Source organism: Prosopis cineraria, unplaced genomic scaffold, assembly GCF_029017545.1.
Source record: "Prosopis cineraria cultivar Desert tree isolate PC_DT_omini unplaced genomic scaffold, ASM2901754v1 PC4, whole genome shotgun sequence".
In the NCBI taxonomy this organism is placed as follows: Eukaryota; Viridiplantae; Streptophyta; class Magnoliopsida; order Fabales; family Fabaceae; genus Prosopis; species Prosopis cineraria.
Genome location: NW_026555335.1, coordinates 12,424,228 through 12,496,316, shown reverse-complemented (window position 1 = coordinate 12,496,316; position 72,089 = coordinate 12,424,228). Strand labels below are relative to the sequence as shown.

General features: G+C 30.9%; 4 protein-coding genes across 18 annotated transcripts; 1 reads left to right on the top strand and 3 right to left on the bottom strand.

Moving 5' to 3' along the window:
• Positions 1-2,250: 2,250 nt before the first annotated feature.
• On the bottom strand, positions 2,251-5,255 carry LOC129310145 (probable 1-deoxy-D-xylulose-5-phosphate synthase 2, chloroplastic). The gene is made up of 8 exons (XM_054952011.1): positions 5,140-5,255; positions 4,741-5,056; positions 4,328-4,599; positions 3,881-4,154; positions 3,480-3,787; positions 3,102-3,383; positions 2,733-3,017; positions 2,251-2,490 (listed from the first exon to the last, which is right to left on the bottom strand). The coding sequence occupies exons 1-8, from the start codon at positions 5,188-5,190 to the stop codon at positions 2,332-2,334; spliced, it is 1,947 nt and encodes a 648-aa protein (XP_054807986.1). The 5' UTR covers positions 5,191-5,255; the 3' UTR covers positions 2,251-2,331.
• Positions 5,256-27,993: 22,738 nt separating this feature from the next.
• Positions 27,994-35,516, bottom strand: LOC129309063 (ADP-ribosylation factor 1). Its single transcript, XM_054950408.1, has 9 exons — positions 35,245-35,516; positions 35,026-35,167; positions 34,889-34,927; positions 34,461-34,523; positions 33,712-33,730; positions 32,021-32,132; positions 29,822-29,869; positions 29,521-29,651; positions 27,994-28,218 (listed from the first exon to the last, which is right to left on the bottom strand). The coding sequence occupies exons 2-9, from the start codon at positions 35,126-35,128 to the stop codon at positions 28,185-28,187; spliced, it is 549 nt and encodes a 182-aa protein (XP_054806383.1). The 5' UTR covers positions 35,129-35,167; positions 35,245-35,516; the 3' UTR covers positions 27,994-28,184.
• A 3,837-nt stretch (positions 35,517-39,353) lies between these two features.
• LOC129309849 (uncharacterized protein At4g14100-like) lies at positions 39,354-41,309 on the bottom strand. Its single transcript, XM_054951596.1, has 2 exons — positions 40,738-41,309; positions 39,354-39,776 (listed from the first exon to the last, which is right to left on the bottom strand). Exons 1-2 carry the CDS (start codon positions 41,204-41,206, stop codon positions 39,628-39,630), a joined length of 618 nt encoding a protein of 205 aa, XP_054807571.1. The 5' UTR covers positions 41,207-41,309; the 3' UTR covers positions 39,354-39,627.
• A 5,913-nt stretch (positions 41,310-47,222) lies between these two features.
• Positions 47,223-54,229, top strand: LOC129308583 (pentatricopeptide repeat-containing protein At1g62260, mitochondrial). 15 transcript variants are annotated; one of them, XR_008592641.1, is made up of 5 exons: positions 47,223-47,448; positions 49,129-49,239; positions 50,338-52,396; positions 52,518-52,955; positions 53,927-54,229. XR_008592641.1 is itself a non-coding variant. In XM_054949789.1 (4 exons), exons 1-4 carry the CDS (start codon positions 47,346-47,348, stop codon positions 52,428-52,430), a joined length of 2,166 nt encoding a protein of 721 aa, XP_054805764.1. In that variant the 5' UTR covers positions 47,223-47,345; the 3' UTR covers positions 52,431-52,544. The 15 variants fall into 15 exon arrangements, 14 of the variants coding, with proteins under 14 accessions (XP_054805764.1, XP_054805763.1, XP_054805762.1 ...); XM_054949789.1 differs by lacking the exon at positions 53,927-54,229 and having other exon boundaries at positions 50,338-51,459; positions 51,601-52,544; XM_054949788.1 differs by lacking the exon at positions 53,927-54,229 and having other exon boundaries at positions 50,338-51,459; positions 51,598-52,544.
• Positions 54,230-72,089: the final 17,860 nt, after the last annotated feature.

Here is a 72,089-nt window from a genome sequence, read left to right as displayed (position 1 = left end):
ATATATAATTAGTTTTTATAATTTGAAGGAAATGAATGATAAATTACAACAAGTAGTGGAATAAATTATGCTTGTGAGCAAAGGTGAATGATTCTTCAATATTTTTGTTGAAGATATGTAATCCTAGACACGTGGTGTGATTGTGTACAATTATACAAATTTAGAGAAAATTACTCTAAGGTATCACTGAAAACAATTAATTACTCCTAAATTCATTAATTGTATTATCATTCCCTTAAATTCAGTTATTAATAGACCCGAGAGTAATTAATTGTATAGAGTGGGATTTGTATGTAATTCACTCTAAAATTTAAGGCACTTAATTCATAAACATTGAACTTCAAAAATGAAATTAATATTTGAGCTAAATTTAAGGGATTAACAATTTCAATAACAAACATGAAAACACTGAATATATATATCCAGCACTGCAGTCATCTTCATATTTTTAGTTAAAAGTTATTTTCATGCCTTTATGGTGAACACGTAATGAAATTAGTTAGGGTATTTCAAATATAAAATTACACGTGAATTATAAAAATTCCCCATATGTTTGTTTCTAGACCATCAGTCCCAGGATTTAATCCATAATAATAATAATAATAATAATAATAATAATAATAATAATAATAATAATAAAACGCGCAAACATAATTTAGTTAGTGGCTTCCAATAAGAAGAAATCACGTCATGAGCATTCAAATTTTGACTCAACCATTTTGGTCGAATCCTACCAAATAATTCACGTTCCAGATATGATGAATTAAAACGATGACGTCGGACCACATTTCTTAATGTTACCGGAAAAATAGCTGGCAAAGAAATCTATTTAACCAAACTAAAATTGACCAAGAGATGCACTTGTCGTTTAAACCGTATTTTGGAGGTTTGAATTTTATGGAGAACTTTCTAGGTAAATTATTTGGTCCTTACTATAAGGATCATGGAAGGTTATACTTTACCCTCCATTCAATATAATTTTAAATTTACAACCCTTTCAATTTTCTCTTCATTCAAAAAATAATATTAAAAAAATATCATTAATAAAATTTTATTTTTATTAAATTATTTTATATTTAAAACAATAAAATGTCATTAATGTTGTCTTATAATTTGAAATAAATGGAGTAATTTAGTCGGGAGAGATTTGTTTATTGCTCTTAGTATCTCCCGGATGATATTCTCTGTTATTAACAAAGTTTACTCCTTAATCTTTATACTTGCCAAAAGATTAATTTGTTTACGCACATTTTAATTTTCTCAATTTCATAGCAGCGCGTGTGCGTGTGCGTGCGTGTGTGTGAGTAAATTATCAGTGGCAAAGGATGTAAATTAAAGTGAAGTGAAGACGGCCCCACCAGATGGTTCGCTGCCAATGAGACCTTCGACAGGATTTCTCCGCGCCGCGTCAAGGGTTGTGATCTGTGACTGTGATCCCAATCCTCGTCCATGTAATAAATATGCGATTCATGCACAAGGTCAAGCCAGAAATGCTTATCAAATGTTGTATTTATTATGCAATCATTACCTTGGGTTTCTGTAATCTTGACATTGGATGGGCTCTCTCCCTCATTCTTTACTTATTTTGTTTTTAAAAATAATAAAATTTATAGTCCTTTAACCATGCACAATCCATCTTTATGGTGTTAATTCTCCTTCAAACCACAAAAATTAATTATGTATGATTATGAAATTTTAGGAACTTGTAATAAAGATTAAACTTCAATGATCAAATCAATAATTAAAATAAATTAGGAAGACCAAAGGTTTTATTATTTCCTTTTATCTTATTTTAAACATGAATTTTTTTTAAGTTAAAAAATCCTACCTGCAGCTGACAAATAATAATAATAATAATAATAATAATAATAATAATACAAGAGATTGGTCAGAATGTTACAATATGGGATTTAGAAACAAAGATAAATTCTGGATATTGGATAAATTAGGTAAATTGTTCAATTATGTCTAAAAAAATGTATTACTTTCTTTCTAATTTCTTCTTGTCCAAACCTTCAGTTATAATAATGAAAGTTGATAGAGATGAGAAATTAAAATGCAAAATATTTGACAAACTTGGTTTAAAGTCTTTATGGAGTGCTATAAATAATAGAATGGTTCAACAAAAAAAAAAATTATTTCATTCCATTAATTTCGCACAATACATTCTAGACCCACTATATAAGCGTTGCTTTTTGATCACACAATGTATAGAATACAATCTCTAATGCTCACTGTGAGCGAGCTGCATCATTACGTTGGCTATTTACATGTTTAAATTAAAGGGGACGTTTCAAAATAAATAATATATCTCATCTTATGCCCAAACATTCACATATGAAGACTGAATAGATAACGATTATCCGATTGAGTATTTGTTAAAGACAAAGCAGTAGCTGCAATATGTTTTGAACTCAATCCTGCTATTTGAATCTGATCTGTATGAGATCCATGGTCGATGTATCTGTCTGGTAGTGTCATGGCTCGCCACTACACCAATTCAACAAATTTCTCAATTATTGTCCAGGCTAGCACACCATTAAATGATAATGTGAAAACAGATAAGAAAATATAACTTTTTAGTCCCTAGACATTGAAACTAAACAACTCAATCCACATAAGTAATTAATTCAAAAACTACAATGTCTGAGTTGTACTAAGTTGAAATTCAAGAAGTAAAAGTTATATTATCTTAATACAGAAAGAAGAAAATATTTGATTTATGGGGTTACCTTGAGATTTCCATCAAGCAGTCCATTCAAGCCTAGGAACTGACAAGCATGAGAGCCAAACCCTCCAATGGATCCTTCTTCAACAGTGATGAGAACCTCATGCTCTCTAGCTAGCTGCTTCATCAATTCTCCATCCACAGGCTTACAAAACCTGGCATCAACCACGGTGGTTGAGATGCCTTGATCTTCAAGAAGCTTTGCTGCTTCCACACAGCTCTGAACAATTGTTCCATATCCCACAAGTGCCACTCTACTTCCCTCCTTCAATACCCTTCCCTTTCCAACCTGCATTCATTTGAAGTGACAATCATTTCAAGTACTGACAATCATTTAAAGTCTCTCCGTAACTAGTTTAGATGAATTAGGTACCTCTAGTGGGTTGCCCTTGTTGTTTGATGGAAGAAGGGTCCCTCTGCCATTTCCTCTTGGATACCTGAAACAGCTAGGGCGGTCATCTATGGCAGCAGCAGTGGCCACCATGTGCATGAGCTCGGTTTCATCGGAAGGCGCCATAACCACCATGTTTGGCAGACAAGCCATGAATGTTGTGTCAAAGGCTCCACAATGAGTTGGACCATCAGCACCGACCAGCCCAGCTCTGTCCACTGCAAATCTCACTGGAAGCCTTTGAAGGTCCACATCATGTGCTACCTGCAAAAGTCAGCATCACAAAGCCTAAGTTAACATAGAGATGAATAAGAATTTGCAGGAGTTAATAATTCCAAGAGTTTCACAAAATTGTATTACCTGATCGAAACCTCTTTGCAGAAAAGTAGAGTAAATTGCACAAAAAGGCTTGAGGCCTTCAGCTGCAAGTCCGGCAGCAAAGGTAACTGCATGTTGCTCGGCTATCCCAACATCAAAACATCTTTCAGGGAATCTCTGTTGGAATAAGTTAAGTCCCGTGCCTCCTCCCATTGCAGCATGGATAGCAACAATTTTATCATCAGCCTCAGCTTCTGCTATTAGAGACTCTGCAAAGTATTGAGTGTAAGAGCGAGTGCTTGTTTTGGACTTCGTTTGCTTCCCTGACTTGGGATCAAACTTCACAACACCTGCATGAACAGAACAGTACCATTAATTAAGCTTATTGTTTGAATTATGATCATAATATGCAGAACTCTTAGAGGATAGGAAGAGCGCAATACCGTGCATCTTGTCTGCTGCTGCTTCAGCAGGTGCATACCCTTTGCCTTTCTCAGTGATGACATGAATCAGAACTGGTCCCATGTTTGGCATGTCCTTGACTTTCTTCAGAACATGGACAAGGTCTTCCACATTATGGCCATCCACAGGACCAATATAATAAAGCCCAAGCTCTTCAAACAAACAAGCACCTGAACCACCCACTATTCCTCTCATATAGGTATCCAATTTTGCAGCAATATCATGTGCTTGGCCGCCAATTTGCTTGGTGATGCCCTGTTGTTTTTGCCGCCAAATATTAGCCTCAGAACTTATAGAAAGACACGTGAGATAAAGATAAAAGGCCAGTCACATGGGTGGAGCCATCATGTTTCACATACTATGATACTACTGTTGACTAGCGTAAATTAAATTTCTCTCAATCATATAATGATTGTGGGGATATATACCTTTGCAGCCTCACGTAGTTGATGGAACTTTCTGCTGGTTTGTAGTCTTGTGAGGGCTTTGCTTAGTGCGCCGACCGGAGGAGCAGGACCGTCGACGGTGGCGGTAGGAAGGGAAACTTGTTCGTTGTCGTTTAAGATTATGATAAGATTGGTGTCGAGGAAACCAGCGTTGTTCATCGCCTCATATGCTTGTCCCGCCGTCATGGCTCCATCACCTATCACTGCAACCACTTGGTTCTCCTTGCTCATCAAGTCCCTTGCAACCGCCATCCCTGAATTACCCACAGAATATAAATTTTAACATAGAACATCAATCAACATATGCGCGCGCGCGCACAAAATGTGCCGGAATGAGGAGCTATGTTCTGGAAACGGCGGAGAGTACAAATGGGCGAAGAGCTGTGGATATGTACCTAAGGCGGCTGAAATGCTAGTGGAACTGTGACCAACTCCGAAGGCATCGTGAACACTCTCGTCTCTCTTGGGGAATCCTGCGAGTCCACTGGTTTGCCGAATGGTATGCATTCTGGATCTTCTTCCTGTCAAAATCTTATGAGCGTACGCCTGATGACCGACGTCCCAGATGATCTTGTCTTGAGGAGAGTTGAAAACATGGTGGAGTGCAACGGTCAGCTCCGCCACGCCGAGGCTGGAGCTCAGATGGCCTCCTGTCTTTGAGACACTGTGAACAATCTCTTCTCTCAGTTCATCGGCAAGCGACCCAAGCTCCTGATTTCCCAGATCATGATCATGTTCAATTTACAGTTCACGTTGCAGAGAAATAAGAGAGGACGATTAGTTAATTTCTTTACCTGAAGGGATAGATTCTTCATGTGAATGGGGTAATTGACAGTGTCCAACATCGGAGTAGAAGGCTTCTCTCCTGAGAAATTCAGAGTCTTATTCGTCAACTTTCTTGTTTCCAAGGGTTTCTTCCCCACTGGGCTCTCTTGATCCTCACCGACGACACTGCCTCCTCCTGCTGCAGCCACGGTCACTGATCTGTTCATCTGAAAATCAACCAGAGAACAAAAATGTCATCATCTCAGACTCCATTAATAACAACGACGAAAAATTTGCTTGGGATGATTGATCTGGTCTTAATCATACCCTTTGAGGGTTAGTTGCGGAAATTCTGGTGGTTCGGCGTGAAAGAGTAGTGGAGGAGCTGGAGGAGTTATCCTGAGAATGTAGCAAGGGAAGGAAACTAGTGCCAAGAACGGAGGAAGCCATTGTTGAGAGGTTGAGAGGAAGAGATTAAGAGGACAGCTTGTGCTATATTATGTGTTGAGGAAGAAGAAGAGTAAGTCAGTGCTTGAGAATATGAATGAAGGTGATGGGCAGAAGGCAGGTTTCTGGGGAATTTATAGAACTGAATTTTTGCATTGTTTACAACCGTTTGACGTCACTTGTATTATATGTACGACTAAATTTTCAATGATAATTGAATGGAATGGAAGAATGATAGTTGGGTAACCTTAAATTAATAGCATTTTGGTCTTTAATGGTTTTTAAAACAAAATAAATTGAAAATATATATCAATTTAAATTACAAATTCAAAAGTTTTAATTGTAAATAAATATTTAAGTATTAAATTTAAATGAAAATCTTAGATTATAATAAGAATTTTTATTTATGACTATTTAAATTAATATTTATAATTTATTTTTTTAAAATTTTGTCAGGATTTAACTATTAATAATTCATCTTTTCGGAACTTAATTGCAATTTTTCTTAATTGAAAGCTAAATATTTACTTCCTCCAAACCATAATATATCAGAAGCCATGCTAATATATCAAACATAGATCATTGGATAAGTTTTATATACATTTATTAAATTTTCAATTAAATCTTAAATTTTTTATTGCAAAATATATTTACTTTATTATTTCACTCAAGTAATTAATTGAACAGATCATAAATGACGTAGTGCACTCGATCTTTTTAAGTATTTCTCATCAATGATAATGTTCTAAATAAATCAAGTGTTATACTTATTCAATTCAAGAGTATGATAAAAAAAATGTGAAATATTTTATAAGATGAAGGTTTTAACCCATTTTTTAGGAACATAAATTAATTAATAATGACTAACATCATAATCTAGAAAGATAAACAATTAATGTTAAATCTCACATTTTTGTTCATTCTTTAATTGATTTTTCATTAGTTGCCGAGAAATCGATCAAATCGTTATCAACTCAGACAATAATACTAATATTGTAATTTGTTATAGCTCCAGGCGTCCACCCCTTTTCTCATTTACTTGAACATGATTAAAACATGTTAGGTAAGGATTATTACTAACAATCTACAATTATACAACACTACTAATAGTCTAATACTAATGTTGTAGGCCATACGCTAAAGTGACAGCTTTTTTTTTTTTTTTAAACACCAGCATAAAGTGAAAGCTTGTTCAATTCATTCATTTTTATTACAAACAATCATGTTTGAGACATGATTTTTCTTTTTCAGTTTATGTATTTATAGTATATAGGACATATATAGGTGGAGGATAAAAATCAACTCTCAAGCAGGGATCTCATTTGGTAGAGATTGTGGTAAGTTAATTAATAGCCTAGAGTTAAGATTTTAGATATACAATTATGTTAAATATTTACTCAAAAATTCTATTGCTCCAAAACTGATTGACCAACTTATACAAGAAGTTGAGATCAAATTGAACTGAAATACTTGATCAAATCAAATTATAATAGTTGGATTTGGTCATTCTATTTGATTAATGGACGCTAATTTTATGAAAACTGAAAATAGAAAAGAAAACATGAAGAAAATGGAAAGATTGTTCTTACTCACCCAAACAAAAGCTCATTCACTTTCTCAAAAATATAAAAAAATTATAATATATACTTCCTCTGTCCCTATATATAAGATATTTTTAACCGAATTATATAAACCAATAAAAATTTGCTATCTAATTAAAAGCACAACAATATTTTAATTTTGCCTTCAATTATTGAAAATAAAAAATAAATCTCTTTTTTTAAAGTAAATTAATGAAAGTACTTATCTTTTTTTATTTTTAATTTAATAAAGGTATAACGGTTCATTCATTAAAAAATATGTTAACAATCTCTTATATTAAGGGACAAAAAAGGTTCTAGAAGACTTTTTATATATAGATACAGAGGGAGTATATATAAGTTATTTATAATTTAGTTAATTCAGTCTATTTGATTCAATAATTTCCATATCAAACCTGACCATTAATCAAAATTTTTATTTAAAAAAAACTGTACTGAATCTATAATTAAAGAACCAAACCAAATAGACTGAATTTAAGTTGATTTTATTCTATCTTTAGTTTTGGTTTGGTTTCGCTCATCCTTAGCTGAACGGCAATTAGTTGGATTAACCATCTCAAAGACACCAAAACAATAAGCCTTGTTAGGAGTTTTCCTTTTCATCATCTACCTCTGTTTTGTCTGTAGTGGAGGCATATTTGTTGGTAATTAATAATAGTGAAAGTTGTGCTTGTAAAACATTGAACCTACGATACCTACGATCCTTTTCACTAGTTTCCAAATTTCCTCCAAAGCGAAATTAATGATTGAGAGCAGTGATTAAAAAAATCAGGTCGAATCGTATTCAACTCCAGATTTCAGCTTGATCAGCATATTTAAGGGTGGAGCTGAGTTGGACTGCTTTAGATAGGTGATCGGATTGTAACTGAAATTAAGTTAAAAATTGAATCCAATTCTTAAAAATTAGAGTGTTTAAATTTTTTTTATTTTTTATCAAATTGTTTTAGAAAATGATTAATTTTTTTTAATCATTTAATGTTATGTTATATCATGTGGCTTTTTAAGTTATAGTAAATTTAAAATATTTGGTTTTATTTTTAAATTAAGTGACAATTTCATATTTATTTCTTATATTTAGATTATTATATACATATATAATTTTTTTAATTTAATTATTACATTACCGATTTCATCATTAGTCCAACTCGATTAAACTATACGATCACTAATCTTCCCAATTCAACATCCGATCCAATTTTAAAAACATTACTTGAGAGTGACAAATGCAAAGGCACATCACTATCAACTTTCAAAATATTATAAATACAAATTTGATATGATAATATAAAGGGAGAACTTAAGCTAAAGACTATTGTGTAGAATTAATTTTAGATGGATTTAAAAAAATTAAAATTTTACTTCAAACTAAAAAAAAAAAGTCAAAAGAATTTCAACGGTGAAAAAATTAAAATACCCTTCACTTGTTATACAAAATTAATAATTATTAATTTTCTTACTCTACTTGTTAATTTATGAATATGAGCTATAAATTACATAAGTTAATATATCAATAATTATATAAGACTTAATATTAGTTTTTCAATAATAAGCAGTAGCATCAATTGTTAAATTACTAATTTTACTTGTTAATTTACAAACATTAGTTATAAATTACTAATAGGTCTTATAATTTATTAACATTAATTATAAATTATTGATAGATCTTGTAATTTGTAACTAATGTTAGCAAATTAACATGTAAAGTTAACAAATTTACGATTAATGTTATTAATTGTTTGACAAATAGATATAATTTACAAGTGATATCAGTAAATTAACAAGTGCATTAAGAAAATTAACAATTTGTGATTCCTCATAACATATAAAAGGTATTTTGTCTTTTTAATGTTAAAATTTCTTTAACTTTTTCCTCTTGACTGAACTAAAATTTTATAATTTTTTTGAATCCACTTAAAATTAATTCTCTACAGTGATCCTTAACTAAAATTTTTCCTAATATAAAAATATGTGAGACAAAGGAGAGACAAGGTAAGAGAAGTAATGTGAAGAGAATAGGATTGATTATTGAATCAATCAATAATTTAATTTCCAATTCAATGATCAGACTATCCAAATAGTGATCCAACCCATCATCAATAAATTAATATATTTCAAATAATAGATTATTAAAATAAAATTAAATAATTATGTACAATCATAAAAATGAATTTTTAAATTTCAATAAAAGTAATATACAGTAAAAAAAGATAATAGTTATCAATATTCTATTTTTTCATGTAAAATGTATATAAAAAGATAATATTCATAAATATTCATCATTTTCATCTAAAATATATATACTTTTATAATTTATAACTTATAATTTTAAAATTGATACTCCCTATATTTCAAATTATAAAACAATTTGGACAAAATTAAAGTACTAATAAACTTTATTAAATACACTTAACAAATTTTTTTAATACAAAAATATAAATTTTTAAAAATACTCTTCATGTAATATATTAAAAAGAGGGGAATGAAAATTAAATAAAGATAGAAAAAGTAATATTGGAATGAGCTTATTTAATGAAATCTTAATTTTTACAAAATGTTTTTAAATCTTTCTTAAAAGTATTTTATAATTTAAAATGGAGGGAGTAATTCTAAAATATAAGCATTTTCTTCTCATGTCTATAAATTAATAATTTTTTTACTCATCATAAATTAAAATTAAGGGTAAAAGAAAAAAATAATATATATTTTCTTTGTAATAAGAATTTTATTAGCAAGTGTGATGGTTATGTACGTGGAAGTTGGGAACTAAAAGCAATGGTGGACGCAGGACCCCATGCCAACGGGGGCATATTTTTTGTATAAAAATAATAAATATTTTTATTTAATTTATCTAAATTTATTATTTTTAAAAATTTTATTTGTCAAGTAAAGATTTGTTACTTCCCTTATTGATAAATTTCCCTAAAAATAATTTCATTATCCTATTTGAAATTCATAAAAATTTCAATATACTAATTCAAAATCATGTTTTAACTTGGAAAAAATAATTTGAATGAATAAAAATGATTTAGAGGATCATAAATTTAAAAATATATTTTAGACAAAGGTACATAAAAATAAATGATTTTATGGAATAAAAGTATATAAAGTAAATGAAAAATTTTTGTCTAAAAATAATATAAAAATATTTTTTATAATATATTTTTGTATTACTTTTAAATTTGTTGAAGAGAAGGATAAAAGAAATGGTTTTTAAGGATTTTAAAATAATGTAATATTTCATTTGACGGTTTCCTTTTCCAATTCCCACCACTTTGACCACCATCATTGCCTTCCACAAATTGCAACTCTAGTTCTCTCTACAGCATAGAAAACGCAGCTTCTTCAGCCATGAGATTTCTCATTTGTTTTTGTGGCTGTGTAAGGTAATTTTTTTTCAAACTTGCACGTCTGTTTTTTGTCTTTGAAACAGAGCTAAACAGGGAACAATAGTGACTATTAATCTACTACACAATGATGGTTTTAAACGTCTAAAATCTCACTCCTCTTAACAACCACACTCGTTGGATTGGTTTCAGAATCTTTCACTCTGGCATTAAAGGTAAGAGCCACCTTTTTTTTTTTTTTTTATTCATCATTGTTATTGAACCTTCATTGTTTCTTCAACTTTCTCATTTGCGTGCTTGATCTTGATAAGAGTCATGTTACTCTATTAGTATGATGACTATAAAAGAATTAATTTTGACATGTGCTCTTCATTATCATCTTGTATTTAACTCTCTCTCAAGTCTCAACTGTACCTATTCAATAGGTGCAAAATTAAGGGATGAGGAGGGGCAATGATACATATATTAATATTTAAAGCTATCACTTAGGGCCGACTCTTGAAAGGTTAGGGTCTAAATGGGCTGGCTCTAATAAGCCCAATCATGCTTCAAAGTTTTCTTTTATAAGGCTCGACTAGAGTTGAAGGGCCAACCCTCGGGGTCTTGGCTCTTTTTTTTATTACTTTTTTTTAATTTAAAATTATAAAAAATATGTTTATAATCCTAAAAAAGTTATTATATATAAAATTAAGTTTAAGAAAATAAATTTAAATTAATTTACACCATAATAAATAAAAAACTTAAACATTCAGGTCTAATATCAAATAGCAACATTAAAATTAATACCAATAAAAATTAAACTTGACTAACATTATTAATTAAATCTTAATGAATGAATGAAAAAGGGACGAATGAGTCTAATATATTCATTTCTTTTGATTATATATTTAATCTTCTTTTTTTATATTATAATTTTTTTAGAAAAATAAAAAGATTTAAATAGGGTCAGCCTTTTTATTTTTGAGTTTAAAAAAGATGATTCTTTTAAGCTTAAATTATCAATTTTTTTAAAGTAGAGATTCAGTCCTAATTATTTTTAGATTTAAAAAAAATTGACCCCACAAATTCGATCCTAACTAATAGTTCTATCAATACAAAATACAAGGCTTCTGGAAAATTTGAGGGGGGCATCTCACATCTGCCCACCCCAAAAGCAACGTAGGTCCGTCACTGTCTAAAAGTCAGCTGGAATTGAGGAACGTGTAACACAGCAAGAATGTGTGCTTGGCATTCGTCGTTTGTGTGGTTTCTTTCTATTGGTCTTTTGTGTTGGTGAGAATTGAAGGATCCGATCCAATCTAGCATGCATGACTAATGACTTTTCATCTCCTCGCAATTGTCGTTTCTTCACGTGTTGAACGAGAAATCATCGTACCACGACCCATAATGGGACCCACTCATCCCTATTTCTTTTTTCCTAAATTTCATCCTTAATTAATCTGTTCCGTCTTACTTGAGAAGATGACACGAATTTAAATTTAATGATAGTATTTAATATAGATATTAAATATTTATATTATTTAAATTATTAAAATTCAGATTAATAATTATAATATTATTTAAATTATTAAAATTCAGATTAATAATTATAAATTCACATTCAATTTAAAATTAATGAATAAATTATTTTATTTAAATTATTAATCTAAATTTTAATAATTCACGTGATATATGTATTTAATATTTATAATAAGTATAATCATTAAATTCAAATTCATATTTTCTTATTTAAAAATAAGACACATACCATGCAAATATGTCAATATTATTTAGGATTTTTTTTTCAAGTAAAAGAGGTGGTGCACTAGTGCTATTAGCCTACCATTAAGATAACTAGCCATTAATTCCAATCATCCTTGTTTAAATAGTTATTAGGCTTTCAATAAAAAAATTTTAACGAATAAGATATGAATTAAATATTAATTTAGACAATTATATATAGAAATCTCAATTATAATTTGAGAGTTATATTTAAAACTTAGTAAATGTTTTATTTACAATTGAAATTTCAAAATTTTTATTTGTCTAAATCAATATTTTTACCTGATTTTTTGAAAAAAAAAATCAAAAACCTAATCATCACTAATTTAATCTTTTGATATTTAACTGTTATTCTTCCTAACTAATTTTCATCATTGTAAGCTTTACTTGGAGAATAAATAATTTCAAACAAACTTTTAAATAGTATTTGGATTGATGGATTTAGTATCTCATATTCAAAATTTATGTATTTAAAATTATTTATTTGAATGGTTTCAACAAATTTTAAAAAAAAAGAGAAATAAGTTGATATTCGAAGCATAAATGAGAAAATTAGGAATGACAATTTTACATATATTCTTTAATCGATGAGGGATGAATACAAAAGATAATTAATGAAGAGATAAGAGTAATAGAGTACCAACAGTAAAAACGCAAAGAGAATGAGAAGATTGATGTGACTATAATTAAATGAGATATAAAAATAATTTGAAATTATAAAAAATAATGAGAAATGGAAATTCATAGTGAAAAATTTGACATAAATCTTAACTCAAATCCATAATCCCATTATTATAAAGGTAAATTTGAGAGTATATGATAGAAGAGAAAGGGATAGTCATTAATGAAATGAAATGGGACAGAGAGGGACAGGATTGAACAAAATGAAGTATTTCATTATTTGAAAGTTTAATTCTATTTAACTTAATATTAAATAGGAGATAAAATTGATAGAAGTTAAATATTAAGAACTTCTATTAATTTTATCTCCTATTTGATTGGAAAATAGAAGGGATGAGGGATCGATTTTAATAAGTTCAATTTAAAAAAAAATGAGAAAGTAGCTTATGAAATTTTTAATTGATTTTACTTACAACATCTTCTTAATCTTATTTATATTAAAAATTTCAACTCCACTTATTATTTTTTATAAATTAAATCCATTAAAATCTTCAGTCCTCTTTATTTCCCTATAATCAAATTGAAAATTTATGTTCTAGGCATCATGAGTATAAAATCCAGTTAAAAGTATTTATAATATTGAGCCTGCTCATCACATCAATCCAAGAACTATACCCTGGTAGGTTGCATGAGAACATTAACCATTTAACCCTTTGTTTGATTCAAGGGAAAAGATTGGGAGGAAAAGGTGAGAAAGATTTCAATGAATTCAATTGAGAAGATTAGGGAAAATCAAATGAAAACTTTAACCTCATTTTTCAATTTTTAAAATTAAACTCATTAAAATTCACCCTCTTCTCCCTTCATACTCAATGAGCCAAGTACACCATAACAATTAATAAAAATTAAATATTAAGTAAACATTATTGTTAATTTTACAAAAATAATAGTATTTAAAACAAAACTTTTATAGTGATCATTTTTTTAAAAAAATATGATAGTGTCTAGAATGTTGGAATATTATTTATGAATTAGCATTAATTAATAAGTCCAATAAATTGGTCCTTATGATCTTGTGTGGACCGTGATAGGTGGACCACACAAGTGAGCCCAATAGGCAGAGGCCCAACTCACAACCCAGTAACTGTCAGTTATTTCCTATCTCTTAACTGACTGAGTCAGAGATAATAGATAATATAATTATTTAATTATATTAATAAGGCGGTTACCGATCTGATCTATATAAGACGATTAGTCGGTAACCACAAACACACGACTCATTTTCTTCTACTTTCATTATCTCTGAACTCTCTGAAGGCTCTGGGGACTTGAAGGTTGTGTACCTACCTGCACTCGAGGTAATCAAGATTTTCTAGCACTCATGGATTCTTCAGGTACGCATGAATTATTTTATTCTATCATTATTATTATATATATGTGAATTGAGATATACAGATCTACACGTGGCATTAGAGCCTTGGTAATGACTTTTAAATTTATATATCTCAATTCCCTTCACGTATATTTTTTTTTGATATATTGAAAAGATTCATGCTCATGTTGATAAATTTCTTATAATCCATATTCTTCAGATTTGAATATGAGAACTTTGTTTTCAATCTTATTATATTTATTATAAAAAAAATTCTGGTAGGCTGGACCAGTCATTGGGCCCAAATCGCATGGGCCCAGTATAATTAAAAAAAATTCTGGTAGACTGGACCAAGTCCATTGGGCCCAAATCGCATGGGCCCAGTATAATTAAAAAAAATATATATATATATATATATTTTGATAATTGCGTTTCAGCCTCAGTTTAAATTACCTCCTTTGGCCCATAATTTATTAAATTTTACGAATTAACCCCATGCTATTTCTGGAAATTTTCAGTTTAGTCCCTTAACTTCCAGAATTGCAATTTTGACCCAAATCTCTTCCAGAATTACCTATTTGCCCCTGATTAATTTTAAAATTTCACTTAAGTCCTAAATTTGTTCCCTAATTCCCAAAAGACCTTAAGGACTTTTAAAATTATTTTGTTTTGTCCTAAAGTCATAGAGTTTGTGACTTTGTAAATTATTGATGATGTTTAGGATCTTGTAGCATTAATAATGGACATACCCCATAGGTATGACATTATTAATGTGATTTTGATGGTTGGTTTTGAGAATAGGCTAATAACACTCCTTTAATATATTAGATATTTATTGTACCCTATAGGTATGGAAATGTTTAATGCATTATTTTGTATGGACTTTTGTGTGAGCTAAATCTTTATGGTATATGAGCCTTCTTGGTGCATGGTTATCGTTGCATAATTGATAATCGCTTGTTGGGAATTCTGTTTTATAATTATGTTGTGCACGCATAATTAATATTTCCCATTTTCTGTTTTGCGATTTCAGTTTCTGCTTTTACGCAACTATCTTTGTGAAGGCTCTTAATGGGACTAACTATGATGACTGAAAAGAGTCTCTCAATATGTATCTGACCATTTCTGAGAAAGATTTAGCTCTGAGAGAGCCCAAGCCTGCGGATCTCTCTTTCGAGTCCAGTGCTTCTGAAATAGCCTTCCATAAACAATGGAGTGAGTCCAACTGGATCTGTCTAGCGATCATCAAGTACACAATTGAAAAGGAAATTAGGGACAGCATTCCTGAAAATGATACTGCAGTGGAGTATTTGAAAGCTATTGGTAACAAATACAAGAAGCTTGACAAGACTCAAAAGAACTACTATCTGTCACTTCTTGACAATACTCGATACGACGGAGTTTCTGGTGTCAGGGAGCACATTCTGAAGCTTGTTCATTACTATAACAAGCTTAAGTCATATGGGATTGATTTGGGTGAAAGCACCTTAGTTTACCGTGTTCTTCAATCACTGCCATCAGAGTACGCATTCTTGAGGACTTCATACAACTCACAAGAAGCTGAATGGTCTGTTGACCAGATGATATCGATAGTCACTCAAGAAGAGGAAGCTATAAAGAAGAATTCCTCTCACTCAATAAACTATGTCTCCCATGGCTCTAGCAGCAAATCTAGAGGGTCACATAAGAAAAAGGGGAAGAAGCATGATGCCCCAAAGCCTAATAATCCAACCTTTAAGAAGGATGGTGATAAGAGTGAGAAGTCAAGGAAGAAACCCTTTAAAGGGTTATGCAATTATTGCAAGAAATCGGGACACATTAAAGCTAATTGCTTCAAATTGAAGAACAAACAAGAAAGTGAAGGTACAACTTTTCAAACTGCCCCTCTAGCTCTAGTTTGTTTTGAATCTAACACATTGAAACTTCCTTTGACTCATGGTGGCTGGATTCTGGTGCCACTGTACATGTTGTGAATTCTCCACAGGGGCTAAGAAACCAGAAGGTTCCAAGTGAGGCACAGAGGTAGTCTTTGGCATAGCAAGGAGCAAGGCATCGGTTGAATGCATTGGAACTATTTCTTTGTATTTAAATTCTGGTCATGTTTTACATTTGAACAATGTTGTTTATGTACCTTCTGCGAAGAGGAATTTAATTTCAACTTCTGCATTGAATATTTGTGGCTATTCATTCTTCCAAGGAAATGGAAAAATTGACATTTGTTTTGATTCCATTAATGTTGGTGTCGCTTCCTTGATATATGGTTTATATCGATTGAATGATTGGTCACTTGTACTTCCTAATCTTCATGTCAATGCTGCTATTGGGCATAAATGTCAAAGGCCCAATGATAATTCCTCTATGTTATGGCATCGTCGTTTGGGTCATATCTCTAGAGAGAGATTGGAAGCATGATCAAGCAAGGCGTCTTACGAGACCTTGATTTCTCAGATTTTGAGACTTGTGTTGACTGTATAAAGGGAAAATTCCCTGCTAGAGCTAGAACCAAAGGGGCAAAGAGGTCTGAAAATACTTTAGACCTAATCCATACTGATATCTGTGGACCTATCACGCCTCCGACTATGGGTGGTTTCAGATATTTCATCACCTTCACGGATGATTACTCTCGTCATGGATGGATTGAACTCTTGCGTGAAAAGGGCGAGTCCCTTAATGCATTCAAGACCTTTAAAGCAGCAGTCGAATTGAAATCTGGCAAGTTGATCAAGTGTGTGAGATCTGATAGAGGAGGAGAATTTTATGGGAGATATACTGAGACTGGTAGGAACCCTGGGCCATTTGCTTTGTACCTTCAAGAGCATGGCATTGAAGCTCAGTATACTATACCTGGCATCCCGCAGCAAAATGGGGTTGCAGAAAGGCGAAATCGTACTCTCATGGATATGGTTAGGAGCATGATCAGTCACTCCTCACTGCCGAAATTCTTGTGGGGTGATGCACTCAAAACTGCTGTTTATATTTTGAATCAAGTTCCTAGCAAGTCAGTTCCAAAGACTCCATATGAGTTGTATTTTGGAAGAACTCCTGCGCTGAAACATATGCGAGTTTGGGGTTGTAAAACACAGGTAAAACCTTACAATCCACAACAGATGAAGCTTGATGCTAAAACTGTTGATGGTTTCTTTATTGGCTATTGCATCGGATCTCGTGGGTACAGATTCTATTGTCCAAATCACACTACTAGGGTAATTGAATCTGACCGAGCTTACTTCTTTGAAGATGCCTTAGACAGTGGGAGCTCTGTGCCTAGGCATATTACCTTGCATGACGAAAGTAGCATTTTGCCTATGCCTATCTTGACAACTCCTCATGTTGACAGAAATAATGACGTGGATCAGAATGAAGCTCAAGATGAACCACCTTTAGAGGGTGATAGGGACATGGTTGTTGAACCGAGACGGTCCCAAAGGGTTCACAGGTCTGCTATTCCAGATGATTACATGGTATATTTGCAGGAATTTGATTCAGATGCTATTGATAACTTAGACCCAATGTGTTACCAAGAGGCCATTTCTAGCTCGCATTCTTCTGAATGGTTGGAGGCTATGAGTGAAGAAATTGCCTCTATATATCGCAATCACGTATGGGAGCTTGTAGAGCTACCAAAGGGGTTTAAACCAGTGGGTTGCAAGTGGGTCTTTAAAACAAAACAAGGAGCTAGGGGTGAAATTGATAGATATAAAGCCAGACTTGTAGCTAAAGGCTACAACCAGAAGGAAGATATTGATTACACAGAAACCTTCTCTCCGGTATCCACCAAAGATGCTTTTAGAGTGGTAATGGCTTTAGTTGCACAGCTTGATCTTAATCTTCACCAGATGGATGTCAAGACTGTATTCTTGAATGGCGATTTGTATGAAGAAGTCTACATGACACAACCTGATGGTTTTGTTGAATCCGGTAAAGAACATCTAATGTGCAGATTAAAGAGATCCATCTATGGGTTAAAACAAGCCTCTAGGAAGTGGTATCTGAAATTTGATAAAGTTATCACCTCTCTCGATTTTGTTGAGAATGTCTCAGATCAGTGCATCTATCAGAAGTTTGATGGGAACAATTTTGCCATTCTTGTTCTCTATGTTGATGATATCTTATTAGCCAGCAATTCAATAAATTTTCTCAATGAGATAAAGCACCTATTGTCTTACATTTTGACATGAAGGATATGGGTGAAGCCTCCTTTGTTCTTGGGATACAAATTCATCGTGATAGATCTCGTGGTATTCTTAGTTTATCACAGGCCACTTATATTGAGCGGATACTTAAGAGATTCAAAATGGATTCATGTTCTCCTTTACCTGCTCCTGTACAGAAAGGTGAGCTGTTGTCAAAGTCACAGTGTCCCAAGGATGATAAGAAGAGGGCTGAAATGAGAAAGATACCATATGCTTCCGCTGTCGGCAGCCTTATGTATGTTCAAGTGTGTACTCGACCAGATATAGCCTTTGCCATTGGAGTGCTAGGTCGATACTTAAATGATCCAGGTTCGGATCATTGGAAGGCTGCTAAGAAGTTATGAGGTATCTTCAAGGTACAAAGGATCATATGGTGACTTACAGAAGGTCAAATTCTCGAGGTTGTTGGGTATTCTGATTATGACCTTAAGGGATCAGAAGATCTTGAGATTGTTGGCTTTTCAGATTCAGATTTTGCCTCTTGTCTAGATGATCGTAAATCCACGACTGGCTATATTTTCATGTTGTCTGGGGGAGCTGTCTCTTGGAAGAGTGTGAAACAGACACTTACGGCAGTTTCATCTATGGAAGCTGAGTATATTGCTTGCTTTGAGACTACACGTCACGCTATATGGCTGAGAAAGTTGATATCTGGCATGCACCTAGTTGAGTCAATATCACGTCCTCTAACCATTTATTGTGATAACAAATCTGCATATACTATGCTAACAATCACAGAAATTCCAGTCGTACAAAGCATTTTGATATCAAACTTATGTTTGTGAAAGAGAAAATTGCTGAGTCTCAAACCCGCGTGGTACACATTCCTGGCACGCAGATGCTTGCAGATCCACTGACTAAGGGCTTACCTGTAAAGTTTTTCAAAATCATGTAACTTGTATGGGTATTATGAATTCCTTTGATGCCCTAGTTTAGTGGGAGTTTGAGAACCTTCTTTGTTGCAATTTCTCTTTAGGCTTTGTTTTCTTCTGTGAGTTATGTTCAGTTCAGTTAGATGCGTCTATATCATTTGTATCCCTATAGGATTCAATGATTCTGTTGTGGTACGCTATGCATGTCACTTGTTTCTCCATAGGAATCAGTGATTTATGTTGTTATCTTACTGAGCTGTGTTTGAAATAAAATTTCATATTTTACTCAGATTATGAGATATCATATCACTTGTTTCCCCATAGGATTCAGTGATTTTGTGGAGTTTCATTTTCTAAATTTGTTTGTGGCTTGTTTATACAACTTGCTTAATTAATGCAATTCAAGTGGGAGATTGTTGGAATATTATTTATGAATTAGCATTAATTAATAAGCCCAATAAATTGGTCCTTATGATCTTGTGTGGACCACACAAGTGAGCCCAATAGGCAGAGGCCCAACCCACAACCCAGTAGCCGTCAGTTATTTCCTATCTCTTAACTGACTGAGTCAGAGATAATAGATAATATAATTATTTAATTATATTAATAAGGCGGTTACCGATCTGATCTATATAAGACGATTAGTCGGTAACCACAAACACACGACTCATTTTCTTCTACTTTCATTATCTCTGAACTCTCTGAAGGCTCTGGGGACTTGAGGGTTGTGTACCTGCCTGCACTCAAGGTAATCGAGATTTTCTAGCACTCATAGATTTTTCAGGTACGCATGAATTATTTTATTCTATCATATTATTATTATATATATGTGAATTGAGATATACAGATCTACATAGAAGGCATAAAATAAATATTTTTTTATTCCTCATGAAATGCACGGGATGGCTTTAGTGATTATAGGATAAAAATAAACAACAGCTTTTTTTATTTTAATTTTTTTATTTTAGTCATTCACAAATATAGACAGCATTTTATATTAGTATATAAACTGTTATACCTATGAAAATTAAAAATCTAAAATATATGTTTTGTTTTAGAATTTGTTTCTTTCATATTGCATAAACAACTTGTCTTATTTTAAAATTTACAATCAGGTGCATATTAAGAATATAAATAACAATTTATTTTATCCCCACATAAATTTTTTCGAATATCTTAATATATTATCCTGTACATGTTAAAAATATAAGCAATTTCTTGTTCTATTCACATACAAATTATTTCAAGATGTGTGATCCTGACGTGAATTAAAATCTAAATAACTTTTGTTTTGTTTTGAATTTATTACCTTATGCATATAAAAACCACTAGTTTTATTTGAATACTTTTTATTCTTGTATGTATTAAAAATATAAATAATATATTATTTTATTTCAAAATATTTCACCCCATGAAAATTAGAATCAAAATAACAATTCGTTCAATTTAATTATTTGTTACCCATACATATTAAAAAATTTTATTTTTAACACATATTAAAAATATAAAAATGAAATTATTTCATTACGTAATTTATTACCTTGTATAAATTAAAAAATATAAATAATAAATTATTTTACTTGAAATTTTTTATTCTGTATAAATTAAATTTCAAACATAAAAAATTTTCTCTAGGCTAAACACGTACCTTAGCTTAAAGTTAAAATCCAAGCAGAAATTTTGTATACCTTAAATTCCAAATTAAGATTTTGTATAAATTAAAATCCCAACTACTTCCCACAATATATAATTTTAAAAAAATTATCAAAAAATAGAAAAAAAAAATTGTTTAAATGGTAGTGGAGAGCTGCTGTACCCACCTGATGAGATATTGATAAATCGAGAACATGTCAGACAGGTCACCTCTTATTGACCCATATCGATACCTTATAGTCTATAAAATTCATCTATCACATTCAAACTCATAAAACGTGTGGTGAACAATACAAGAAGGATATGTCGTTCCAAAATTATGTTCGGTATAACGTACCTTGCGGAGAATTGGCCACAAGCACAAAAAGCCTTACAACTTGTTTTGAAGTCCCAAACGTCAAAATAAAAGGTGAATCTCACTAAAAGTCTCTAAAATACAAAAATTTTATACTACAAATTTAATGAAATTTGAAAATATATTGCAAGTTTAAGAATTTTTCTTGCAAATTTTATTGTAGATGAAAAATATAATTGCCCTTGTCTTAAGGACATGTTTGTGTATGCATAACACAATATTCACAAATTTTTAACACAATATTCATGAATTTCTAGCATATTTGATGGACATAGTTTAACTTAAAATGAAATGTACAAATAAAGAAATGATGAATAATACAATGTCCATAAACACACAACACAATATCTATTAATTTTCAAAGACACAATAAACATTTGTACACATGTAGCATTTGTACAATATAAAGTTTATAATGAACAACATATTTTTATTGAAACAATATACTTTAAGTTAATATTCATTAGATGTGTTATATATTCATGAATATTATGTTAAGAATTTATAAATATTATGATATATATAAATAAATATTCTATTGAGATAAAGGCAAATATATCTTTTTCTTCGTAATAAAATTTGTAAGAAAAGCTACAATGCGCATTTTTGTGTTTGAAGCCTTAAACGAGATTCTCCCTAAAATAAAATCTGCAAGACTATGACCCTAGAAAGATAATGCGTGTTTAAGTGAAAATTGTAAACGATCATTGTCTTTTCTAGACTAATAAGCATTCCCTACGTATATTTTTTACAATATTCAACATTTCAAAATATAAACAAATTTAATAAAAATAATATTTTATTAATGATAATTTTTAATGTTAACTTTATTTCATTATGTTCACTCTTTAATATTCATTCATAAATGCAATATTAAATAAAGGGTATTTTTAAAAATTTATATTTTCATTTTAAAAAATAAAATTGTAAAGTGTATTTTAATAAGTTGTATTGGTGCATATTATTTTGTTTAAAAATATCTTATAATTTAAAATGGATGATTTTAAGAGTTATCCATTAATTTTTTAATAGTACTCTGCACTCTAAAAACGAGTGTAGAAAAAGAAAATGTATTTTAATATTTACAGTGGAAAACAAGGTATCCCTTTAGGACTGTGATCCCTAACTATCATTTTTATTTCAATATTTGAGATTTATGTACAAATTAAACCTTTTGGTCCTTAGAGGCCAATTTTCCGTTGTTTCTTAGCTTTGATCCAATCAAAAGAATATACACTAATACAACTTATCAAAAAGTTGTAAAGTGTACTTATACTGCGAATAATACAAATAGCATGAATGATTGATTTCTCAAACCATGTGTAACTCAAAAAATAATGGAGGAATCCAACAAAATAGCTGTACAGTTACCTTTATTGAAAGAAAAATTAGTTGGTGTTACTCCCTCTATTCTTATATATAAAATATTTTTAATCAAATCACACAAACTAATAAAAGTTAATTATATAATTAAAAGTGCAACAGTATTTTAATTTTGTTCCTAATTATTGTAAATGAAAAATAATTTTTTTAAAGTAAATTAATGAGAGCACTTTTTTTTTCTCTTTCTAATTTAATGAGAGTATAATGGTCCATTTATTAAAAAATATGCTAATAACCTTTGATATTTAGGAATAAAAAAAATTTTAAAAAACTTTTTATATATAGGGATTGAGAGAGTATTTATGAATTGAATTGCAAGAGATAATAAATTTTTATCTCTCCCATATTCACCTTAATTATTGATTTGATTCTTGAAATTTTATCTTGTTATCAATTACTCATTCCAGTATAAAATATAAGTAATTTTTGAAAAAAATTTACATGTTAATAAAGTCTTCATTCTCATAACAATATACTGCCTCCATTTTTGAATCTAAGAAACTACCATGTGTTTCATTTTTTTTAATCTATAAACAAAACTGCAAATTTCAAAAAACATTTATTACATTTTTTCTTAACTGTCCCTCATACAGTCAATGCTTATTTTTCCTGCATAAATTTGTTTCATTAATTATAAGGATAATTTAGTTCAATTTCTTTAATTTTAATATAATTATTATCTTAACTAACTTTCTTAAACAGTATAAATTAGTTATTTTCTCTTATGTTTGGAAACGAAGGGAGTATATTGTTTTTCCCTTTAACCTCTAGTCCCAGTTACCAATGCATTATATGATGAATGAAAGATGCATTTACATAAATGTTTAGGTTAATAAATATAAGGGGTAAAATGAAATTTTTTTTATATTTACTAGGTTATTTATATTTTGAATCAAGATTAATTAAAGGGAAATACTTATATTTTGGATTGAAACAAGTATGTCCTTAAGGTTTTATAATTATATATAATTAGCTTTTATAATTTGAAGGAAATGTATGATAAATTATAACAAATAGTGGAATAAATGATGCTTGAGTGAGCAAAGGTGAATGATTCTTTAATATTTATGTTGAAAATATGTAATCCTAGACACATGTGGTGTAATTGTGTATAATTATAAAAATATAGAGAAAATTACTCAAAGATCTCACTTAATACAATTAATTACTCTCAGATCGATTGATTATGTTATCATTCTCTGAAGTTCAGTTGTCAATAAACTTAAGAGTAATTAATTATGCTAAGTGAGATTTATATAAAATTCTCTCTAAAACTGAAGGTACTTAATTCATAAATATTGAACTTCAAAAACGAAATTAGTATTTGAGGTAAATTTAAGGAATTAACAACTTCAATAACAACAATTATAGTCAACATGAAAACACCGAACATATCCAGAACTGTTATCTTCATTTTTTTTTTTTTTAAGTTAAAGTTACTCTCACACCTTTATAGTAAACACGTATGAAATTAGGTAGGATATTTCAAATATAAAATTACACGTGAGTTATAAAAATCCCCCATGTGTTTGTTTCTAGATCATCAGTCCCGGGATTTACTCCAGAATAATAATAATAATAATTTAAACGCGTAAACATAATTTAATTAGTATATTCCAATAAGAAGAAATCACGTCATGAGCATTCAAAATTTCGACTCAACCTTTTCGAGAGAATGGTCGAATCCTAACAAATTAATTCACGTTCCAGATATGATGAAATAAAACGATGACGTCGGACCACGTTTCTTAATCTTACCAAAAAAATAGTTGGCAAATAAATATATTTATCCAAACTAAAATTGACCGAGAGATACACTTGTCGTTTAAACCGTACTTGGAGGTTTGAATTTTATAGAGAACTTCGTAGGTAAATTATTTGGTCTTCAATATAAGGACCATGGAAGCTTATTTGTTACCCTCCATTTAACATAATTTTAAATTTACAATCATTTTTAATTTTATTTTCATTTAAAAGATAATATTAAAAATATTATTAATAAAATTTTATCTTATCATATTTTGAAAATGCTTCTAACGTTGTTTTATAATTTAATACGAAGGTGGTAATTTAATTGAAAGAGATTTATCCATTATTCTTAATATCTTTAGGATGATATTTTCTGTTATTAACAAAGTTTACTCCTTAATCCCTGTACTTACCAAAAGATTAATTTATTTACGCACGTTTTAATTTATTTATCCGTGTGCGTTTGAGTAAATTATTATTGGCAAATGATGTAAATTAAAGTGAAGTGAAGCCAGCCCCACCAGATGGTTCGCTGCTAATGAACCTTCGACAGGATTTATCCGCACTGCGTGAAGGGCGGTGATCAGTGACTGTGATCCCAATCACACGACGACACTGTGATACTCCGTCCGTGCCAAATTATTAAATACTTTTAAATAAAATATCACATATTAATAAATTATATTAAATATATTAAATAATTTTATTTTTTTAAAATAAAAATATAAATTTATAAAAAAATCTATAATTTAATACATTAAAAAGGGGAGGGAAGAAAATTAATTATAAAGAGAAAAAGAATAATATTAAAATTGATATATTTAATAAAACCTTAATCTATTTAAAATATCTTATTTTTAAAATGAAAAAAACTCTTTTAAAAATATTTTATAATTTGAAATAGAGAGAGTATATTGGATTGGATTTCTATAATAAATAAATATATAATTCACGCCAGAAATGCTGATCAAATGTTGTATTTATTATGTAATCATTACTTTAGATTTCTGTAATCTTGACATTGGATGGGCTCGCTCCCTCATTCTTTACTTTTTTTTTTTCAATAATAAAATTTGTAATCTTTTAAATTTGTCTTAATTATTAATTTAATCCTCAAAATTAAATCTTATTAATCAAGTCCATAATCTTAAAATCTCATAACATAACCATACACAATCAATCTTTATGGTGTCAATTCTCCTTCACACCACAAAAACTAATTTTGTATGATTATGAAATTTTAGGAAGTTGTGATCAAGATTAAATTTCAATGATCAAATTAATAATTGAAATAAATAGGGAAGATCAAAAGTTTCATTATTTCCTTTTTATCTAATTTTAAACAAGGAATTTTTTTTTTTAAGTTTAGAAGAGGGAAAAAATTCCTACCTGCAGCTGACAAATGATGATGATGATGATACAAAAGATTGGTCAGAATGTTACAATATGGGATTTGGAAACAAAAATAAATTCTGGATATTGGGTAAATTGTTCAATTGTATTAGATATCAGGCAAATAAAAAAAACATATTTTCTATATGCAACTCTTAAAACAAATTAAACAGATTTGTCTAGGGGCAAAAGTTGTTCGCTCATGTAAAGACTGTTTCAGTCTGGGCTTCAGAAACAGCGATAAATTTTTAGTATTAGGCAAATTGTTGATCAATTGGAGATGAGTACATTACAATTGTTATTTGTCCATCAACGGAGGATTACCAAGAGACCAAACTGTTTGGTTAAAGCAGATAAATTGCATCAATCTTTGTTAACCATTTGAATTTCTCATTTGCTACACTTTTTTTTTTTTTTTGGTTGGAGGGGGGGTTTTTGTTTAACAAAAGACAAAGCTCAATCTCATAAACACAAGTAATTCTTGCTTTAAAAAAAATGATGTTCATCTACCAAATACAACAAAACTATGTTGATAAGAGAAAAATATAGTACTTTCTCTATCCACTCTTCAATATTTAACTACACCAATTGGATTTAAAACAAGACCGTTGAGTTGATAAAAAGTTCATTATGAATAAATAAAATTACACATTTTATTGCATAAAACACATTTGATAAAACATACCTTTCAAAAATATTAAATATTATTATGAGCTAGTCTAGCTCATATTCGTTTCTTGGAATGTTATTTTATTTTAATCAATATCACCATCAATATAAGGTATACAAAATATAAAAATTTATACTAAATTATATTATTCTCAGATACAGGTCACAAAAAATCCTCACATAATACAGTTTGATACCCTGTTCATTTCACAAAAGCGCGCCTGATTATACGTAGTAAATTAGTCTATGACAACAAAAAATACTCCATCCGGTCCTAAATGTAAGAGTCAGTCAGTTAATTCACATAGATTAAGAAAATTAAGAAATTAGTTTATTATAAAAAAAATTGTGATGGCTTTTTAAAATACCTTTCATTTTAATCATTAACTTGTTCATATATTTGGAAATCTCGTTGCATATTTGTTTTTGAAGGCATAAATGTGGGTAAGGCTAATAAAAACAAGAAAGTGAAGTTGCCTTGATGTTTTCCAGGCAAATGTGGGATTAAATTGAATTATAATGGAATTTTTGATGAGGAAAAGGGCTGTGGGTATTGGGATTGTTGGAAGAAATAAATTGGGTAACTTTATGACAAGTATAAATGAAAAGGTGATGGGTTCTTCAGTTTTGATTATAGAAGCTTTGCTTATGACTGGAAAAATACTGGCATTATTAATGATATTTGTTGTTTATGGTCTTTTGTGAAGAATTATTGTTTGTCTCTTATTTGTAAGGATGGGAATAAAGCTACAGATTTTCTTGCAGGTGATGTTAAAAGTTTTTTTTTTATGTTCGATAATTGTTTTTCTTGGTTGCTTTTTTATTTTGTAGAACTTTTTTTTTTTAATGCTTTGGTGTGTTAGGTTGTATATGTAGGTTTTTTGAGGGTTTTTTTGGCTTCCACTATTAGTGTTTGTAATTGTTTTTTTATTAATAAAATTGGCTCTTTTTCTGGCAAAGAAAAAAATGATTGACATTGAAGTATAAACATCATACAAATATCTACTACAAGGGTGATCTGCCCCCAAATTTAAAAAAAAAAAAAAAAGCAAAGCAACACGAGAGACAAGAAAATTGAAATCTCATATTTAGGACGAAATCAAACCCCTCAACTAGTTTATATTTTTAGGACGAAGGGAGTAATGATCTTACATTAGTTGACACGAAATAGAATTTAAGATTCTAAATCCAAGTACAGGAGGCACGAATGCACGATATCCAGTCATAATATTACTTCTATATTTATTATGCTCAGTGAACTTCATGTTTTAATAGCTATACAGTATACGCCGAGTTTGCCTTCAAGTTTTTCCTTAACAATAGATTGAATAGAAAATACAGGTTTGTCGGGTTGATCTTTGGGCATGATATGGCAAATGCCACACGAAATTTAATGAAGAATCACAAATGATGACAATGAGATACGACTACGCATATCAGGAAGGGAAAAAAAAAATTGTTAAGACGCCCAGAAAAGAAAAAGACATTGACCAATGTCCAAATCTTTACCACAAGTAAACAAAATAGGAAAGAGAATAAATACATGTATATGAGTAATGAATGGAAATCGCATTGTCAAGAAATCGATTATGAAATATTCATGTGAAAGTCATACCGAGTACATAGGTCAACCTTTTCTTTAATTCTCAAGTCCTTTGAAGCTTAGCCGCCTCCAGCTTTTAGTGTATTACTCAACCTACGCAGACAAGAAGCTCATACATTAACACTGCACAATATAAACTAGCCAAAACCACAAGAGGAAAAAAAAAGGCAAAAGAGTGGAAAAAATAGAGAAATAAATAAAGCAAATACAGTCATTGCCATATTTTTCTTCAAATTGATATCTCCAATTATCTTAAAAACAAGTTTTTTTTTTTTTTAACGTCCTTAAATAAAATTCAACAAACCACCATAACGTTCACTCCCAGTATATGACATCCTAAGTACAAAGCCATGCGCACAGGGTGGGGAAATGAGGAGGCTTCAAATTTTTGGGGAAACCACATTTTTACCTCCATGACCTAAGGTTTAAATACAAAATTGGCGCATGAACTGTAATATAAAACCCCTTTTATTTTTGAACTACTTAAAACTAAGTTAAATGAACTGTAACAGACTGCCTTATTGCCTCGGCAATCTTTGTCGATAGGCGTCAACTTGGAATAGGATAGGAATGTAGATATATGAGGACATGTAATCTTCATGTGAATTCTTGTGGTTGATTTAAGCGAAATTCAATATTTTTTTTCCTATCCAAGGTTCAAAAGAAGTGTTTTGTACAATTTTAAGTCATATACCAATGATGCAAATAATCCCGCTGCATTAGCAAAATTTCAAATAACAAAAGCATGAAGGAACATTTAATGAACTATATTTGTGCAGTACGGGTAAGCCTTCTAAGCCTTTCAACTCATAAAGAGTGACCTTAGGTGATAGGTGAGAAGGGTAACTACTCATTACTAGATTACAAATGAATAGTTAAGATAATTAGAAAAACCAAACAATATTTTGGTTTTTATGGCACATTTATGACAATTTTTTTTACTTTATTTCAACCATTAATTTGTGATCTAATGGTACTTAGTTACTCCTCTCATCTCTCATTTAGGACAAACTACTTTCATTTGATATGCTTCTTGTGAAGAAGGTAAACTTGCCCCCACATTTTATGTCAATGTATCAGTTATCCATAAACCATTAGTTTCATCTATATGCAAATTATAATTTGAATACTCCTTCAAGATTCTACAGTACTTTCAATTAGGTGGTATAACACGTAGGCATCTGTTTCATTCTGATTCCATATTCAACTCTTAGGACTCAGAGACTGATAGACAATATCTTAACAATTTGTAAGTTACAGATACAAAACAAGTGGTTGTTAAGCAAGTTAAAGATCATTATTGGTAAAAAAAAATAAAAGGAATCAAAACAGATATTATTTTTTCGGAGACAGATCAAAAACAGATGTATTATTACTTAAGTTTATTTGACTTACCAATCAAGGCCCTCAAAAAGCCCTTCACCTTTCATGGCAGAAGCTTTAAAAATAGACCATTGGCGGTTTTTGATCTTGTGTAATTCTAAAGCTTCAGTCACTGCAGCAGCATCAAGGGCACCAGGAAGGTCCTGTACAGGGAGAGAAAATCTCAAAAAATAATAATTTAATAGAAATATATTTTTTAACAAAGCAAACACTTTCACCAACATTATCAGCTTCCTAACTCATTTAAATGTTCTCTATATTTGTTCCTTGGATAGCAGAATTGTAAAAGCCAAGATCAAGATCAAGTTCAGACCTGTTTGTTTGCAAAAATGAGAACAACTGCACCTTTTAGTTCTTCCTCCTGAGAAAAATGACCCAAGAAAGTACACGTTATTATTATTGCATACATTTATAAGCTTGCAAAATGCAACCACAAGCAACCTAACCAGTCATGTAGACTAGCAGGAAAGAATGCCAGAAAAAATAATAAATCAATTCCAATATAAGCATTATAATCCACTATCGTGTCTGCAGACAGAGTATCCACTAAAATAATAATGATAATGATAATGATAATAATAATAATAATACATGAATCTACATTTACATTAACTTAAAGATCAAACCAGTGGGGTGAATGTTATTGTGCACTTGTATAGCATTTCTCAGATACAAATGAAGCATTATAGCACTCACTTAATATGCCAAGACGAAATTACTCATCCAGTACTGTTATTTACTCGATAGTCTTTCAAGTTAGAATGACCACACCTTCATGATAGCTGCTAATGATAAGAAATAATAAATAAAAGCAATAAGCAAGGCAATAACACTAATTCCAAGGGGAAATACTGCTATAAGGCTATAATGTAAGCAATTTTAAACCTCCTCCAAGCTTAGATGTATAATACAATAGTTGTTTATTAAAAAAATGTTGTTATTATTGCTTGAAATTACTCATTCTAAGCGTTAATCTAACATGCATGTCTTCCACTCTCAATATCACTCCCCCACCCCCCAAGATACACACCATACCACATAATGCTCTACTGAAATCTTTATCAGTAATCTCTCCAACACTTCAAATTTAAATGATTAAATGACTAGTAGAAATCATAGATTTCGTATTTAGGTTAACAATGAAATTTTTAATGGTATTTACAGCCCTCAAAGGCATGAAACAATCACCATGGTTACTTTTGGCTCCATAAGAGTAGCCAAACACCATAAAAACATGACATCTGTGAGCACTGGAAATTCCCCCAATGATTACTGGACGTTGTTTAAATGTTCACAATTATACCTTGATCACCATGTGCCTTGATGTTCATCTATGGCGGTGTAAAGAAAGAGTATATCACAAGAAATGCTCCCCCACCAGGTGCCACATGCCTAAGGGCATGGTATGGTTTGCCAAAAATAATATGATCGTGTCTGGGATGGTGTAATCCATGACAACTGAGATAGGCAAAACCTCTGTAATCTGCAAGATCACAAAAGGAAACTTTTGAATTCTGTGAAGGACTCCTTTTAGGTCCAAATCCCGTCTTTGAGCTGTTCTAGGAAGAATTATGCCTACCAAACCCCTTCCCTTTCTAGAAGTGTTTTATGAGGTCAAATGGGAGGAGAGCAGGTGACAACTGACTGATGAGATTCAAATACTCAACCAATGAGTTATGACTGAAGCTTCCACCTTGGTCATTAGAAGCATTTTCACTCCTGATTTCAAACAGAAGGGTGGAAAAGAATGGTGTGACTATTGCAATAAGGCTGGCTGCGCCAAGTACATGTGTTGTACAATACATGGCAAACCAGCACACTGGAAATCAAGGCAAAAAGAGGAGACTAGTAAACGATTATAACCAATGAGAACAAAACTCAACTTGAAATTAATCTGTTTACCAAAAGTAGTGAGATTTAGGCATAGGGAACCACCCCTAAAAACACATTTTCAAGGAAAGTGAACTACTCTCATTAAGTACCACACTAAACACTGAAACACTACTCGATATGAAATTTAGATGTCCCGTAGTAACCACCAAGTCACGAATATAGCACTACCCTCTAAAAGCTTATGTCTTAGCTCTACATTTCACTCCAGCTTCTTGCACTGTCTCAAAGAGTAAAAACCATTTTCCTTAAGAACCCACACTAAATAGTCCACACTACTTGATGTGGTAGGCACTCCATTCCGCCCAATCCCTATTAGTTTCCTTTTATATTTCATGTTTTCTGAAACTTTTCATGTTTATTTCCTTTGACGGTAAGGATGATTAGTTAAATCTCTTAGCATCTGTTTTGGAATAAAGAAATTTCAGTGCCTTCAATGCTAATATTATAAGCACATAAAGACATCCACTTCAGTGCACAACGAGCAACTATTTCCTTGACCTACAAATCCTCCTTAATTCTTGTACCTATTAACACTAAATACGAATAAGAAGATAGAATGATGAGAGTTGACATCATATAACTATATTGCATTGTGAAACGTAAACCAGGAACAGCATACCTCAAGAATTGCATGAAATTCTTCTTTGGCAATCACCAGTCTGTCAGTGTCACTTGAATCTACAACATAGATTATTGCTTGAGTATTTGGAAAGTAGCACCTCCAATATGGCCTATGCAATGAAAATCAAAACAAGTTGTAACACTCATGAAATCAATCGAAAGTTCATTTTCAACAAGCAAGTGTTCAAGAATAAGAGACTACATATAAATGCATGCCAGATAATTTTTCTCTACCATCTTATTAAACCATTCGTATCCTAAATCCATAGAGCAGAGTAAGATGATGTTCAGTCTTAATCGTATGCTTTTTTTCTAAATTTTCTGCTACTGTAATTTCAAAAAGAGTGCGTCCACAATTTCAACGAAATAATAAATGTCTGGGATTAACTGGTAAAACCAAAGCTGCTTCCTCTTTCTTGTTCATATATATAATCTTGAGAGTAAATTACATTTGCCTTGTGCAGAAATTTCTATCTGCACTCCTCTAGTTTCAGGATTTTAATCTGCCTTATCTTAATAAGATTATTAACAGACCTTATACATCTTCCAAAATGTCCAAATTACTCTAGCCTGCATCCCTGAAACACTGGAGGAAGCGTGGGCTGTTACTTAATTTCTAATATGGCCCCTATAATTTGCAATTTCATAATTGGTCCATTATAGTTATAAAAAACAATTTAATTTGGCTTCCTTTCATCAAAACTATGTCCAAGGGCTGTGAAATGGTGGTTGGTTCAGTGCATCTCTAGAAAGATTATCCACCTCAATCTTGACTCACATTGTCTCTGATCATCAAAATGCAAAAACTGATGCTTCACCACATTCAGATGGGCCAATAGAGAAAACTCAAAGTAAAGGAAATTAGCATAATATTTGAAACTATAGAGGGTGAAAGTACAGGTTTTATACAACTTTGGGAAATTGGATGTAATTTACCCTAGTATTAATTAAGTTAACAACAGTGACCATAACCTACCATTCCTTCCATTTTGAATTGCTTTTCTTCATTTATCTTTCATTTTTATATATTTACATTGCAGGAAGCATAAATGTTTACTGCTGCATAAGGATTCATCAAATCTATTACAAAAGAATGAGCCTCAGTTCAGTAATCAGATAATGACAACATCATTTAGATACATGCAACTCATATACTGAAGGAATGACAATACTGGAGCCAACCACATAATAGATTGATGCATGATCTTTTTTTCTATTTTCATGTTACTGCTAGGTAAAAACATATAGTAGGCCTAAGCATCTTATAAGTAATATGCTTCATTACGTTGACTACTAAGTAAAAACCTAATTCTTCCTAAAATTGTTCACTTCTTGTATTGACTAGCGACTGAGAACAACCTTACAGCTACTCAAGTCTTTTGTCTCAATCAAAGAAATTGCATGGTATATTGTTTCATACCATAGCAATGAATGTGAATAAATTGTAAAATCCTCTAAAATAACGTCACATGCTAACTCACAACAATCTGTCAGTTGGGCATGATCATAGTACATAAAATGAAAAAATAAAAAAGATCACATTAGCATAGGGTGGAAACAAATCTCGAAGTTCACAAATTATTACCCTATAAAAGAAAGGGTCAAGAAAAAAGAAGAAGAAGCAGGGATATGAAAAGAAAACCACATCTTAAATCAGTAAATTGAAACAAATCTAAAACCATATGTTACCTGATACTTGTTTGCCCACCTGTTTCAACAAAGATATACTATCAGAATAAGAAACTGAAATAACTATTTGATTAAAACATGTTACATCCCCAGCAATTACAAGTTCACAGGTTGGGAACAATAATATATAACTAATGAAAGTACAAAAGCAAAATTGGCTATTGGAGAGGGAGTTTATTTCCTTCAATACATAGATGCAAGAAAATCCTAAAGGATCAATATGAAACAAGACATAAATATGTCAAAATGAATCCTTTATCATTCACAGGTGCCAGTACATGTGCACACATAGAAAGAGAACAAAATCATGCCATCTTCCCACTATATTGGGTGCTAACTTGTGAGTTATAATTTAAAAATAGATGAGACTTTGCATAGAACATAGGTCCTTTCGTGCTTGCTTGAATTAAGCATATACAGAGAAATGTCATGCAGATGAAATATAGTCCATCAGGTATAGAAATACCAGGAAATCTCATTGAGATGCCAATTTAGGAGCAAGACAACCATTTAAGTTTATTTTGTCAAACAATCATTTAATGTGTAAGATACATATGTGAGCATGTACTAATTGATAAATCACTGGTTGAACGATGTAAAGATGTCAACGCAATAATATTTTCCATTATCAACCAATAATATATGATTATCTCTTTTATTTTAAATCTGTGTCGCATGACAAATGCAATGAAATTAGATGCCATGACCGATTACACACAGATCTTGGTCTTGGAAATTCAAGTGCTTACCTAAATCCCAAACTTGAAATTTAATGTTGTTATATTGCACTGTTTCAACGTTAAATCCAATTGCTGCATCCAATAATTAAATCAATTAGTCGTTTACCAAAAAGGAAATATCAAAGAGCATAAACAACGTCAGTGCTGGAAACACATCAAGTATGCAGTTTGCAGTGCACACATCCAAATAAAGTTACACCAAGAATTCAGAATTATTCTTATATCTCGAACCGTGACATATGAAGAACAAAATATAATTACACAATATACCCAACAGAATGATTTGCTTTTCACAAAATGATTTCCAAGAAGATCCAACGGAGACCAAAACCACAGAAGTTAAAACTACAGCAGATCAGAAATAAAAACAAACCATGAAACAAAGAGAATGTAGAAGGTTAGATTCTGATAATCTTAAAACGAGAAAGAGTACCAACTTGGTATTGTGGAGACAACTTCACCCATTTGAAGCCGATCTGAAAAGGTATGGCAGCAATAACCAAGAAAACGTTAACATCCTAGAAACGGACACACAAAGGTTTGATCAGGGTAAGCAGAGAGTTCGGATGCATACAGAGAATTGTGGTTTTTCCTGCATTGTCGAGGCCAAGAACAAGGATTCTGGCTTCCTTGTTACCGAAGAGGGAAGAAAACAATCTGGTAAACACTAAACCCATGTTCTGATTGCGCCGAGAAGGACTAGCAGAGCGCACTTACTGCACCAATAGTAGTCAAATCAGAAGAAGAAACTCTGATTTACGAGAAAAACCAAGATCAGATCTCAAAGCAGGACCACGAAGCTCCCCGCAAGACCACGGGTAGGAATGAATGCCAATGTCAATGTCAGAGTGAGACTGAAGTGCTCTTCAAAAGCATGCGTTTGCGAGCCTGAGAAAGACGGGAGCGCCTGCTATTGAATTTCGAAAGCAGAAGCACTCCAGAGGAGAGGGATAGAAAGCCAGAGAAGGATTTGGGTCTGCGTCCAAGAGACGGGTGACGACCCTGCTCTCTCAGAAAATCAGAAAATCGAATAAAAAATGGAATGGGAAACTACACAGTGACGAGGACCACGACTCAAGCACAGGGGACATCTCCTTTCAACTATTTTTCCTGAATTCCTTCGTGTCTTTCATATATATTTTTAGTATTAACATTAATAGAGTATTGATTTCGATTGAGAAAACATAACTTCAGATTTATACATTTTAGTCGTATTTTATTATTAATTTTTATATTTTTTTAATATTTTAAGTTCTCATATTTTTATTTGTCAATATTTTTGGTCCCTTCATGCAAAACAAAAATATTAAAAAAAAAAAGAAATGTTGAAACTTAAAATATTAAAAAAATGTAGAAATCAATAACAGAACAATAATAAAAGTGTAAGAAATATAATTAATGTGTCATATTTTTTAATTTTTTTATGTGTTCTTAATTTTATTTTAATAACTAATATTTTTTGGACTTTAAAAATTATTAATTAAAAACAAGAATATAATTGAAAAATAGAAAAATGAAAAACAAACAAATGATAAAATAGTAGCATGACCATGAAATGAGATAATTACTCTAAAATTCTTAGGTAATATTATAAATTCTTTTATGAAATTATATTTCTAACCATCTACAAATAATAAAAAGTACAGGTGTTAAAATTTAAATCAAAGTTATTAATGACAAAAATAAGTTGTTAATATAAGAAATGTAGTTGTTGTTGTTTGGCTTAATTGAATTTATGGTTAGCTTTGTTTTGAATAGCTAAACTGAAATTGTTAATCATTAAGTTGAAATTGTTAACAAAAAAGTTTACCTTTTAATTGCATAACTAAATTAACAATTAAAATTTTTACATTAACAATTTACTTTCATTATTAAAAATTATGCTTTTTATATTAACAATTTTACTTTCATTATTAACCAATTAGATTTTAACAATGATGCATTTTATTGTTTTATTGAGGGTCAAAATGCAAAAAAAATGTCAAATTAGTTAATAAAAACTTTAAAGTAATTATTCCATTTTGCAGTATTTATTTATCATTCTTTTTAACAATTTTTTATGGAAATTAAAAAATATTTAATATTGTCTTAAAATATGCAAAAGACAAAAAAAAAATTTGGAGGGGAAAAAAAACTTAAAATGAAGAAGGGGTATACTGGGCAGGTTGGAATATCAGCCTCCTGCAAGGGAAGTATGGAAGCGTGTAAAGCATCCTATAATATTTATGATTCATTTGCAATATTTGTTAAACAATAAATCATTTTCGAAAAAGAAAGTGAATAACTGTATTCTTATTTCTATTTTCTTTTATTTTGTTATAATTTAAACAAGAACGGGGCTGGCCTGGACCATTAATTCAAAGGAAATGGAACCAGATGGTTGGGTTTTAAGCCCCACCACCTGCTCAAGCTCGTATTCTTCCCCAGGATTCAGAGAATCTACAATCTCATGGATCTTATTTTTCTTTGGACCAGCTTGTTTTGGAGGCAGATCGTGCAGGAATTAAATATTTCGCTTTGTTGTTTCAGTTGTTTTCTGTTTCTGGTTTTTACTTGTTCTGTTAGCTTTTGTTTCTGAACTCTGTCTGCCTCCGAGCTTTTAATACGTAATTTTGGTTGGTGAAAATTAAACAAGTAGTTTTTACAGACTTTAGTGATAGCAATGAGTTTTAATTTTTTAGAACCTGAATAATCATCAACCAATCGTGGTTGGGAGTAAAATTCTTCCCCCCATTTCTCGTTTCACAGTTCCTTCTACGAAGTATACTTCCTTCAATCCTATATCTAAGTCATATTGTTGAAAGAATTCATGATTTTTTTCATGAGTCACTTTATATATAAAAAAAAGTATATTATTAATTACTTTCTTTAATTTTGCCCTTTTACATTGTTGAATGATTATAGAATAAAAAGTTACATGAAAGAAAAATATTACTCTTTCCATTCAACAATATTTTCTCTATTATTATTTATAAATCACTTTCAGTATATTTTATTAAAATTAAAAAAATTAAACTTCATTAGCTCTGTTATAAATTTTATTAATTTTTTTATCTCTACTTTTAATAAAGACAAGCATTTATTAAAAGCAAAAAGGTAAAAATAAATATAAAAAATGATAAAAATGCCTTATAAATAAGGAGTAAAAATAAAATTAAAGTATGAATCTGCTTTCAATGTTTTCAGCTAGACACACTACATATTCTAAAATATTTTCTAGCACAATTTTGCCCCAACATTTTTCAAATTGGTATAGTCTTACCCTATCATTAAGGTTTGATTGTGTTGATTGTTAAATCAAGAATTTTGACCATGAACTATCCAGCTAGGTTGCTATGTAATAACATCGATCATTAATTTCAATTAACTCAACTAACTGACAATTCTTAATTGTAAGAATCAATCATGGTTAAACCAAAATATTTATTTCATATGGAAGACGAAAACAATGTGATCCCAAAAATTATTTTAGATTAAATAGTTGAATTAAATTATACAAGAATCAAAGTACTTGAAAATATGGAGAAATATAAAATATAAAATGTAACATTGAGAAAGGAAAGATAAAGGGCAAAACAATCATTAAGGAAAATTGCATCAGTTCGCTACGGCTAGGAGCACCTTTGCCTTCTTCATATCCATGATTAATGCATTGTGTATTTCCCCTCGAGTTATGCTCTTTGATTTTGCCCCTTGTGATGTTTCTAGGAAAAAATTTCAATGAGAGACCCTTGACAAGAGATAATAAAAAAGCGGATCCTGAATTTTTGAAATTTCATTGAAGGATTTGTATGGATTTTCAATATAATTTATGAAAGAAATGATAAAATTATCCTTGTTTAAATGAATAATACAAACGACTTGTTGTTCCATATTGTATGTTGTTCATTTATTTAAGGGGTATTGTTTGTTTTATTTTTTTTATTTGTTTATAGCTTTAGTTTCACTTAATTTTATTTTAAATGTTAGTTTCATAATAAAATAACTTATTCGTTCTCACACTATATATTGTTCATTTATTTATGAAATGTTGTTCGTTTTCTTACTTCACTTGTTTATGACCTTAGAATAAAATTAAATAAAAGTAAGACTATAAATAAGTAAAATAAGAAAACGAACAATATATAATATGAAAACGAATAAGTCATTTATATTGTTCATTTAAATGAGGGTAATTTTATCATTTCTATCACAAATTCAAATGAAAATGCATACAGGTCCTTTAGTAAAATTTTAAAAATTCAAGGGCCTCTTTTTCATTATCTTTAATCAAGAATTCCTCACTAAAATTTTCCCTTTTTCTAATAGTATTTGTTATTTTTTTCTAAAATGGTCTGGCTCTTCGTTCAAACTTTGTTAAAAATTCATTGTGTAAGAATATGTCAAGACATGAAAGTCGAACCGTTGAAAATTTCTAGATTGTGAGAGCCGAACCAAAGCACAGGCTTGTGGGCATCTTTTTTTTTTTTTTTTACCTTGGTTCGATTGAAGGGGTTTGAGGGGTTCAATTGGCATAGGTTGACTAACCCTGTATGATACAGTTGCTGATTTTGGTTCTAACAAGAATTTCTCTAGCCTTGGGGCAAGGGATTGTTGTTAATTTCTTCTCAAAACTCTGTTAATTTCTTGTTAAACCTCTGTTAATTTCGAGGGGTATAAGGGATTGTTGTCAATTAAATTATTCAAGGGTTGTTACATTGATAAAGAAAGACGATGAAGTTTAGGTTATGTTGGAGGTGATAAACTTAGAATAATAACTTAGTTGGGGTTTTAGTTTAAAGATAGATGATGAAGTTGATAAACTTCATAAGAGATGAAGTTTGGGATTAAAGGTTAACATCCTGTTCAAAGACGATAAAATTAAAAATATTTTATGACAAGAAATGCACCTGAAAAGAAACATTGAAGGTAAATCTCTACTCTGATCCATAAAATTATTACGAAGGTGTAACCTAACAGCTCTGACATATGGCTGGTAGATTCAGGTTAGTCCAAGTCGTTTGGTTTCTATGAGCAATTGAACATCATTTGACTATGGATTCTAGCGTCTGTTACGGCGTCCGTTTCACATGATTTACCACCCTTAATCTGTATACAATATACTGAAAAATATGTCTGCTTAACGTAAATAAGTTCTGGTCAAGGGGGGAAAAATTTCCACATCAACACACACAATTTAAGTATCAATATTACGGCGGCGAAACTTATTGAACCAGCTTACGGTGGGCTTGTGCTTGACCTGGTTGAAGCAATGCGCAGGCGCTTGGGTAACTGAATCTGGCAAAACCGCACCTTCCTCATAGGTTATGACGTGTGACGATATTCCTGCAAAATCACATCTATTACTTATTAGAATCTTAGAATCCATATTACTTTTTAAATTTTATTCTGCAAATAAAATTATCTCTACAAAAAACAAAAACAACATTCTTGGTTGCAAAATGAACACAGAAAACAACGCATATGTTTTAGTATAATTATTAGAAAAGGCTGTCTATATAGCCTCTTAACTCTTAAGTACAAAATTTTATATTTTAATCTGCGTAAATGCAGAAAATACAAAAAAAAAATTCCAAACAAATTTACGTGGCTAGTTAGAGTCCGTACGGTATCATCTTGGACAGGAAGGTTCAATAGCAACTATAAATCACGAAAGACACTAAAGTAATGTCATATACCAATAAGAGACCGAATATGCAAATGTCATCTTGGGTCTCTCATTTAACAAAAAGAAACACTGAAATTTGGATAATTTATTAAAGCAGTTAAAATACGTTTCGAGAGTTAATGATTAAAATTATAATTAAATTATGATTAAATTAATTATAAACAAAATATTTTATGAAATCAATGAAGATATACTGATTTAATAGTTTACTTGTTTAACTAGGCGGTCGACCCGGTTTCCATGGCAAGGAGAAAATGCAAATATGCCAACGCAACAAACCAAGTTTCAACACAAAACGCCAGCCTAGCAACAAGACCACAAAGACACTAAAAAGTAAAAGCCTCACACGAAACACAGAACAGTCCTAAGAAAATCAGTCTTGGCCTATAGTAGACTGAAAATGTATTGATGCAAATGTGAGCTTAAATTCTCTTCAAACGTGTCGTTTACAGATAATCATCATATTATAGCCTCCTCATGATTTCCTTTTCCTTCTGTATTCCCCCAATCACAAAGAATGAGAGAGTGCGATCCATTCTGGTGTTTAAACTTTGCCCAAAAAAAAAAAAAAACAGAAGAACTTGTGTGAAATTGGAAACTTGGAATTTAGAATGATACCGTCGTAGAAGTCCCATCGAACGGGCTTTCTGGTAAGAACATCCTCGTAGTACCAAATGAAGTCGACCTTCTCCCAAACGTGGCAGAGGAAGCCGTCGGTGACCTGAGTTCCAAGGTAATTAGCGTTGTCCAGAAAATCTGGCCTCGGAATCCCAACCTCGAACTCCGTCACCCTGCACGTAGGGTTTGGCCCCAGCGTGAAGTAATACGACGTGCCGTTGTCCCACTCGACGTCGTACAGGATGTCGCCGGCCAGCTGCCTCCGGAAAATGTTGACGTTCCGACCCTTGGGCCAGTCGTACCAGAGGTCACTGAGTTGAAGGCGCGTGTCGCTAAGGTTCATGTACAGAAGCGCGTGGAATTGGTCCGGCCAAGGCCTCGGAGTTGGGGTTGATGATGAACGTGCTGGGCTGCTTATGAGCAAGAATATCAGAGAGATTAAGCACAGCGATTTGAGGTTCAATTTCATGTTTCCGTGGAAGAGCACCGGGTCTGGTTTTTCTGTAATTTTATGCGAAGTTCTATCTTTTCAGCGAGCAATTCCTTCAGATGAGTTCTTTAGCTAGTTCATCTGCCACCTGGCTTGATTCTGGATCACAAATGTCTACCCGTACAAGCCAACTTTTTTCTTTCTTTCTTTCTTTCGTTCGTTAGCCTCCATCACAGAATTTTAAAAATATTTTTCAAGTTACCTTTTATGTTTCTTATAATTATTTTCGATCTCTTGGGATTTCTTATATTTTATATTTATAATATTGGTGATCATTTTTCCGGCCAGATATTGATATAATTTATATTAGTTTTAATAGTTTTATTATTAGTTTATTACATTACAATCAAAATATAATTAATTATAATCACTTGATTTAAAATATACATTTTTATACAAAAATGTATTAACTATTTATTATTAAAGTAATTATATTATTTATTATATTTTACGGTTAATATGTAATTTATTCCTTAAATTAAATGTTCGAAGATTTGAACCCTAAACTAAGAATTGATATATTTTGAATCTTACATAATTAAATTTAGGATAACTTTATTTTTTTTACCATGGCTAATGTGGGTGAGATGATAATTTTGAGTCTACATGATCCAACCCCACCTATTTCATTTGCTCATTCAGTCATTCTCAACCTCACCTACCTCCTTTAACCTTTCATTTCCTCACTTAGATTTGATGGCTAAGGAGAGTAACAATAGCCTAAAGCCAAATCATCTTCTTACTCTGTCATTACAAGAACCTTACTAGTCGAGTCATCTTCTTCCTCCTTAAAGTGTCTATAGCCCTAGAAGAAGCTTTTTGCCTAAGCCTGTTGGAACATTTAAAAAACTAAATGTAAAAAAGTTTAATCTGAAGATGCCACCTTGAACAATGACATCGCTTTCTCCAAAACACACTAGATTATCGATGACATGAAGCTTCAATCCAAACTTGATCTTTTGAACAAAATTGACACCAGGCATGAAGCTAGATGGAATCCTCCTAATCTGGGGTGGGCCAGACTGGATGTGGACAGCTCAGTTAAACATAATGGTGTAGTTGCTTGTGAACGGCTTATTAGAGATGACAAAGATAACTGGATTAAGAGATTCTCCAAAATTTTGGGTTATCAACTTAGCACAGCAGTTGAACTTATAGGAATTTTGGAAGGACTCAAATGTGCTAGGATGCAAAGATTTCCAAAATGAATGTTTACTCTAATTTTATAAAGGCTTTGTCCTTTATTGATAGTAACTTCTATCATAACCATCCTTTTTCAACAACTATCAGGAACATCAGAAATCTCACTATAAGGGACTGAGAGATCACCTTTGATCATGTTTATAGAGAAGCCAATTGGTGTGCTAATTTTTTAGCCCACAAGGCTTCAAGAGATCACTTTAAGATTACCTTTTTTGACATACCATCAGCTGACTATAAAAGTCTTTTGGCTTCTAACATGACCTAATTTTTTGTTTTTGGTCTTCTTGTATAGTTTTATTGTGGCCTTATATTCAAATAAAAAAAGTGCCTATAGAGCATGTAGCTCATAGTTGAAACTTCCACCTTTTAATCTCCTTCCTTGCTTCTGACATCCGGTAATGGCTAATCAACCTTGAGCTCACTTCATCTCTTGTAGACACTAAATGGAATTTTTTTTGGCCAAGCAAATGCGAACACTTTATAGATATGGATTTTGGGTTTTGATTGTTCTAGCTTGTTTTAAATTGTTAGGCCAAAGAATGGATATTGTTTTAGGTTTTGGGACACTTGAAGGCCAAAGAACATGCAAGTTGCTCTTTGGACTAAGTAGAAGAGAACCTCGTTACTCTCAAAACTAGGATACATTGCTATTGTAATTTCCAAGTTCTCCACTTAATGCAGGAGCCCTTTTGATGAATTTGTTGCTTTGCTTGCATTTGTTAAAGTTATTGCTTCATGCTAGCTTGTTCAAGTTATTGGAAGTGGAAGGGGGGAGGGGGAAGAGAGAAAGGGGAGGGAAGAAAAGGCAAGGAATGAGAGATGCAAAGTTTATTGTTCATTCCATTTGAAAATATTTACCTACACATATGGCATGCCACTTAGGCAAAATATGGTTAAAAAAAATCTCTCTCTCCTTTTCCAATGGTCCACATTGGATCAATTTAATGATGGCAATAGGGTTGCCCCAAATTTAATTGTTTAGAATTCCAAATATACTAATTATGAACTTAGGATTTAAATTACAAATGAACCTATAATTTAGGATCTAAATTACATATTAACACTATATTTTAATTTAAAAAAGATACTCCCTTTGTTTAAAAATATAAAGTATTTTTTGAGAAGTTAGATATTTAAAAATGTAAGGCATTTTTAGTCTTTCGAGGTGTAACCATTTTCTTTTTTTAAAGTGTCCTTATTGATAATAATTTTGTATTTATTGTAGGGTATTTAATAGGGATAAATATGAAAAGATAGGATTAATTTGAAAGTGGGTAACTACTTTATTGAGAATGAAATTTAATTAAAAATACTTTATATTTTTGAATGAAGGGAATACTAACAATGAATTTTTTTTTCACTTGAATAGTACACACATGTATATTAGACATCAAGTGTGTGTGTGTGTAAATTCTCATGGATTTATAAATTTATTTTAGAAACAAATTTGAATATGCTGATTTTTTTATTAAAGAGTATGATACATTTTAATGTGATGACCTTAAGTATTTAAGTTTGAGATTTTATGATGGAATAAAACAATGAAATGGAATCAAATGAACTAAAGATCTATTTGGCTAGGGTGAAGGGAGGGGAATATCGACTTTCATCGAAAAAGCTAAGTAACAATTTAAAATGAATAAATGAGTAAATTTGCCCTTAAATTATAAATCTAGAAGTGTATAAAATCCTAAACTCATTTTTTATACAATATTTTTCTTTAACTTTTAAAAACGATGCAATTTGATCTTTAGTATTATCAAAAGTTAACTTATACCTTTAGTTAACTAGAAAATAACATAAAAGGAAAACTTATAAGTAACAAGTAACAACATAAGTTGAAACCTTTTATACCTTTTTTAATAAAATGAAAATAAAACCCTTTACACTTACTGTATATGTACTTGAACATTTTATAAAACAATGGGCACCCAACTTAAAAGTCTAATATTAAAGAAGGCTTAGAATATTGTTTCTTTCATGCTTTCTGCAATATCTTCAAATGTTTAATCACAATTAAGTTTGCAAATCCAAGATAATTAAAGAGCCAATCCTAACAAAGATTACTAAGTTTATAATTTATAAAAATAAGATCTCAAATTTTCATAATTTATAATTATTAAAAGAATTATTTATCAAACTTTTCATCAAAGTAAAATATTATTTCGGAAGTATGAGATGTATTATAGGAGTGAAAAGATTTAAAATCTATTGAAAAACATTAAGTCATGAAAAACAAGGAGACGCACCCATGTGTGCCGCGGTTGTCCCTCTCTACACCATGTGCAGCAGCGTGTTGCCCATAATAGACATAAATTCTACTGTCATTTGACAGCAGCCCGGGCCATGGCGATGTTAGTGGCCATGGTGATGTAGAAATATTTTTGTGTTTGAGAAATGCAGAGCTAGTAACAAGACGATTGATGATAGCACCAGAGCGATGGTTCAGAGCATGAGAAAAGCAAGTGTGAAACTATTAGGCAGGAAAACAACACCAAAAAGGTTTAATAAATGGCAACCTCCTAACTTGAATTGAGTGAAATGTAATGTTGATGGAGCCTTCTCCCATCATGATCAGAAGAGTACCTGTGGGGGTTCCTCAAAATTTCAAATAGCTAATTCTTGTTGCATTTTAGTTGCGGAATAGAGGAGAGGTACATCCTTGCATTTGAACTCTGGGCATGCTCTTTTTGGGATGAAGGATTTTGTAAAGTGGTACATGAGACAGATTCATTTGAAGCTGTTGATCTTAGAAAGTTTAAGTGTAATGTTGAGCATATTGATCAAGGGATCATCTTGGAATCCAAGGTATGCTTCAATGCAACTGGGAAGTGTATGTCAATTGTGTGAGACATAGGAGGAATAATGCTATTGATTTTCTAGTAAAACACGGTCTTTTTTTGAATTACAAGGCTACGGTAAAACCATGCAATAGACTAAGATCTAGTTATATCTAAAACCATAAAACCATAAAGCTTCTACACTCATGTGGTGGTACATCAAAAATTATCATATTAAAGGTTTTGTGCGAAGGCCGGTGAGCTAAAAGATCAACGCATCTGTTTGCTTCTTTATGAACATGGTCAAAAGTAACTATCTAATCTTTCATAACAAGATCTCTGATCTTCTTGATAGTGTCAGAATAAAGATGTCTGTCAGAGTAGGTACAATTAATGAGTGATAAAGCTTCCATCGAATCAGAGTGGATATTGACTCTTGATAATTTTGCACTCCAGCAAAGATTTAGTCCCTCAAGAATCCCTATAAGTTCTGCTGCTGTGCTAAATTGATATTCGAGATACTTGGAATATCCTTTAATCCAATTTTCCTTCTCATCCCTGAGGATGCCTCTACATGCTGCTGCACCATTAGTGTTAATAGAACCATCGGTGTCAAGTCTAACCCATTCGGGTTTAGGTGGACTCCATTTCCCGTCATCTGTAGAGTTGTAGTTGCTGAAGTAGGTGATTTTAGATAGAAGCTTCAAATCATTATTAATCTGTTGAGTGTTGGAGAAAGCAATATCATTGTTTGGGATGTCATCTGCTGAGTATAATTTGCTGCATCTAGCTTTTCAAATATTCTAGCAGGCTTGTGCAAAGAGTTTCTGCCATGACGTTCTTCTTGTTCTTAAACTTCCTGCTTCATTCTTTGCATTCTAGACTATCCAATCCTGTACATTAAAGGAGAGGAAGATGTTAAGCCTCGTAGGATTCACTAAATTTTTCTAGACTTTTTTAGTTTCTTCACAATCACGTAAAATATGAATTGAAGAATCAGGAGAGTTACAACCAAATAGGCATAGACATTGATGAGGAGCATCCCTGGATGCTCTCTGAAGATGATTTGAGGCAGCTTTTCATAGAAAATATTTTACTTTTTCATATGTAGGCTACTTCCAAATTTTGTCCATATATCATGGTGGTGTTGATCTTTATGAAAATTCATGGCTCTATAAGTAGATTTTATGGAGTAGTTTCCATCTGAGGAGGGTCTCTAAATGAGAACATCTTCTTCACCTTGACGGTTTGGAGATTGCACAAGTAAAATTTGTCTAATTACATCTGAGTGGAGGTAATAATTTAAAAGATCTACGTTCCATCCTCATGAATTACTGTGAAAATTAGAGATCTTGACATGGAGAATAGAATCAGCTTTTAGATAAGCATGCTTGACAAGAGGGTCAGGGAGCGGAGACCATTTGTTATATCAGAAAGATATTTGATTTTCTTTACCAACTTTTTAACTTACATGAGATATGAATTTATTTCAAACTTTACAAATGCTGCTCCACGTATAAGAGCAAAGTAAAACACGGTTTAAATATGCTGCTGGACTTGTGATATTCTCGAGTGCGCTTGTGTAGCTGCTGAATATTCTCCTGAAAGATCTCCATGGTGTCTCGGGTATTATAGGCTCGTCTTGGCCTTAGTTTAGCCTTTTATTATGAAAAAATATAGACAGTTTCAATTTGATATTAAATATTTTTAATAAATTGATTATTTTGTCTAAATTATATATATACTGTTTAAAATATATTTAAATAATTAATTTAAATTTTTAATATTAAATTTGAATTATTTATATTAAATCAGATTAATGCATATGTTTATTAAATTTTTTTTATTTTTATATATTTTATTTTTATATAAAAATAAAAAATAAAAAATGAAAATTTTGAATCATTTAAATTAAATCTTGACTGGTGCGTTCCCTCACCTGTTCAGTAATTCCCAAAATTCCAAATCCCATCCTTGACACTTTGCTTCGAGCTTCGCTCTCGAATTCCGTCACGTCTTCTTTAGGCCAAAAAAAAAAAACAATCACGTCTTTGCTCTGAGGTTGATGCTGTTGTCCTCTCGAGTTCTGGTTAACGGCGTGCGTCGGTGGTGGGCTCTCCATTTTGTTGTCTCATATGTCGTCGGCGTTTGTCGCTCACTCGCTCCCCTCTCCTCCTTCACTTCAGCTTGTTCGTGTCGTAGGTGGTGGCCGGTGTGCTCATGGCTTTCACATCTCAGGCATTTCTCTTCACTTCACCTTAGCTCTCTCCCTAATGTTTGCGGCTCCTCTCCAGCGTGTCTTCACTTCACTCATATCTCATCCCATGAGTGTTACTCATAGCCATCTTCTCCCCTTCAAGTTTTCCAGGTTCTAGGTTTTGATTATTTGAAGTCTGAAATTTGAATCTTTTAAACTTGTTTAGTTGAAGTACATTTGTTGCTACTTATGATTAAATTGAATCTATAGTTTGATCTGGTTGAATTGAATGTATTTTATAAGGGAGAAAGATGAGATTTTAGGGTATAAATCTAAAAGTCCATTTTTTTTTTAAAAGGCGGCGGGCGGGCGCGCCAACCCGCTCATGTAGGCTCGAGCTGGGAATATGCCAGCCCACCAGTAGAGTATTTTCAACCCGTGCCCGTGACCTGCAGCAGGCCAGCTTGCAAATCCTAGTTGGCTCGCATTTCCATCTCTGCTTGAAACAAGCTTTTCCTCCTATGAAACTCAGCTTGAGTTCTTATTAGGAGTGTTCAATTTAGACCCGTCTCGATTGGTCCGGTATCGTCCCGATTATATCGAGACGGGTCTTGTTCTGGTTCGAAAATAATCGGGATGGGACTTTATAGGACGGGACAGGAAAGGGATTCGTAACGGGACGGGACACGGGATTACCATCGGGACGTCCCGTTCCGTCTCGAATATTATATATATTATTTTTTATTTTAAATATATTAATTATATTAATATAATTTATACTTATATTAATTATATCAATTATAATTTTAATACTTATAATTTTTATTTAAAACTAAAGTGTTTTTATATTGATAATTTTAATAGCATGGAGTAAACATGACGATATCTTTTTTATAATGTATTAATTATATTAATATAATTTATTCTTATATATATATCTATTTAATAACTTTTATTTATAACATATTTCTTGCTTATTTTTAGAAGAGTAATTAGCTTAGTACATCTTCACTAAAGTAGAAAAATAATTATTTGATGTTGTGTTTGACTTGCCTGTTGTTGCTAATCTTATAGCATAAAGATCACTTGTATTTTTTAATTATAATATGTAGTTGTGATTAATATAATTCAATAATTGATTTTAAATTATTGTTATTTATGTACTTGTGTTATTTTAATTTTAAACTTAATAAATTATATAATTTAAAATTTTAATAAACATTATTATTCAATTTTTTTTAATATTATTCTATTTATTGGAACGGCGGGATGTCTCGATCTTATTCCGATCCCGTCCCAATCTTTAACGAGACGGGACAACTTTCAAGACAAGACGGGACATGAGATTAAAATTCAATGTCAATTTTTTTTTTCAGGATTGTTACAGGACCGTCTCGTCCCATGAACACCCCAGTTCTTACTTATGAGAGAGAGAGAGAGTGAGAGACCGTAATTGGTTTTGGTGACAGTAATTCTACTCTGCCGAAACTGTTCCATTTTTGGAGATCTCGCAGGAATTCGATTCCTTCTCGTCAAAATCTCTCTGTAGTACCATCCTCCTATTCGACCTCTGATATCCATAGGGTTGGGTCATCTTTACTGCCTCAATTCGCTCATGGATTTTTCTTTCTTTCTATTTTCTTGGTTATAATTTCATCAATACATAAACGGTTACTGTTTTAATAGCAAACTTTCGTTACTCCACTTGTCTTCTGGTGCAGAGGATGAACACGGGGCCAAGAACGAGCATCGGCAACGCAGTCGATGTCTGGCAGCGGGAGGTCGGCGAACTATCTGGCAGGAATTTCGTCCAGGGTCTCGGTGTCTAGGATGTCTGACTATCCAGAACTCTTTAGTATTGGCTTCCCTTTTATTATTTTGCTCGCATTTTTCCTTGTCTGTTATTTGCTTGTTGATGCCTATGTTAACTGGGGGAAATATGTTTTTTATTGGCGGAAATGCAATGGTTTAGAGGTCATATCTGTTGTAGGTTGATGCTGGGGAACGTTTCTTTTTCACCAGATGCTATGGACTTTTTTCCTTTTTTAATTGGTAACTTATGTTGGTTGTTGGCGAAAATTTTAGGCTAACTTCTAAACGAAGAGGAGCTATGAACAAGGTAGCGTTGTTCTTGTGAAGAGTGTGGTGGGCTTCGAATTAATGTAGCTATTGATGAAGGTAAATAATTAGGTTTATTCCCGTGTGGAATTTAAGTTTTTTGCATACAGATACAAATTCACTTGAACGGAAGTCAATGTAACTGGAGGCTTTATATAACTGTTGTGCCCTTAATTTAGCACCATTTTAGTGCATGTATTTTGCCATCTAGAAGAGATAAAAGATAGTTTTAAGATAATAAAACCATTTCAACTAGTAGTATCTTTTATACATTAGTATTATAAGTTCATTTCTCTTCTTCTCTATTAACAAAATACTCCTCTAGTCCTGTTTATAAGTCACTTCCAACATATTTTATCAGATCAAGGAAGACCTTAAAACTCATTAACTCTGTCTTAAAATTTAATAAGTTTTTAACTTTGTCTCTATTAAATATACACACTTCAATAACATATTTTCTGTTTTCAATATTCAATGGAGGGTAAAAAAAGAAATTTATGATAAAAATTTAATGATGTAACTTATAAATTGGATCAAAAAAATTATTCTCTCTCTTCTTTATAAATAGGACCATAGGGAGTATTTGATCAAAGATAAAAAATTTTGGTTTTGGAAATATTCAGACAATCCCTTGTCTCATAGGGCGCTGGACTTGGATTAGAAGTGATTTTATCACCGTAAGAGCTGATTGGGATTTTTGATATAATTTATTTTGAAATTTTGTCACAATAGGCATGCCAATTTTAATGACATATTCTCCCTTGATATATTGATAGTACTGGACTCGCATTATTTTACCTTATTTGGTGTAGGTGTAATGCACATCTGTTGTACTTCTACAGTTCTACTTCATCTTCTCTTAGGTTGGATATACCTGCATAGCTGCTCGCCAAGCATAGTGGCAATGTTCTTTAGAGTTGTAATGAAACTGAGCAAATTACGTCTGCTTCCCTGCGTGCCAACCCTAAAACATAGGCTTAACTATGACTGTACATTCCTCTATTATCTTGGCTTATCTTCCTTTGTGAAGAGCTTTTCTCAAACACCGAAATCATACCAGTTAAACAAAAAGATATCCCATTTAATTCGATCTGGCAGATTAAGTGAGGCGAGAGCTTTGTTTGATTCCATGAAGGAGCGAAAAATCATTACCTGGAATTCAATGATCAGTGGATATGTTCAACGGAGAGAGATGGCTAAAGCACGTCAATTGTTCAATGAGATGCCTGAGAGGGATACTGTGTCTTGGAATTTGATGATATCGGGCTACATATCTTGTCATGTTAGTCGTTATGTGGAGGAAGGAAGAAAATTGTTTGATCTAATGCCAGATAGAGATTGTGTTTCTTGGAATACTATGATTAGTGGGTATGCAAAAAATGGGATGATGGATGAGGCTTTGAATCTATTTAATAGAATGCCTGAACGTAACATTGTGTCATGGAATGCTATTATTACTGGGTTTTTATTGAATCGTAATGTGGCTTTGGCAATTGATTTTTTCAAGAAGATGCCTAAGCGTGATTCAGCATCTCTTAGTGCACTTATATCAGGACTCATTCAAAATGGTGAATTGGATGTAGCTGCTAGAACTCTGCATGAATATGGGAACATTGATGAAGGAGAAGACGATTTGGTGCATGCCTACAACACCCTAATTGCTGGCTATGGCCAAAAAGGGAGGGTGGAAGAAGCTCGACGCCTTTTTGATCAAATCCCAAATTATCAAGGCCAAACAGATGTAGGTAAAAATAAATTTAAACGAAATATAGTTTCTTGGAATTCCATGATGATGTGCTATGTGAAAGTGGGTGATATTCTTTCTGCTAGGGACCTCTTTGATCAAATGATAGAGCGAGATACCTTCTCTTGGAACACCATGATCAATGGATATGTTCAAATTTCAGCTATGGAAGAGGCTTCAACCCTTTTTGGTAAGATGCCAAATCCTGACACTTTTTCGTGGAATTCAATAATATCTGGATTTGCACAGATAGGTGATTTAAAGCTTGCAAAAGATTTCTTTGAGAGGATGCCTCACAAAAGTCTGATCTCATGGAACTCAATAATAGCAGGCTATGAGAAAAATGGTGACTGTAAGGGTGCTATTAAGCTCTTCTCTCAGATGAAACTTGAAGGACACAGACCAGATAGACACACTTTGTCTTCAGTCCTGAGTGTCTCTACTGGTTTAGTGGATCTTTACCTTGGTAAGCAGGTACACCAGCTTGTCATGAAGACTTTTATTCCAGATGTGCCGGTAAATAATTCCCTAATCACCATGTACTCTAGATGTGGAGCAATTATTGAGGCACGTAATGTATTTAATGAGATGGATCTAAGGAAGGATGTGATCTCTTGGAATGCAATGATTGGAGGCTATGCATCTCACGGCTTTGCTGTAGAGGCTTTAGAACTTTTTGAATTGATGAAGAGATCCAAAGTTCACCCTACGTATATATCATTTATTTCTGTTTTGAATGCATGTGCCCATGTAGGTTTGGTTGAAGAAGGGAAGAGGCAATTTAATTCCATGATTAATGAATATGGTATTGAGCCACGAGTTGAGCACTTTGCCTCCCTTGTGGACATTGTGGGTCGGCACGGGCAACTTGAGGAAGCTTTAAATTTGATAAATAATATGCCATTTGAACCAGATAATGCTGTGTGGGGTGCACTCCTAGGTGCTTGTAGAGTCCACAATAATGTAGAATTAGCCCAAGTAGCAGCTGAAGCTTTGATCAGGCTTGAACCAAAAAGTTCAGCTCCTTTTGTATTGTTATATAATATGTATGCTGATCTAGGACAATGGGATGATGCAGAGAAAGTGAGAATGGCAATGGAAAGAAGATCAATCCAGAAGCAAGCAGGGTATAGTTGGGTAGATTCTTCCAATTGTCAATGATAGTTTTTCTCCCACTTGTCAGTCATTTGACTGGAAATCTTTCAATGCTATTATCATCTGAAATTGACATTTTAATTTTAATGGCAGATAAATATGTCACCATACAGTTCCTTCTGCTTTTATTGTGATGCTGAAATTTACCTTCCTACTTTTCTGTTCAAATAAGAGCTCCCGCAACCCTGGGGCTGAGGGTGGGTTGGGGAATGAAAAAGAATGTGCTTCTAATTCCACAAACTCAGAATCAAAGCTCTAAAGTAATTAATGTCGTGTTATAGAACCTTGTCCTTTGACTTGATTTACGCTGTTAGGTGGAAAAGCAGAGGTTCTGTTAACAGTGTAGGCTTCAATGGAGATGGTGAAATATTGGTGTCAGGGTGTGATGACAGGAGAGCTATCCTCTGGGACTGGGAGATTGGGCATATGAAGTTGTCTTTGCATTCTGGTCGCATGAGAAATGTTTTCCCAGAAAAGTTTATGCCCCACTCAGATGACCAACGCATTGTGACTTGTGGTGGTTATGGGCAGGTACACCCTTTCATATTCTGTCACATTGTGGAAAGATGAGCATTCGATTTGTGTGCCAGCATTTCCGTTCTGTCATTTCCGTCATATCTGTTACATTTTGAGAAGAACGAGACCATTTCCATTTGAATAGGCCATGCCATGAACACTACTATATAATGATTAGCAGTTTTCCGTAACTTATGCATGCATTTCGTCTATGCGCCACAAATTGCGGGGATTATATGTTTATTTTTCTGAGCATAAGTGTTTATCTACTTCAAAATTGAGATAAATATAACGTTCTATGTTGCTATTACTCCCTTTGTTCCTTATTATAAGACAAAATTTCGGAAGGCGTGATGTTTCTATGATTAATTAATATTTTTTTGCCTAAAATGTCCCAATCAATGAAAAAAGACCTGGCCTGCCTTGGAATAAGGTTAAGAGTAAGATGAGCATTAATTGAGTGTAGAAGTGGAAAGATGGAAAATTTTGAAGACACTCTAAATTATTTAAAACTGCTTTATTGGCATGCGTAAATTTGATAATTTTGTCTTGTAAAAAAGAACAGAGGAAATAATATTTATGAATCTTTTTATGTTATTCATTTGAAAAGGTTGATTCCATGAGTGAATACTCTTTATTTAAGGTGATACGTGCACTAATTCAGGAAAATGGAGGAGTCAAAACTAAGGTACTAGGCGAACGGGAAGTATAGTCTTATGAGTTGGCTATTGAGTCTGGTAGCCCTCTTATATTCTATACTTTCGGCGAAGATGCATTAGTACAGCATGTTATATTAATAATAAAAAGATACAGACTAGGAAGGACTATAAGACAAGAGAAATGAACGGGGACGAAGGAAACGGGAAAGTGGAACAGATATGACTGGACCGGGGGGGGGGGGAGTAAGAGTAGAAAAGATATCTTTGTTGATGACAGAGGAGCTCTTCAAATGATGCCTGAGCTGAAAGTGAAATTTTCTTTTGCAGATGATGCGGAGTCGAGCAGGAGGGAGATTCTCATTTGTGGCTTAGAGCTATTACCCGGAGGAGAGCAGATGACAAGCATGCATTGCTGAATAAAGGGTAATAAGCGCTCTTCTTTTACCATTTCATAGATTGTAAAAGAGAATCATTCAGCGATATTGCTATTGAACAGCGGATAAACTGGCGTGTTTTGCTTTTGGAGCTTTTCTTATTTCCTACCTTGCCTTTTGTTGTAATTAGTTACTGCAAATCAAATCAAATTTTTATATATTTTATTGCAATATCATTGGAATATTTTGTGTGTTATTATATGTTTACTGTGGACAATACATTAGTAGTATATTGGTAATATTATTGTCTTTATTTAATTCTATATTATTATTTAGTCCTGTTTAAAATACCTTACTGATACTTTATTTGGTCTTTCTCGTTTGATAGTGTGAGTGTGTGTGTATCATCAACTTGAAAAAATTTAGGTAATGTTTGTGTTGATAGATTTGAATTTAAATTTTTAATTTAAAATTCATATATTTAAAATGTTTTGTTTGAATACAACAACAAACAACAACAACAACAAGCCTTTATCCCACTAGGTGGGGTCGGCTACATGGATTGCAAGACGCCATTGTGCTCTATCGTTTATCAAGTTTTTAGGAATATTATTAATTAATAAATCGCGTTCAATAACTTCCAAAAGTGTTCTCTTAGGCCTTTCTCTACCTCTCTTAATCGGACTCAAAGTTATATGTTTCACTCTTTTCACTGGTGCCTCCCTTGGTCTTTTTTGTACATGCCCAAATCATCTCAATTGATTTTCTACCATTTTTTCTTCAATAGGTGCCACTCTCACTTTTTCGCGTACGTGTTCATTTCGAATTTTATCTTTACATGTATGTCTGCACATCCATCGTAACATTCTCATCTCTGCTACTCCAATTTTATGCTCTTGCTGTTCCGTTAGAGTGCAACATTCACTACTATATAACATTGCCGGTCTGATAGCAGTGCGATAAAACTTTCTTTAAGTTTATTAGGCACCTTACGGTCGCAAATAACTCCTTTAGCTTTTCTTCAATTAAACCACCCACTTGAATTCTATGTGAAATATCTCCACTGATGTCGCCATCATTTTGAATAATGGCTCCTAAATATCTAAATTTTTTCACTTGAGGTATAATTTGATCTCCCAATTTCACTTTCAAATTATTGTCGAATAGTCCTTTACCAATATTACAATATAAATATTCCTCTTACTTCTACTCAGACGAAAACCTTTTGACTCCAATGTCCTCCTCCATAACTCAAGTTTGTAATTAACCTCTTCTCTTGTATCTGCTATAAGAACTATATCATCCGCGAAGAGCATACATTTTGGAATTTCCCCTTGAATATGTTCCGTCAAAACATTTAAGATCAAGTTGAACAAATAAGGACTCAGAGATGATCCCTGATGTAGTCCAATCTTTATAGGAAAATCCTTTGTTTGACCACTAGGCATTCTTATATTAGTTTTTACCCCCTCATACATATCTTGTATGGCTTTAATATAAACAATCCGTACTCCCTTTTTTTCTAACGCTTTCCAAAGCACTTCTCTTGGTATACGGTCATAAGCTTTTTCCAAATCAATAAAAACCATGTGTAGATCTTTATCTTTACAATGATACTTTTCCATTAATCCCCTTAGTAGATAAATCACCTCTGTAGTTGATCTACCTGGCATAAAACCAAACTGATTTTCAGAAATACTTATCTCCAATCTCAACCTGTGCTCAATTATTTTCTCTCATAATTTCATTGTGTGGCTCATGAGCTTAATCCCTCTATAGTTAGTACAATTTTGAATATCTCCTTTATTTTTATAAATAGGAATTAATGTACTTCTCCTCCACTCATCAGGCATTTTCTTGGACCGTAAAATCACATTAAATAACTTAGTTAACCATCTCACCCCTTCTTCACCTAAACATTTCCACGCTTCGATAGATATACAATCAGGTTCGTTGGCTCTACCATTTGCCATTTTCTTAAGAGCTTCCTTTACCTCCTTATCACGTATTATTCGATAGAATGACAAATTTTGTTCTCCTTCACCTTACTAAATCTTCCAAGTTACTAGATGAACCCTCTCCATCATTGAAAAGTATAGAAAAGTAAGTCTCCCATCTATTTTTAATTTCATCATCTCTAACTAAAGTTCTTCCCTCTTCATCTTTAATACACCTTATTTGTTCTAGATCTCTTGATTTTTTTTCTCTACTCTTGGCAATCTTATAAATATTTCGCTCTCCTTCCTTCGTCTCAAGGCTCTTATAAAATTCTTCAAAAGCTTTAGAACGAGCTTCACCCACAGCTCTCTTAGTTTCCTTTTTAGCTATACGGTACCTCTCCTAATTTTTCTCATTATTACACAAATGTATGGCTTTAAAACAGTTCTTCTTATACTTAATTTTGTCCTGTATACTATTATTCCACCACCAAGACTCCTTATCTCTCGGACCAGAACCTTTTGATTCTCCCAAAACTACTTTTGCAACCTCCCATATCTTTTTAGCCATATTCTCCCACATGATGTTAGCACTTCTCTGAGATTCCCAAATTCCTTTATCCAAAAGATTTTGCTTGAAAATATCTTGCTTCTCACCTTTTAATTGCCACCACCTAATCCTTGGTGCTACTACTTGTCGACGTTTTTGGATTTTACTCATAATACACACATCAAGGACTAGGACCCTATGTTGTGTCGTTACAGCATCTCCGGGGATCACCTTGCAATTTTTACAAAGTCTTCTATCGGTGTTCCTAACCAAAAGAAAATCAATCTGTGACCTTGAGGCTCTACTTTTGTAAGTGATGAGATGCTCATCTCTCTTTTTGAAACAAGTGTTGGCAATCTTAAAATCATATGCCAATGAGAAATCAAGAAGAGTTTGTCCTTCATTGTTTAGCTCTTTAAAACCAAAACCACCATGCACCCTCGCATACTGACCAGCTTCCCTCCCGACATGCCCATTAAAGTCTCCTCCAATAAAAATCTTTTCACTCTGTGGTATGTGTCGAATCAACCCCTCCAGATCCTCCCAAAATAATTCCTTAAGACTGGCTTCTGTCCCGACTTGCGGTTCATAAGCGCTAACAATATTAACAGTCTCACGTCCAATTATCATTTTTAAGGAAATAATTCTATCTCCAATTCTGCTAACTTCTACAACGTTCTTCTTCCACTCCTTATCTATAATGATGCCTACTCCATTGCGTGCACTTACTTTTCTTGTATACCAAAGTTTGAAACCTTGAATATCCTTAGCTTTTCTCCACGCCATTTTGTTTCTTGCAGGCAAAGGATATTGATTTTCCTTTGAATCATAACCCTAACAACCTTTACAGATTTACAATTCAATGTTCCAACATTCCAAGTACCAAATCTAATTTTGCTCTCATGGACTAACTTCTTTAGCCGCGTGCGTCTAGAATGACGCGGTAGCCCTTGCTCATTTAACACTACATCCGGGCGCCAATGCAGCGGCTCTAACTCACTTATCACTGTATTCGAGCCATGCAACGCGTTACTTACGGGCAACGACCTAGCATTAACATTATAACGTCTATTGTTCAATAATGTAAAAAATTTTAGAGGAAGAAGAGACAGGTTGGGATTTGAAATAGAAGACAAAAAGAAAAAATTAATTTTTTAATCTTTCAACTTTTGTTAATTCTCTTTTCTAATGTTAATTTAAATTTCACATCAAAGAGTAAGAGGGGATATTTTATAGTAGGATATGAGCATTTCCTTTATCATTTTTATTTGATAAAGATAATTTTTTTAAAAAAATTAAGAAATAAAAAATGAGTTATAAGTGAATTAAAAATTGAGGAATTGAGTCGCAACAAATCATAATTGAGAGATTGAATTATAAAAAATATAATTAAGAGACTGTGTTACATGTGAGTTAGAAATTAAAGAGTTAAAAGATTAATTTTTCCAAATAAAAATTAGGAGTGATATGTTTATCTCTGTTATTCAGTTAGGGAGAGATGAGAGCAAGAAATGAGAGGAGAGGCAAGAACAGTAGATATTGATAATGAAGACATGAAAAAAGAAGAAGAAAAGGTTAAAATTTGAAATTATAAAAAAGTTATAATAAAATATGAAATCAAATTTAATTTATAATTTTTTAAAAATTTAAATTAAATTTAAATTTAAATTCAAATTTTTGTGCATCCAAATATAGTATTAATGTATTGTTTTTAGAGTGTTCACTTGATTCTCTTTTCCCCTTGTTTTTCAAGATAAGGTCTGAGAGTATTTTCTTTTAGTGGCATTATTGGGATCCTCCAATTAATTACTACATGATGAGTCAGCTTAATTAGTGATCATTCCAACATTATTACCAAACATGTCTTTGGAGTTTGGACTCATTCAATATTTCCAATGTCCTTTTGTTTTGGGCCAATAATATTTCCAATGTCAATAATGTTTCAAACTGTTATAAAACTGACATCCTTTTGTGTTCACTTTGTTTTATTGCCCAAAAAGGTACATGTTGCAGCGTGTATCTACTTATCCAAAATTGTAACCGAGAGACTTGTAATTTCACGCGTATCACTATATTTCTTCCCTTTTATTCTATTGCTCTTCTAAGTTGCAACCTGGAAACTCTAATTACTAGAGTTGGCTTATAGGTTATGTATGAATTCGTTTTGTTCTTTATTTGTAAGCTCAATTTGTTAATCCTAGTGGTACAATAATAATATATATTTCATCAATCATTGCTCTCATTATTGTCATTTTGTACCTTAAATTTCATGTCAAGCACAACATCTAGTTATTAATTCTTTAAAAATTTAACAAGTGTTTAATTTTATCCTTTTTAATATATATTTTAATTTAATAACATATTTTCTTCTTATCTTTTAATGAGGAGTAAAAGGCTGATTTTTTATAAAATAAATAATGTCTTATAAATAAAATTAAAAAGCCTCCTCTCTCCCCGATTGAAGGGAGTAAAATGTAAACATTTTATAAACAATTCCTTCTAATGTCAAATTAGAAAATGTGATGTAACTTAGATTTAAGAGAAATATATATAATATTCGTTCATCTTGGCTTAATGATTAAGCATAATAACATACTTTTCAATGTGGAAATCCAATTTTGACTCAAACTTAATGTGATCAGCGCATGGATGAGCTGTATATTGGAAGATGAACCATTTCATTTCATTAATGTAGTTTGGTTTAAAAGTGCTTTCATGGATAAAGCCTATTCCAAGTTCCAAATAAACCTGCGACTCAGGTCTCTTTCACCAGGAATCTTGCAAGGTGGCTTAATTAGAATGGGAAATGTTGGTGTTTTCATTATGGGCCGTTATGTTACGTAGTTCTATTAATTTAATTGGGTGTACTTCTCCATCTAAATCATAATATAGGGATATTTTTTAGGTGCTTGAACAACATAGTGCTTGAAGCCGAGCAAAGTGGAAGTTAACGTGGCACTGACAATGTCTCAACATTTTAGGTTGTTCACTAGGCAAGGTTGGCCCAACCTCCAACTAAAAAGAGGGAGAGGGGGAGAGAGAGAGGAGTATTGGGACTTAGATTTTCTTCCCCACAAAGGAGAGAAAGAAAAATTAATACAAATTTAAATCATTAAATTATATTTAAAAATTTAGATTTGATGATTTTTAGAAATATAAATTTAATTTGAATGGTTCAGAATTACAATGGAAAGATAATGAAAAAAAAGCAAAAAAGAAAAACCCACCCCAAAATATTGGTCGTACCCATTGCCCGTAGAATGATTAGTGATATACCATGGCCCCCCCTTATCTGAAATGACAAACAATTACTTGTTAAATGATTTAAATGATTATGAAAATTCCTTTAAATAAAATCAATTGAGGTTAGATCTAATAAAAAAAGTTAGTCACTCGTAATATGATAATTAATATTAAATTTTAATTGAAAGAGATGTCTATATTTTAATACTTGATAATGTTTTGAATAAAATTATTTTTGATGAGAAATACTTATGGTAAAAAAAAAAAAACCTTTAAATGTAAAGGGTAATTAATGATCTCAAAGCCCAAGTTAGAGTCTAACATTATCCCATCAAAATCAAATCAAAGAGATTTCACAAAAAAGTTAATATCTATCCTCACTCCTTAAAGGCTCTTATTACAATGATGAATTTACGGGCTTGCAGAGACATTGCCTTCCATACTTTAAAATATTCTTCGTAAATAGATATGCTTTTGTCTGTAAAAAAATGTTGAAATAATTTTAACCCACACTTTTAGATACACTTTCAGTTATGGCTCCCTCACATGATGATTTCTGAATTTGTCCCTGACTCTTAACCTTATCCAAAAGGACTCTTCCAACTTTCATTCTCTTGCAAGACTTGTTATCTAGGATGTAAAAGAGCTGGTCATATATGTTGGACCGTCACTTGACTCTTAGATAGGCGAACAATTATATTGAACGACTTACACGACATGCTTATTATTTAGAGATTCCTAGAATCTATTGCTCTTCCCGTGAAGATATATGAATTTTTTAATTATATATATTGAATCTTGTTTTCTAAACATGACTGTTTGTCAATTGTCATGATCTATGTTAAAAAAAAAAATTACAAGTGATAATACTTTTATTCAAAAGAAATATATAATATTCTTTTGTACCAACTTAACGATTAAGTATAATTTGCTTTCAATGTGTGAAAATTCAACTTGGATTCAAACTTATTAATGCATCAATATGAGCTGCAAAACATGATCGTGATTGAATTTAAAGATCAATATAATGTCAAACCAGAAGTGTGGCACTTAACTAACACACACACATGCCCACCCCCCTTTTATAAGGTTTTTTTTAGTTGCTCAAGGTATTACCATATTCTATAGTCATGAGATTAATCCCTCAAAAAATGTAAGCACCATTTAAGGGATTATTTTTTTTAAAGTAATATTTTTCTATGCATACTTTTAGGAATCAAACCTTAAAATGATATTTAAAGAGTTTATATCGTTATCATCTTTGGTAGATTTACTTGGTATCGTTAAGTTGAATATTCCAGGAACGTTTAGAAGAGCTTCATAGTTTGGCCCAACATTTCATAGGCAAAAAATGAAGCCGACAAGGACATAATGGATGAAGCCTCTTCCAAATAAACCTGCAACCCACTGTCCCTTTCACATAATCAAATGGAATCTTACAACATGGCCTTATTGCAATGTGAAGCTTCGTGCTTTAATTATGGGGGCTCTTACGTTACGTATATGTTAATCCCATCTTTGTCATATAACTTAGTTACAAGAAGTTATTAGCTACTTTGTACTTTTCTGATCCTATTTAATTATAAATTATTTTTAACATATTTTATTAAAATTAAAAAAAACTTTAAACTACATTAACGTTGCCTTAAAATTCAATAAATTTTCCTCTCTACCCCTTATAATAACAAAATTAATTATTTTTAATAACTTTTTCTAACATTTAATAAAAGTAAAAAAGTAAAGATAAATATAATAAATTAAGGTTTGAATTCTCGTTAGAAGAGGTGTCTACATTTTAATACTTAATAGTATTTCGAACAAGATTGCTTCTAAGAAAAAAATGCTTGCAAAAAAAAAAAATACACCTTTAAATGTAAAAGGTCATTGATGAACTCAAGTTGGAGTCTAACATTATTGCTTCAAATCAAAAGATTTCACAGAAAAGTTAATATCTATCCTCACTCCTTAGAGGCTCTTATTACAATGATGAATTTAGGGGCATGCAGGGTCATTAATTCCCATACTTTTGAATATTCTTCGCAAATATATGTTTTTGTTTGTAAAAAGTGTTGAAATCAATTTTAATCCCACACTTTAGATACACTTTGAGTTATGGCTCCCTCACATGATGATTTCTGAATCTGTCCGAGTTAACTTTACCCAAAAGGACTCTTCCAACTATCATTATCTTGCAAGACTTGTTATTAAGGATGTAAAAGAACTGGTCATGTATGTTGGATCATCACTTCTGATTCTTAGATAAGCGAACAAATATATTGAATGACTTACACGACATGCTTATTATTTAGAGATTCTTATAATCTATTGCCCTTCCCCGTTAAGGTATATAAATTTTTAATTACACATGTTGAATCTTTTTCTAAACCTGACTGTTTGTCAATTGTCATGATCTATGTTAAAAAAAAAAAAATACAAGAAGTGATGAAACTTTTATTCAAAAGAAATATATAATATTCTTTTGTACCAACTTAACGATCAAGTATAATATACTTTCAATGTGTGAAAATTCAACTTGGATTCAAACTTATTAATGTATCAATATGAGCTACAAAACATGATCGTGATTGAATTTGAAAGATCAATATAATGTCAAACCACAGGCGTGCACTTAACTAACACAAACACAGACACACACGCGTATATGGAAGATGAATCATTAAGTTTTTTTTCCCCCTTTCTTTTTGTTGCCCAAGGTATCCATGCAGCTGCCAGCAATGAGATTAATTCTCTGAAAAACTTAAACGCCATTTAAGAGGTTGTCTTCTTTTAAGTAATGTTTTTTCATATATGTGTGTGTGTGTGTGTGTCTAAGAATTGAGCTCAGACCATTACAATTTATGCCACATTCTCTTCATATCATTAAGTTGAATGTTTGAGGTAGGTTTTGAAGAGCTTCATGGTGTGGCCCAACATTTCATGGGCAAAAAATGAAGCCGACGAGGACATAATGGATGAAGCCTCTTCAAATAAACCTGCAACACACTGTCTATTTCACATTATCACATGGAACCTTACAACATGGCCGCATTACAATGGGAAACTTCGTGCTTTAATTACGGGCCTCTGACGTTACGTATATATTAATCCCATCTTGATCATATAAGCTAGTTACAAGGGCTTATTAACTACTTTCTACTCCTCCGGTCCTATTTAATTATAAATTACTTTTAACATATTTTATCAAAAATAAGAAAAAACCTTAAACTATATTAACACTGTCTTAAAATTCAAATTTTTTCATCTCTACCCTTTACAAGAATAAAAAGAATTATTTTTAATAACTTTTTCTAACATTTAATAAAGGTAAAAAAATAAAAATAAATATAAAAAATAGTGAAATACTCTGTAAATAGGACCAAAGAAGTATAAATTAAGAAGTTGTTTGGTTAGTTAGAGAATATCAAAAAAAAATTACATTTAAAAATAATGATTTAGATTTTAGATAATATCAAAAAAATCTTATGTGAAGAATCATAAAATCTACTTGAGCTTATGTGTGTGCATATAAATATATCCTTATAATAGGCAGCACAAGGAGAAGCATTTAATTTTTGCGGTGAACACGCATACCTCCAGATTAGTGAATGATGTTGAGAGGAAAGAGCAACAATTAATGAGTTTCAATTATGTGGTTCGACTTTGAGCACCAATTAGATGGGTAAAGATATACTCCCTTTGGTTTGATTCCATTTGTAGGGTATAAAAAGAATTTTTTTTATCCTATTTATAAATTATCTCATTAAATTTTTATTATAAATTTTTTCATTTAATCTCCATTGAATGTTAGAGAGAGAAAATGTATTGTTAGAGTATGTGTATTTAATAGGAGTAAAGTTGAAAAATTATTAAATTTTTATGTAAAATTAATGAGTTTTAAAGTTTTTCTTAATTATGATGAAACATGTTAGAAATATCTTATAAATAAGAACAGAGAAGTAATATTCTTTTATCTTAAATTATAAAATAATTTTAAATGATTTATATATAACAATAAAGTTTATTAAATATATTCTATAACTTTATTTTTTAAAATAAAAATATAAACATTCAAAATGTCCTTTATTAAATACTTCAGTTATGAAATAATATTAAAGAAAGAACATAAAATGAGAAGGATAATACTAAAAAAATATTATCAATGAAACTTTATTTTTATTAAAATGTTTTATATTTTAAGATATAAAATTTCTTTTAAAGTGTCTAATAATTTGAAACAAAGTAACTAATTTAATTCAAAATTTTTTGGTCCAAACTTATAAATTCAAAATTTCAAAGATAACTAAAATTGGATTATTAAATACATTTAATTATGTATTTAATTTTTTCAGTATTGGCGATTTTTGGTTTTATTTCTTAATCTAATTTTTTATTTTCATTAACTTCATTTATTTTTAACTATATCTCTTTTTATGTATGATTTTCGTCTTTTAGTTTTATTTGGTTTTAATTTAGCTTTTTAACTTTAATTAAAATTTTAAGCTCATTCCTTAACGCTCCAATTTGGTTATTAACTTTATCTCAAATTTTAATTTTAAGAAAATCACACAACAGCGTGCCGGAGGACTTTTTTTACGAAAAAATTATTAAAAGATTCTTATTTTTTAATAACAAAAGATTAAAATATTCTAATTTGACATTGCAAAGCCTAAGGACTAAAAGCTTGTTTGGATAGCCCAAGTAATTGATTATTTGGGTTAAATAATCAATTTCAATCAAAATTATCCAAACAGTAAAAAATATTAAAAATCAATTATGAGGCAAGACGCGGGAAGCTCCCTCCTGCTTTCTTATCAAAAATATTGAAAAAAATTATAAAGACAGGTTCAAAAAAAAATTACAAAAAAAAATACATAATTTAATAAACATAAAATCAAACTCTCTTTTTTTTAATAAAATTTAAACTTTATATTTTTAAAAAATTAATATTTAATATTTTAAAATTAAATTATATAGTAATTTATATAGTTAAAATTAATTTTGATTAAATTATTGAAACATTTTTAATTTTATTAAAATTAATTTAAAAAAATAATATTCAAACATATTATATTATAACATAATCAATTATAATTAAAATTTATTATTTAATAAATTATTTATTATATTCAATTGAAATTTAAAAGGATGTTAAAACACTAAAATGAAAATATGATTGCATGTGAAATGACAGTAATGCTTTTGTTTTTTTCTTAAAGAAAAAGGTCTCATCCCGCAATGGCTTATGCCCACCACTGGCTGTTAGAGTTCTGTGATCAGTGGTTGGCAAAGAGTCTCCGACGACGACCCGCAAGTAGGGACCATGGGATGGGACTTCTACTTAAAAATTAATTGGATGAGTATTTTTTATTTTTTAAAATAAAAAACTTAATTGAGTAAGTGTTCTTCATTTAATTGTTTTCGAAACTGTTTTTATTTTTTATTTTTAAAAATAAAAAAATGATTTTTTATTTTTTTATTTTAAAATACACTATATTTGATTATTAAAAATTATAATTAATTTGACTAATTTTTATTATAATTATCACTATTATCTTTTGTTTTTTAATTCTAAAACTGTTTTTAATGATATAACCAAAGGATTTTTTATTTTATTTTATTTTAAAAATAATTTTAAAAATTGTATTATAAAATATTTTTTTAAAAAAATATGAGAATAGAAACAAACAAGCCCATAGTTTAATCTCTTTGCAACTAACATTTCCTTTGGTCCATGCTTCAGAATTCCTTAAATGTAATTTTGCCTTTATTTTTTTCCCCCAAATAGTTATTTTTTAATTTAAGGGATAATGATAAAAAATTCTTTTGAAATATAAAAATGACAATAATATCTTGCAAAATGTGATAATTTTTCTTAAGTTCATTGGGACATTTTCGACATTAATTTTATTTATGAAATGACCATAATGAACCCCAATTTAAAATATTTGTGACTACTTTAGTTTAAATAATAATTACTTTTTTTTATCAATAACTCAAATGGAATAACAAATAACAAGTTCTGCTATGTAAATTCTTTAATAACTAAAATTTAAGTATTGTAAATATCAATAACTATTTTGATTTAAATAATGATTGTTTTCCTCTTAGAAAAGACTAAAACAGAATAAATAATTATAACTTTCTCTTTATAAATTTTTTAATTTCTAAAGTTCAAATATTGTAAATATCAGTAACTAATTTTATTAAAATAAATGACTAATTTTTTTTGACAATAACTAAAACGAGATAACAAATAAAAAATTTTGCTTTGTAATTTTTTTATCACTAATCATTGATCCATTTCTTTTTTATTTTATATTGGAGGCATTATAATCATTTTACAAATGACATTAATATTGAAAAGGTTTGAAAAAATGTAAAAAAAATTATCACATTTTACAGAATCTTATTGTCATTTACATATTTCAGTAAAAATTTTCTGTTATTTTTCCTTAACTTAATATATCTATCCAAGTCTCTTCATTTTTTTTTTTGGGGCATGCACACAGCCGGTCCCTTAAGGGTAGACGAGCGGAGCTTAATGAATTATGAAAATAAAATAAAAAATATGTTAAAAGCTGGCCAAAAAAACAAAATATGTTAATTAATATTAATTGGTTTGAAATATTGTGATATCATATAATATATATTAATGATTTTTATCATATGTATATTTGTAAAATAAAATATAAGTGATATTTTTATGTTGAGGGGAAGGATATTCATCAACAATTGTTAGGTTTAAGGGGGATGAGGGTATCTCCCCTTCCTTTCCTTTCATTTCTCTTTTATTACACTTGGATTAAAATTTCAATGATTTAAATTCAATTTTGATAAAATTATTATTTTAACTTTATACAAAGACATATAAATAAATTTGAACCATTAAATTTTAATCTATATAATTATAAACCATTATATTTTATTTATATATCTTATATAAAATTAAAATAATAATTTTTTATTAAAAATTAAATCTGAATCATTGAAAAATTTCAATTCAAGGGTGATGAGAGGGAAATGGAGGGAAGGAAAGTGGAGGCAACATCTTCCCAGTTCAAGGAGTGAGGAGAGAAACTCATAATAAATTGATAATTTTATTCCTATTAAATTTAAGTTATTTTTTGTTATTAAAAATAGTCATATATAATTTATTAATTTTTTTATTTTAAGGATATGAATTGATATTTATAACAGTTTTTTAAGAACAAACACATCAATATTATATTTTATCAATGTGTTTAATGAAAAATATTAAAATTGTAGACATAAAAAATTATATTTAATTTTTTTCGGGTGATAAAATTTAAAAAAATTACTCCTAGGTCTTATAAAAGAAAAATTTATTACTAAGAGTCTCATAAAATTCACAATATACTCTTAAGTTCTAAATCTTGTGCATTTATAACTTAACTAAGAGCATTTATAACTAGTCAATAAGTTTTTACAACTTATTTATCATTTTCCTTTACAAGTTGTAAATGCCTATTTTTTAATTGTAAATGTCTTTAGTTAAGTTATAAATGTATAAGATTTGAAACTTGAGAGTATTTTATAAATTTTATGGGTCTTTTTAATAATAAATTCTCTTTTGTGGAATCTAGATATAATTTTTTCTAAATTTATTTTATTATGGAAGAGAAAGGAAGATAATGCATAATTTTTTTAATATCAATAGTAATTTAAGCTTTTTAAAATAATACCAAAAAGACTTTAAATTTTCCTCAACTATCAATTTAGTTTTTAAAATTTAATTTTTGTCAATGAAGTTTTCAAAGTTTCCTAATTGTATACAATTAATTCTTAGGTATTATCTCCCTTTTAAACTATAAAGTATGATTATAAAACTTTAACGTTTTGATTAATAAAATTTAATTTAAGAGACTAAATTGATAATTGAGATGATATAGAGGGATCAAAAGTTTCATTATTTTGAATAATAAATTAATATTAATCAGGATAAAAAATGACTATATTTGTATTTATGAAGCTATCGATATTATACACATATATACACAATAATAATAAAAAAAAAGAAGTTAAAACGTTAGTTCCCCCTAAAATTTTTTTAAGTGTAATATTGCCCCTCATAAATTAGAGATGGAGCAATGTCATCCCTTTGTTAAATATCTATTAATTTGATCATTATTTTACCCAAAATAGTTATAAATAAAAACCTAGAAAATTACATAAAATAATCCAAAAAATTACTCAAATTGATCTTGAAAGAAAATTAATGCTAGCTAAGTACCTCAAATTAAAAATAAATTTTAATAGGTTAATATTATTTATTTCTCATAAAATATAAAAATATCATTTTAGCCAACTACTTTAACTGATTATTGGGTGATTATTGGATACAAATACCGGAAACATTGGTAATTTATTAAAATATATTATATTTTTTTAACTAAGATCTTGTTAAAATATCAAATATGTTAATATCTAATGATTTAAATATTATTATTTATAGATATTCATCTAAAATTTATAAATCCTCTTTTAAATATTAATAGCCCAAGTGCTCAACTAGTTTATTTAAAATTTATAGGTGAATGTGTTTTTACACTAACTAATTTGTAAATTAAAATAACATGATAAATTATATGTCTTTCTTAAAAATTTATAAGTCTTCCTTCATAAATTTATAAATAATAATATTTAACTTATCAAATGTTAAAGTATTAATATTTTAATAAGTTTTTATTTAAAAATTAATATGTTAATGGATAAAAATGAAACTTGTGTAAAGTTAGAAGACCAAATGTGGACTTTATCCATTAGTATATTAGAAACATTTTTTTATTTAATTCAATAACATCATTAATTCAATTTAAAATACAATAATAATATTGCTTTGGTCTTTCTTTTGTTCAATGCTCCTTTCCAGCTAAAATATAAGCAGCTTCCAACAACAACTGGTATACGAAAAAAAAAAAAATCTTATTATCATAAAAAGATATATTGTTTTTTTTTCTACTTTTAGTTGTCCTGATTTTATAATGAATGAAAAGGTCATAAATTTATGAGTTAAAGACCATTTTTAATTTTAATTCTTTTTAGGAGTGATGGATACCTTATATTAAAGGTGAGGCAATATTTTTTAAATAATTTTTTCAGGAGCAAAATCACCCTTCAATCAAAATTTATCATCTTCTTCATTGTCTAATGGCGTAGAATAGAGTGACGGCAAAACTTTTTAACCCATTTTGTTACAAGTGTCCAATTTCAAAAAATTTTTAGGGATGGCCTTTAACCCTAAATTTACTGTAAACACGAGAATTCATGTTACTAAACACAATGAAAATTTTTTATACAAATATTAAGTTACTTATATTTAAGTTAAAATTACTTGAAAAAAATGTTTTATATTTTGAAATGATGGCAAGGTCTACTTATTGTATTTTTAAATCTTTACTTTGGACTCACTAAGTATTTCGTATTTCCAATGCCAATAATGGTTCAAACAGGTGAATGATCTACTAAACTAGTATATATAGTATGATCTCAAGCTAATTAATATTTAATTTGTTGAAAAGTTGACTTTTTGATTTTCGATCACTTAAAGTAGTAGTGTTACGGTGTATATCTAACACATAAAACACATTTATCACGTCTCGGCTTCAAATCTTCATCAGATTCCCTCCGTTCCTTTGTCGAGAAATTAACAGGAGTTATGACATGGCCATGAATTCACATTGTGCAATTAATTTGCCACAGGAATGTGTTTTTGAGTATCGATCACTGAAATTTCTTCCCCTTTATTTATTGCTTTTTCTAAGTCGTAACCTGAAACTCTAATTAATGAGATGATATATACTATATTTCAAAGTTATGGATTCATTTTTGTGCTTTATCATGAAAAATACTTAGGTAAATGGGACGCATTATATCATTTGTAGTCTGTTGAATTAAAATATTTCAAATGATCTAAATAATATCTTGTGTAACATCTTTTAATTGATTTTATTTTTATAACAAAATGCATATTTGATTTCTTGCATTTTCTCTCTCTACTATCATTAATATCAGAATCAATTTATATTTAATGGCATCTAAATATCATGTTTTTATTGGACAGACCGTAAATAATGTGGTGCAGTCAATCTACCTAAATATTTCTCACTTTATCATATATGTAAGTTCATTTTGTCAAGGAAAAGTTACTCAAAATGACTTGACCAACAAATTTATTGTGCTAAAGGAATTAAAATTTGTTTGAAGATTGAGGTCTTTGAAGAATAAAGACTGGTAGCCAAATTATCAAAATACCCTCACCATAATCACAAGCTTCTCCCTTAGTAATCTCGACGTCGCTTACAGTTCCTCTTCCTTTGTCGTTGACCTTGACCTTGCACATGGTGCCTCCTCTTCCTCCGCCATCACCTGTGACCTTGTACATGGTTGTTGTGTTTTTGAGCTACATCTTATTCTTCCTCACTTGCCTCTTTCTCCCATTTTCTCACAACCCTGCCCTTACTACTCCCCCAAATCTTTCCTTTTCTTCTTGATTCATCCTTGAGGTGATGTCGATGGTGAGTTCTTGAAGCTAATAAGGAAAGAAAAAATATTGATTTGATTGTTGCTCTTCCCACTCAACTCCCACTCACTTTCCTATTTCACAGACACTTTGATTTGACTGTCATTCTCTTGTTACTAGTTATTGCTCTCTTGCTGTTTAGGTTATCTCTCATCTCTCCTTCTTATCTCGTTTTGCTTCTATTCTTCTTTTAATTCTCCTCTCTCCTTTCTTTGTAATTTTTCGCTCAATGAGGCTTTTCTATTTTTTAGGTTAATAGAGATTCATTTTGTTTTTGATCTTTTAAAAAGTGTGTTAGTGTGTTATTGGAGGTTTTAGGATACTTTTTCTTTCTTCTATATTTCTCAATTTCATAAATTACCTTTTAAATGGGTTTGGGGGCATTTGGTTCAATGTAGTTTTGACATTTTTCTTTGAGCATTTGGCATGCCAACAATCAAATACTGACAATTTCTTTTCTATATCGAGTGTCGCACCAGAAAAATGCGACACGGATGGCACACGAGTAGAGGTCCTGGCCTTCGCGATGGGAATCAGACGAAACGAGAAGTTGCCATCAAGATTTTAAGAAAAATCTCGAGAAATCGACTAATGGAGGATAAGGATGGTCTACGAAATTAAGGAATAGATTCAGAAGTCGATTGGTGTAGGGAAGGTGTTAGGCACCCCCCACAACACCCATTCGTCAGAACGGTTACTTGAAGTTTGTTGTGCTCTATTAATATGGTTTTATAATTATTTTAATTATCCCTTTTATATTCATGTATTTAAAAAAGATAAGAATTAAGTAAAAAATATTTATTTATTTATTTATAAGGGAGGACTTGACCAGCAAATTGACTCTCGGAGGCCTATGTACCCTGTGATGGGGATCAAAGTCCACCGTAGTTCGGGTTTGAAAATTATTGGTGAAAATAAATTTTTTGAAGAGAAATTAATTAAAAACAGTTCACCATTTTGCACAAATAAATGATTCCTAAATTTTGATATGTGTGTTTTAAATTACAAAAAGTAATTTAGTTTTAATTATTTTCTCAATTTTTAACTTTTTGCAATAAAGAAAGAAAAGAGTTTAAAATTATTTTTATTTTTATTTTGATGTTGAAAATTTAAAACTGTTATACCTGCAGAGCCTTATTAATTCATACGATAATACAGTTGTTCTAAATACCTGCAGAAATTTTAAAATCTCACACGATAAAAGAAATTAGTAATTTATTTTATTTTTATATTCTTATGAATATTTTAAGTGTTAAAACTATATTTAAAGTGTGTATATGCATGTTTTAAAGGTTCTTAATCATCATACCTGCAAAACTTTATTGACTTATACGATAATATGATTATCCTAAATATCTGTGGAGATTCTAAAATCTCACACGATAAAAGAATTAAATTTATTTAAATACATCTTTTAGTTTATTAATTAATATATAATTTATATATATTTAAAAACTTAATCATTATATCTGTAAAGTCTTATTGACTCATACGATAATACGATTATCTTAGAAGTCTATGGAGATTTAAAAATCTCACATGACTAAAAGATATAATCGGTGAATATGATTACAAATTTAAATATATTAATTTAATTAATTAATTTCTAAATTGTGTTATACGATTATTTGCAAAAATATTTATTTATTATAAAAATTGAGAATCACTATATCTGCGAGAACTTATTATCCCACACGAGGACTTAAATAAATTAATTTGATTATAAAAGAGAGTTAATTTTAATATATAGTTTTGCCCTCATATTTGTGAAACTTTATTGATTTACACGATACAAGATTATCCTAAATATCTACAGAGATTCAAAGTCTCACACGATAAAAAAGAT

What these genes read in the sequence shown, in the direction of transcription:
- LOC129310145 (XM_054952011.1), bottom strand. Translation starts at nt 5,190, where the DNA reads ATGTTGGACACTGTCAATTACCCCATTCACATGAAGAATCTATCCCTT. An exon ending in TGAAGAATCTATCCCTTCAG is followed by an intron (nt 5,057 to 5,139) that starts GTAAAGAAATTA and finishes CTGGGAAATCAG; the next exon opens with GAGCTTGGGTCGCTTGCCGA. An exon ending in AACTACGTGAGGCTGCAAAG is followed by an intron (nt 4,155 to 4,327) that starts GTATATATCCCC and finishes CAAAAACAACAG; the next exon opens with GGCATCACCAAGCAAATTGG.
- LOC129309849 (XM_054951596.1), bottom strand. Translation starts at nt 41,206, where the DNA reads ATGAAATTGAACCTCAAATCGCTGTGCTTAATCTCTCTGATATTCTTG. An exon ending in TCGATGGGACTTCTACGACG is followed by an intron (nt 39,777 to 40,737) that starts GTATCATTCTAA and finishes GTGATTTTGCAG; the next exon opens with GAATATCGTCACACGTCATA.
- LOC129308583 (XM_054949785.1), top strand. Translation starts at nt 47,346, where the DNA reads ATGTCGTCGGCGTTTGTCGCTCACTCGCTCCCCTCTCCTCCTTCACTT. An exon ending in TCATGGCTTTCACATCTCAG is followed by an intron (nt 47,449 to 49,128) that starts GCATTTCTCTTC and finishes CTTCTGGTGCAG; the next exon opens with AGGATGAACACGGGGCCAAG. An exon ending in AGGGTCTCGGTGTCTAGGAT is followed by an intron (nt 49,240 to 50,337) that starts GTCTGACTATCC and finishes TATTTGGTGTAG; the next exon opens with GTGTAATGCACATCTGTTGT.
- LOC129309063 (XM_054950408.1), bottom strand. Translation starts at nt 35,128, where the DNA reads ATGGGTTTAGTGTTTACCAGATTGTTTTCTTCCCTCTTCGGTAACAAG. An exon ending in AGGAAAAACCACAATTCTCT is followed by an intron (nt 34,928 to 35,025) that starts GTATGCATCCGA and finishes ATACCTTTTCAG; the next exon opens with ATCGGCTTCAAATGGGTGAA. An exon ending in CTTTTTGAGGGCCTTGATTG is followed by an intron (nt 28,219 to 29,520) that starts GTAAGTCAAATA and finishes TTGTCTGCGTAG; the next exon opens with GTTGAGTAATACACTAAAAG.